This window comes from Nicotiana sylvestris, chromosome 6 (genome assembly GCF_000393655.2).
Source record: "Nicotiana sylvestris chromosome 6, ASM39365v2, whole genome shotgun sequence".
NCBI classification, from domain to species: Eukaryota; Viridiplantae; Streptophyta; class Magnoliopsida; order Solanales; family Solanaceae; genus Nicotiana; species Nicotiana sylvestris.
This window is the reverse complement of record NC_091062.1, coordinates 12,788,605-12,860,693: the sequence shown is the minus strand read 5'-3', so window position 1 is coordinate 12,860,693 and position 72,089 is coordinate 12,788,605. Positions and strand designations below refer to the sequence as shown.

At 38.4% G+C, this 72,089-nt stretch overlaps 3 protein-coding genes across 5 annotated transcripts; 1 reads left to right on the top strand and 2 right to left on the bottom strand.

The window, feature by feature from the left end:
* Nucleotides 1-45,123: 45,123 nt before the first annotated feature.
* On the bottom strand, nt 45,124-45,669 carry LOC138870267 (uncharacterized). Its single transcript, XM_070148063.1, has one exon. The coding sequence runs from the start codon at nt 45,667-45,669 to the stop codon at nt 45,124-45,126; it is 546 nt and encodes a 181-aa protein (XP_070004164.1).
* Nucleotides 45,670-49,235: 3,566 nt separating this feature from the next.
* Nucleotides 49,236-54,103, top strand: LOC104213419 (nuclear transcription factor Y subunit A-7-like). Of its 3 annotated transcripts, none has more exons than XM_009762916.2 (6): nt 49,236-49,430; nt 51,089-51,250; nt 51,626-51,711; nt 51,786-51,857; nt 52,210-52,371; nt 53,443-54,103. In XM_009762916.2, exons 2-6 carry the CDS (start codon nt 51,121-51,123, stop codon nt 53,746-53,748), a joined length of 756 nt encoding a protein of 251 aa, XP_009761218.1. In that variant the 5' UTR covers nt 49,236-49,430; nt 51,089-51,120; the 3' UTR covers nt 53,749-54,103. The 3 variants fall into 3 exon arrangements, with proteins under 3 accessions (XP_009761218.1, XP_009761217.1, XP_070006203.1); XM_009762915.2 differs by having other exon boundaries at nt 49,238-49,430; nt 51,033-51,250; XM_070150102.1 differs by lacking the exon at nt 49,236-49,430 and adding an exon at nt 49,465-50,950 and having other exon boundaries at nt 51,033-51,250.
* Nucleotides 54,104-54,783: 680 nt separating this feature from the next.
* LOC104213418 (long chain acyl-CoA synthetase 8-like) lies at nt 54,784-60,361 on the bottom strand. The gene is made up of 12 exons (XM_009762914.2): nt 60,280-60,361; nt 59,302-59,886; nt 59,114-59,194; nt 58,755-59,027; nt 57,747-57,878; nt 57,480-57,653; nt 57,168-57,397; nt 56,914-57,031; nt 56,297-56,428; nt 56,080-56,214; nt 55,467-55,673; nt 54,784-55,153 (listed from the first exon to the last, which is right to left on the bottom strand). The coding sequence occupies exons 2-12, from the start codon at nt 59,800-59,802 to the stop codon at nt 54,989-54,991; spliced, it is 2,148 nt and encodes a 715-aa protein (XP_009761216.1). The 5' UTR covers nt 59,803-59,886; nt 60,280-60,361; the 3' UTR covers nt 54,784-54,988.
* Between the last annotated feature and the right edge of the window lie 11,728 nt (nt 60,362-72,089).

Genomic DNA, 72,089 nt, shown 5'->3' with positions numbered 1-72,089 from the left:
ATGAATACGTTGGGATGTTATGAAAATGCAGTTACTGAAGTATAGTATCGTCCCTAGGTGCATCAAGAAAATCACTTCAGATGTTCCCCGATGAAACACGAGCCTTAGTGACAATGTATTACATCCAAGGCGATGGTTGGAGTTAGTGAAAGACTATGATGTTTATATTGTATATCATCCAGGGAAGGCGAATGTAGTAGTCAACGCCCTCAATCATAGATCTATGTTTATCCTATCATATTTACAGGCATAGAAGAGTGAGATAGATTGTGAGATTCATCTGCTAGCTAATCTTGGAATTTGATTACTAGATGCAGGTTGTACTAGAGTTACTACTTAGGACATGGAAACCTCCTCTTTAGTAACTGTAGTGAAGGAATGCCAGTATGAAGATCATGTGCTAGATCATTAAAGAGTTACAACCCCTCAAAAGGAGAAGACATTATTTGAGATTACAGGAGATGGAGTCCTCAAATATCGAGGTCAATTATATGTTCCTAATGTGGCAGGGTGAGATGGAGTACTCAGATATCAAGGTCGATTATATGTTCCTAATGCGGCAGGGTTGCATCGACAAGTTATGGTACAAGCAATGAGAAAGTAACCTAGAGTTGTGTAGCACACCTCAGTAATAATACCAAGGCTATAAAATGAAATATAGCAATAGTCGTACATTCAGCAAAGTACCAAGCAAAGAGCTTAAATATAGCTGTATATGCCCAAAGGGACATCATGTCATAGTTCTATATATGTATTCACAAAGTTAAGCCAAGAGATTGGCAAAAAGTTGGAGGAAAAAAGGATAGAAGACAACAACAACAACAACAACCCAGTATAATCCCACTTAGTGGGGTTTGGGGAGGGTAGTGTGTACGCAGACCTTACTCCTACCCTAGGGTAGAGAGGCTGTTTCCAGATAGACCCCCGGCATCCTTCCCTCCAAGAACTTCTTACCTTGCTCTTGGGGAGACTCGAGCTCACAACCTCTTGGTTGGAAGTGGAGGTTTCTTACCATCAGAGCAACCCCTCTTGTCATATAAGAGAAGAGTCGTGCTTAAAAGGACATAGTCATATAGGATACATCATAGAAGGTAGTCGAAGTTACGATATTGGAAGAACTCCGACCATAATTCGCGAGGTGAGAATAGGCCTAAAGGGGGGAATGCCCTGGTTTTTAAATTTATTCACAGAACAATTACCTAGATGACAAAGGACAATATTAAACTATTCATAAGAGCTATATGGTATGATAATGAGAAGTAAATCAGTCAATATTTGAGGACGAATGTTTCAAAGGGGGGAATAATATTATAACCCATGTTTTTGTACCTGAAAGTACGTCGTGAGTCAATTGATGTAAGCTCAAAAAGGATGAAATCCTTCTACAAGGACAAGAAAGGTTTGTCGAAGTGTTAAGCAAGTTAAGATGAATATGAGACTTGTTAATCATGATTTAAATGATTTTAAAGCCATGATATAACTATATATGATGTTTTTATATGAAGTATAAAGTTTGAGAAAAATCGGATTTAAGTTGCGGAAAAATCGATCAAGGATTTGCCTTGTAATAAAGCTTTTTGAATAATAAATTTACTGTGCTATATGAGGTCTTTTTGGGACATATTATATACTAAATTAAAGGTCTTGGAATTTAGTTTCCAAATCTCTTAACAATTTGCTCATACGACACCCAGATAAAAAGTTATAAGCATTGGAAGATGAGCCAATTATAGGGTGTCAAGTAGCACCTTTTGACTTTTCAACAAAATGGAGATTATCTCCTTTATCTCGTCTCTTTCTGCATATTTCCAGAAAGCACGACCAAATAAGACCCCTAACATCACCCTTAAGCTCTCTACAAGGGTTTCAAACAATACCATCATCCCAGGCACGAAATCAAGAAGCAATAACACTAGAACGATCCCCACAACTTAAGTATTGCTATATTGCCTCTCTCTTTCTTTGTAGTTTGAGTTTTGAAAGGTATTTAATAGTTAAGAAAATTCTTAATTTTTGGTTTTAAATTCTTAAATATCAAGGAAGGTTGATTAATTGATTTCATAATAGTTAGAACTCACGGGACGGTGATCGGAAGCAGTGAGTTCGAGTTATTTGATTTATAATGGACTGTTTTGTGGGCTGTTTCGTGTAGCTTTTGGGCTGTATATTTTGCTGCTATTTAATGGAGTTTTTGGAAGATAAATTGTGTGGAGAAACACCACCTAATGGCGAAATGATGGATTAGTCATTCTTTGTAATATTTTTGGGGCGTTGGACACTACTATAGTCGTCGTTTTTGATATGAATTGATTGGGGTGTGTTGGGTTGTTGTAATCTAAATATAACATGGATTTCGACTTGAATCCACTGTAGTAGGTAAGTATATTGTGTTTCTACAGGCACATAAGGTTATCTTAGCATTGGTTAAGTTAAATGGATGAACTAGACATGAACTAGTGTATAAAGTTGCTAATTAAGAATAATTGGAGTTGTGGATCATTTTCTTTGTTATGGATATATGGTATAAGGCTGGAATTATTGATTAATGACTTCATTATCATGTTAATGATACTATTAAGTTAAAGTAAAAAGTCTATAAGGGATGATATGGGGTATACGAATTCCAATTGGAGCTTGTCGCTCGTCGTAAAATAGTAATGATTTGTTGTTGTTTTATGGTATCTTGTTATTGATAATTATGTATTGCTGGATTTCTTTGGTAATTGTTATTGGTATATGGTATTGGAGGAGGCTCTTGTTTTAGGGGAGATGCTGCCCGAATTTATATAAACGAACTATAAGTTTAAGTTGCAGACTTAGCCTTTATTCAACACTGATTTTGAATCTCCTTATGCAATGGTAGATTGAGTTGAGTTGTTTGAAGAATAGCTTGGGAGGTATTAAGGACTCACCATGGTTAAGGTATGTTAAGGCACTTCCCTCTTTCTTTTGGTATGATCTAAAGTGAAATGAATACGCTATTTTATAACGGATCTACTCCTAGAAACAAAGGTTGCCCATGTTGTTCTTTCCTTATAAAGTTATTTTAAGCAAGTATGTATGATCCTTGAATCCTATAGAAGCTCATATTGATGGTATGATGTCCATAATATTAATCGAAGGTGCAACGACCTTAAGTCACTCCAAGAGGTTTAGAACGTAATTCCATGAGTCTAGCATGCATTATTATAGTATCTATTTTATTCTACCGAGCCGCACTATAGTAGGCCGGGTACGACACCTATTGTGCAACCACTGATCAGTTGGATTTACCGAGATCCACGTGGACAGGTACGATTCTACCGAGCCTTATGATGGTCGGGTACATTTTACCGAGTCCTCTTTGAGGCCGGGTACGATATGATGATGATAATGATGCCTATAGAGCTATATGTTTTTAAAAGTTTATGTATATATATGTATTATGCATTTCATGTCAGTAGCCCCCAGAGGCACGCAGATGTTACATGTTGTATCTCCTCTATATATCTTTATATTACTGTTCTTGTTTATGCTTTCCTGCCTTACATACTCGGCACTTTATTTGTACTAACGTCCCTTTTGCCTGGGGACGCTGCGTTTCATGCCCGCAGGTCCCATTCGATAGGTTGACATTCCTCCAAGTAGGCTATCAGCTCAGCAGAGGTGTTGGTGCACTCCACTTGCTCCGGAGTTGCCTATTTGGTCAGTATGTTTTGGATATGTATTAATTGATATGGCGGGGCCCTATCCTGACCTTTATGATTTTATGTATTCTTAGAGGCTTGTAGACAGATGTCAGGTTTATGGATACTTGTTGGCCTATATGTTGCGTTTACAAATGGTCATGTCGGCCTTATAGGCCCGTATGTCACATGTATAAGTTTGTATATCATTGTTGGGTCGTCATATGTTGAGTATTCCCTTATGTTTTATTCTTGTTATCTCATGACGGGTTTCTGACTCATTTACTCAAGATAGTATAATAAGAAAGATATGTTATGTTGGTACTCGGTTTAGTAAGGCACCGGGTGCCCGTCGCGGCCCTTCGATTTGGGTCGTGACATCTTCCATTGAAGAGCATCAGGATAATTCAACAAAGAGAAACTAACTAAATAGAGAAGAAGAAGAAGAAGAAGAAGAAGAAGAAGAAGGTAAATTTTTTAACTTAATTTATAGATTTGATTCATAAATTCCATGGCTATTAGATGTCACAACCCAAATCCCGGTCGTGATGGCGCCCAGCACACTACTAGGCAAGCCCGACCATTATTCAACACTTAACCCAATTTATCAGAAATAGCGGAAAGAAATATCAATTAAGCAAGATTAAAGTACTGAAGAATTTAACAAAATACACAATATAATCTCATTAGGACCCGGTGTCATGAATCTGAGCCTCTAGAATACAGAATATCATCCTAATACATGGTATATCCAAAGTCTGATAATGCGGAAATAAAGAGATAGGATAGGAGGGAGAAGATCAATGGCTGCGAACGCCGTGCAGCTACCTCGATACTCCCAGAAGCTGGATCTGCTGATCAACTGAATCTACTGAGCCTGAGACTGCCCTGGATCTGCACACAAGGTGCAGGGAGTAAAGTGAGTACTCCGACCCAGTGAGTAATAAAAGTAACTACAGTCCGAAGATAAGAAAATCCAGTAAATACACAAAGTAAGCTAAAATCCAAATATACAGCAACATATGGAACTGAGCAGCTAAACAACAGTATAAATAGAAATACATGAATGCAATGCAATGCATATGATGGTACATTCCAGTACCCACTGCGGCGTGCAGCCCGAGCCATCCATATTTATTTATCGTCGACGGCGCTCACTGGGGGTGTGTACAGACTCCGGAGGGGCTCCTACAGCCCAAGCGCAATATCTTGGTCAGTCATTGTTACCTGACCGGTCAGCCATTGTTACCTGACCAATTTATATCATACAGTGCCATTGTTACCACTGTTCAAGTATATCATCCAGTGTCATTGTTACCACTATTTCAAGTATATCACACAGTGTCATTGTTACCACTGTTTCAAGTATATCACACAGTGTCATTGTTACCACTGTTTCAAGTATATCACACAGTGTCATTGTTACCACTGTTTCAAGTCACTTTATAATCAGTCTAGAAAATAATATAATAAGCCCCTTGGGCATTTACAAAACAGAAGTTCCCAGCCCGGAATACATTTAAAAATATCATTTAAGTTTTCAACACTTAGAATTATGGCTGAGTTTGCAAAACAGCATTTAAAACCTTGGACTGAAATTAAATGATATGCAAATCATGCTAAGCAGTAATATCAATCCTCGAAGGATTTTACAAATCGGCACAAGGCCCCAAACATGGCATCAAGCCCCGTAATATCAATGAAGTATGTGTATCAATCACTGGTATAGTATAAACATCACACGGGATGGACCAAGTCACAATCCCTAATAGTATCCGACCCCGCACTCACCATGGATTGCGTGTCACGCCTCAATATAGCGTTACGATGTGAAAGTCCGGGGTTTCAAACCCTCAGAACAGCATTTACATCTATTACTCACCTCAAGACTGCCAAAAATCTACTCCGCGATGCCCTTTCCTTTCGAATCGACCTCCTCGCGCGTCGAATCTTGCCAAAACCATAAGGAATATATTACAATAGGCTAAGGGAATATAACGCAATCGAAAAGACTCAAAAAATATCGAAAATCACGAAATTTGCAAAACCCGAGCCCCGGGCCCACTTCTCGAAAAATTACAAAAGTCACATCACCGGATTCCTCGTCTCGCTACGAGTCCGTACATATAAAATTTACCAAAATCGGAGTTCAAATGACGCCTCAAATCTTCATTTTAGAATTTCAATCTCAAGCCCTAATTTCTTATAATTTGGATATGTTTTCATGGATTTCAAGGATGATTCTTCAATAAAATTATGTATTTAACTCAGAAAACTTACCTCCAATCTATCTCAGTTGAAACTCCCTTCAATCCCCGTCCAAAAGCTCTCAAAATGACTGAAAATTGTGGAAAAATGACCGAAAATCGGATATAAACTCACTGCCCAGATTTTTCGCAATTACTGTACACCCGCGCGGTACTGTTCACGCGCGGGTTACTGTTCACTGCTGCTAAAAAAATGCACCAGCAGCCAATTTAAATTGCAGCACATCCATTTTTCACTAAAATGGCTTTAACTTCATCATACGAACTCGGAATTAGACGATTCTTGTTCCTATGAGTCACAAATAATAATACAAACACAACTCTTCAATCGAAACTCAATTCGGAGCTCATTTGTCCAGTGCGATATCCATTTCGCTCGTTAAACAATTACTCATGTTTCGCGTCAAAAACCTAATCGCGGCTTGATGAAATAAAACCAAATTTCCAGATCAGTCCTATAATTCATTATCAAAATTTCGGAAGTCTCGGAATCAAATTTGGATTTCTATAACTAAAAATGAACCTTTAGATCATTACATTTATGCTTAAAACGACAAAAATCTTCCAAAAACTCTTCCAAAATTTGTCTGAGCCTCATGGGATTCCAACAAAGTATACTAACAAGTCCCATAATATGACACAAACTTAGTTGTTCCTTCGAATCACCAAAAACAACGCAAAAATACTAAATTCACCACGGATTCAAGCCTATGAACTTTGAAACTTCAAATTTTCACATCTGGTGTCGAAACGCGTCAAAACTAGTCCGAATGATCTCAAATTTTACAGACAAGTCCAAAATGACATAACGAAGCTACAGCAACTCTCGGAATTCCATTCCGAGCCTCAGATCAAAATCTTACCTATAACTCGGAATTCGCCAAAATACTAACTTTGCCGATTCAAGCTTAATTCTACACCGGTCATCACAAAAATATTCCGGACACACTCCTAAGTCCCAAATCACCTAACAAAGCTATACGAACCATAAAATTCGAATTTCGAGCGCTCTAACACATAAGTCAATATCCGGTTGACTTTTCCAACTTAAGCTTCCTTAAAAGAGACTAAGTGTCTCAAACCTTACCAAAATCATTCAGGAATGACTTCAAATTTTGCACACAAGTCACATTCGACATTACGGACTTGCCCCAACTTTCGGAATCGCATTCCGACCCCGATATCAAAATTTCCACTTCCTGTCGAATTTTCTCAAAAACCATCAAATTTCTATATTTAGCCAAACGGCTCCAAAATGACCTACGAACCTCCGAATTCACTTCCGATCGCGCTCCCGAATCCAGAATCACCATACGGAGCTACTCCCAGTCTCGGAATTCCAAACGGACATCAATAAAACTGAAATGCATTTTAAGACAAACTGATGCAATTTCTTCTAAAATGCTATCTTCCACAATAGGCGCCGAAACGCTCCCGGGTTATCCAAAACCCGATCCGGGCATACGCCCAAGTACAAAATCATCATACAAACCTGCTGGAACCTTCGTATCCCAATTCCAAGGTCTTTTACTCAAAATTTCAATCCTAGTTCATTTCTTCAATTTTAAGCTTTCAAAATGAGAATTTCCATTTAGATTTGACTCCAAACTTCCTGAATTTTAATTCTGACCATACATTTAAGTCAATATACCTGAGATGAAGCTGCTCATGGCCTCAAACTGCTGAATGACGCGCCGGAGCTCAAAACGACCGATCGGGTCGTTAGAATCTCCCCCACTTAAACATATGTTCGTCCTCGAACGTGCTGAGAACTACACTAAAGTAGTCTGAAATCACTTATTTAACACCTCATGCACCTTCCCGTGCTACCACCACTCAGTTAAGCACATTAGCTCGACAACTCTGTAGGTATACTCCCTTATTCAAGCAAATAAGCCATTAGGTCCAATTCCAACATCCTGAATTTCCTGCCAAGCCTGTTTCTATCATACGACCACTATATCAATCTCCACACGCTGTACCCAACATGGCTGCATAACTTTGCTGAATTCACACTTTGCATCACTTTACTTATAGGACCACAATAACATTCTTTAAACATAATAGTCGAAATTCCACATATCTGATGCTCCCATTGCATCTCATGACCTACATAGGTCTTGCTCTAGTTTTTACAACACCGATATGACTGAAGAGATGTGCCGAAATTCATAATCAACTGTTGAATCAACAATTCATTGGATCTATACTCCTGACAAGTTCCATTACCTTGTCTCAAACCAAAGAATGATCTTTGCTCTATAATATACTTCATATAATCAGTTTGCACTGACCCCAAATCTAGTAACCTCGTCTCACCCAGTACGAACTGCTCAGGCAATAAGTCACCTCGGACATAATCAAAAATCCCACAAGACGCCACAATGTGCCAGTGGGCTACCAATTCGAACGCGATACAAAAGGAAGGCGAACTCTGGGAGGAACTACTCAACTCGCACACTAACATGGACTTCCTCAGAAAACAGGGAAACATAACACATAAAAGCAAATATGGGCAATGAACTGAACATCACACTGTTGCGGCGCGCAACCCAATCCAAACAACATACCCATGGCGGCGTGCCACCCGATCCATATATAGGACTCACATAAGGAGATACACGTCGAGCTGAATAGCTCACCACATCCAAAACCGAATATCGGTCATAAACACACTAAGGTGCATAATACCATTCCCAAGGAAACATATAGCGTTATAGGCTACAACTCAAGCACAACTGAGGTGCGATATATGATCTAAGTCTTAAGAGCCATCCTGCTCATATAACATCACCGCTGAGCGGAACCTCAACACATAAGGAATTTACAAGCCGTCTCACAACTCATACATCGCAATATATCTTTACATGAATTATCTGACCACGAAATAAGACCACGACTATCCTTCCATAAAGAGCGCATTGCTGAAATAAACACAACTGGCCTGACGTAAGGCTCACTTCCACATTTAAATCTATCCCCCGACCTCAAGTCGATCCTGATCATGCCAAGCTAGGCCAATAATATTTCACAGGTCTATAACCCAATAAGCAGAGTGCCCTCCAGGCATAAATTCTCAAATGGATGATATTACCAAAATCCTCATACTTGGTTTAAATTTCTAATTAATCAAGTGACTACATGTCACACTTATACAATCTTCCCGCGGGACAAGCTCCCACCATCTTCTGAAATAATTAACAGGCCTGCACATTCAAACCACCGGCTGCACTAACACTGAAAAGCGATCAGGAATCCCTAACCAGGATGCAAGGCCTTTCTCACAGAACACCAATCTCAGGTGATACTGACGCCAATACCCATCTTACTCAAAACACTGAAACTCCTTTCCTGCTCATCCTAGCTCTTGATATCACATTCATTGACCAAACTACGACCTTGGTCCTTACTTTAAATTCCATACCACTTACTGCACCTCATGTGCCGATATACGATAGACACGATCTCCATCACAACTCTGGAACCGACGATAGGCTAATACTTCATCACATAAGACCTTCCATTTAACTCACTTCAGGAGAACTATAGCAACATACAGGCGAATTCTCATAACCGTCGAATATGCCAATCTCTAAGTAGTGGTCCAAGCCGCCATAACCCTTTCCGGGATCCGCCTACTCATAACAGGCCCTAACAGAAGAATGATACAGAATAACATAAATCACTACGGCCGACAAGCCTCACACGCACCGCCACAAATCACATGCATAACTCGATCACGCTGAACGAACCGATCACTGACACCAATATGCCAACTCAACTATGGCTAATCAATCTACTTCCTTCCAGTTTATCCTTGATTGCCTTAGAAATAATAATATCTCCCTTCAACACCTAACTTATTCCAATCGCACTCACCCCGAGTGACCTTAAATCATGAGACCATGTTGTCTCAAAAACTATGACCATTTCATGTCTCTCAATGCAACACCGCAAGTCAAAACATCATAGAACATTCTGTGTCTTTCTTCATAAGCTGCTTCAAAAGCTTGACACTTAACTGTACTTATAGACTTAGAATCATCAGGCACCACACTTTGCCTCTTGAATTCACTAGGACCACTATTGAGAGCCACTCAGCTCTGACTTGGCCCCGAATGCAACCAACTCTACTGAATTTTATAACATATGAATACCATCTCGATAAAGCACCCAACGGAATCACTTCCCTCGAAGCCTGCACCTATACGAGGCATAAATCATGAATCTTCCCTCAAGTCTAAATATGAGCCAATAAGGCTAACCATAGCATGCATCCAACAATTCATTTACTCAAATTACCACTCATGGTCCTTTTCCGTAGCTGCAATAACCCACCAATACGCCAATAACCAGAATTCACGCAGGTAATAAACCGTGCAATCAGCTAATCAACAGCAAGCTCCCCAACTTGGCTCGAAGCCATAGATCACAACACATATACTCTATTGCTGTCGTAATATCATGGTGAGATTAAACTCACTCCATCATAAGCTCGTGGAAACACGAATCATCTGGAATTTTAACTCTTCTGCAATTCTTGCATTTACTCACACAACAGTTAAGACCACTCTCTAGGCGACCAATTTTTCTTTTCTTTTCTTTTTTTTACTAAGTCCTAAATTTTTCAAAAATTTCGGCAGAGCCTCCTTTGTAATTGGTCCTATCCACCTGCCAGAGAATCACCAAAACCATCCTAACAACACATCCACAACTTGACAAAGCATCACAATGCATATCAATTACATAAATCTAAATTGATACATGGACATGCGTTGCACCTATTTGAATCATAACACATAGAAAATACCCTTCAACCCTCCATTATTGGGCTATTCAACCAAGTAGGAACATATTCTTTCTTTAATATTTTCGACCTTCAAGGTGGTCTCCTTGACTCAACGATTTCGTCATAATACATTTACGGAAGCGATCTCAGCTCCCAGACTTATCTAACTAGGAGACACGAAAAAATATTCTTCACGCGCCCATAACTCGGGCTACTCAACAGATCACAATAAGAAACGAATCACTTAACAGTTCATCTACTATCCAGTAGGCTTCTTCGCCACTACCAAGTCGTACAAATACACCTCGCAACACTAACATACTCATCACGTGGATATCCAACCGCCATTCCGGCTAACAAGGACAATAATGAACATATGAGTTCAAAACACTTGCTCACAAAATCAGCACCTCGGTGCTCAAGCCATTGGCAAAGATTTGGCCTCAAGTCCTCCAGACTGGTCTAACTTCAAACTCACAGAGATTACACCTCGCCTCTCGATCGGGGAATCAAAGCCATCGAGACACATCTGATACTGAGCGCCCGTTGGTGCATACGATCACGCGGAAGGAATTTCAAAAGTTACTTTTCAAGCTGAATCAAGGACGCACGATAAGAATTCAAGAATGTGAAGTTTTCCTAAAGGTTCGGCAGCCTCTCGAGGATAAGTACAGACGTCTCCATACCGATCCGCGAGACTCTACTAAACCGGCTCATGACTCGCAAGACCAAGTAACCTAGGCTCTGATACCAACTTGTCACGACCCAAATCCCGGTCGTGATGGCGCCCAGCACACTACTAGGCAAGCCCGACCATTATTCAACACTTAACCCAATTTATCAGAAATAGCGGAAAGAAATATCAATTAAGCAAGATTAAAGTACTAAAGAATTTAACAAAATACACAATATAATCTCATTACGACCCGGTGTCACAAATCTGAGCCTCTAGAATACAGAATATCATCCTAATACATGGTATATCCAAAGTCTGATAATGCGGAAATAAAGAGATAGGATAGGAGGGAGAAGATCAATGGCTGCGAACGTCGTGCAGCTACCTCGATACTCCTAGAAGCTGGATCTGCTGATCAACTGAATCTACTAAGCCTGAGACTGCCCTGGATCTGCACACAAGGTGCAGGGAGTAAAGTGAGTACTCCGACCCAGTGAGTAATAAAAGTAACTACAGTCCGAAGATAAGAAAATCCAGTAAATACACAAAGTAAGCTAAAATCCAAATATACAGCAACATATGGAACTGAGCAGCTAAACAACAGTATAAATAGAAATACATGAATGCAATGCAATGCATATGATGGTACATTCCAGTACCCACTGCGGCGTGCAGCCCGAGCCATCCATATTTATTTATCGTCGACGGCGCTCACTGGGGGTTTGTACAGACTCCGAAGGGGCTCCTACAGCCCAAGCGCAATATCTTGGTCAGTCATTGTTACCTGACCGGTCAGCCATTGTTACCTGCCCAATTTATATCATACAGTGCCATTGTTGCCACTGTTCAAGTATATCATCCAGTGTCATTGTTACCACTATTTCAAGTATATCACACAGTGTCATTGTTACCACTGTTTCAAGTATATCACACAGTGTCATTGTTACCATTGTTTCAAGTATATCACACAGTGTCATTGTTACCACTGTTTCAAGTCACTTTATAATCAGTCTAGAAAATAATATAATAAGCCCCTTGGGCATTTACAAAACAGAAATTCCCAGTCCGGAATACATTTAAAAATATCATTTAAGTTTTCAACACTTAGAATTATGGCTGAGTTTGCAAAACAGCATTTAAAACCTTGAACTGAAATTAAATGATATGCAAATCATGCTAAGCAGTAATATCAATCCTCGAAGGATTTTACAAATCGGCACAAGGCCCCAAACATGGCATCAAGCCCTGTAATATCAATGAAGTATGTGTATCAATCACCGGTATAGTATAAACATCACACGGGATGGACCAAGTCACAATCCCCAATAGTATCCGACCCCGCACTCGCCATGGAGTGCGTGTCATGCCTCAATATAGCGTTACGATGTGAAAGTTCAGGGTTTCAAACCCTCAGAACAGCATTTACATCTATTACTCACCTCAAGACGGCTAAAAGTCTACTCCGCGATGCCCTTTCCTTTCGAATCGACCTCCTCGTGCGTCGAATCTTGCCAAAACCACAAGGAATATATTACAATAGGCTAAGGGAATATAACTCAATCGAAAAGACTCGAAAAATATCGAAAATCACGAAATTTGCAAAACCGAGCCCCGGGCCCTCTTCTCGAAAAATGACAAAAGTTACATCACTAGATTCCTCGTCTCGCCACGAGTCCGTACATATAAAATTTACCAAAATCGGAGTTCAAATGACCCCTCAAATCTTCATTTTAGAATTTCAATCTCAAGCCCTAATTTCTTATAATTTGGCTATGTTTTCATGGATTTCAAGGATGATTCTTCAATAAAATCATGCATTTAACTCATAAAACTTACCTCCAATCGATCTCAGTTGAAACTCCCTTCAATCCCCGTCCAAAAGCTCTCAAAATGACTGAAAATTGTGGAAAAATGACCCAAAATAGGATATAAACTCACTGCCCAGATTTTTTGCAATTACTGTTCACCCGCGCGGTACTGTTCACGCGCGGGTTACTGTTCACTGCTGCTAAAAAATGCACCAACAGCCAATTTAAATTGCAGCACAACCATTTTTCACTAAAATGGCTCTAACTCCACCATACGAACTCGGAATTAGACTATTCTTGTTCCTATGAGTCACAAATAATAATACGAACACAACCCTTCAATCGAAACTCAATTCGGAGCTCATTTGCCTAGTGCGATATCCATTTCGCTCGTTAAATAATTACTCATGTTTCGCGTCAAAAACCTAATCGCGTCTTGATGAAATTAGACCAAAATTTCCAGATCAGTCCTATAATTCATTATCAAAATTACTGAAGTCTCGGAATCAAATTTGGATCTCTAGAACTAAAAATGAACCTTTAGATCATTACATTTACGCTCAAAACGGCAAAAATCTTCCAAAAACTCTTCCAAAATTTGTCCGAGCCTCATGGGATCCCAACAAAGTATACTAACAAGTCCCATAATATGACACAAACTTAGTTGTTCCTTCGAATCACTAAAAACAACGCAAAAATACTAAATTCACCACGGATTCAAGCCTATGAACTTTGAAACTTCAAATTTTCACATCCGATGTCGAAACGCGTCAAAACTAGTCCGAATGATCTCAAATTTTGCAGACAAGTCCAAAATGATATAACGAAGCTACAGCAACTCTTGGAATTCCATTCCGAGCCTCGAATCAAAATCTTACCTATCAACCGGAATTCGCCAAAATACTAACTTTGCTGATTCAAGCTTAATTCTACACCGGTCATCACAAAAATATTCCGGACACACTCCTAAGTCCCAAATCACCTAACAAAGCTATCCGAACCATAAAATTTGCATTTCGAGCGCTCTAACACATAAGTCAATATCCGGTTGACTTTTCCAACTTAAGCTTCCTTAAAAGAGACTAAGTGTCTCAAACCTTACCAAAATCATTCAGGAATGACTTTCAAATTTTGCACACAAGTCACATTCGACATTACGGACTTGCCCCAACTTTCGGAATCGCATTCCGACCCCGATATCAAAATTTCCACTTCCGGTCGAATTTTCTCAAAAACCTTCAAATTTCTATATTTAGCCAAACGGCTCCAAAATGACCTACGAACCTCCGAATTCACTTCCGATCGCTCTCCCAAATCTTGAATCACCATATGAAGCTACTCCCAGTCTCAGAATTCCAAACGGACATCAATAACACTGAAATGCATTTTAAGCCAAACTGATGCAATTTCTTCTAAAATGCTATCTTCCACAAAAGGCGCCAAAACGCTCCCGGGTTATCCAAAACCCGATCCGGGCATACGCCCAAGTACAAAATTATCATACAAACCTGCTGGAACCTTCGGATCCCAATTCCGAGGGCCTTTACTCAAAATTTCAATCCTAGTTCATTTCTTCAATTTTAAGCTTTCAAAATGAGAATTTCCATTTAGATTTGACTCCAAACTTCCTGAATTTTAATTCTGACCATACACTCAAGTCAATATACCTGAGATGAAGCTGCTCATGGCCTCAAACTGCTGAATGACGCGTCGGAGCTCAAAACGACCGATCGGGTCATTACATTAGAGTTAAAGTAAGAATTAGTTGAAGAATTAATATTAATGAAATAATGGAGTTTAAGGAATTTTTATGAATTGGTACCATAGGTTTAGGGTTATAAACTTGTATAGTCTGTCTATGCCACAAAAAAAAGAAGGGATATTCCTTCAAAAGCCTTTTCATTTTGTTAGTGATTGGTAATCAAATATGATTGCTACTAATCTTGGTGATATTGGAAAAAATATTACAATGTAATTTTGATAGTATTGAGTTGGGATACTGAAATGGGTCTTGATATTCTAAGTAGAATAAGATGGATTTGTTGGGTTATTATAATTCAGCGAATTAAGAGACCAAAATGAAACTCTGAGGGTTGGGCATTCTAAATTAGCTACTAATTAGCCTAAACATGGAAAATTAACATGAGATCGATATCATGTTATTATAGATTGATTGGAGGAAGTTGTACGAATTGCTCGAGGTGAAGCATTTGGTATTTCGGCACGAGTACTATGAGTAGTAATCTTACCGCAATTTGTGTTTTCATAACTTACATGATTTACAGATGATTTTTAATATGAATATGTTACCGATTATTTGAAGTTGCATGTGGGACAAGTCTTTTAATCGATATGATACCGAAATAGTTATTGGAGAAGATTACCGTTGTTTTAAATATTTTCGTTGTCATTAGATCTGTTTTACCATTACTTGAATTTACTGTTATTGAAAAGAAATTATATGATTTGATAAGAACCGAAATGCCCTATATTATTTTAAAATATTTTCTATGAGTATATACGGATTACAGAGACAAGTATAAATGGGAGTAGACATTGAAGGATCTCGTAGCTAACGGCGGGTTCGTTAGACCTGGTGCACCTTGTATTTATTGATCACAGATTACATTTATAGCCCTCGCTAGTGGGAAGGTAGAACTATCATACCGTTACCGATTTCCCTCGAGTAGGGACTACCGTTATATTTGACTTCTTGCGAAGAAGTCCACAGTAATATTGATTACATGATCCGTTCATTAAAACCTCCCAAAATGTGAATATTGATATTATACAGTGGTTACCGATCTTATTACTGAATTGTATTTGTATTATACTACAAGAAAAGTATGATGAGACTGAAAATTATTTCTTGTTTCTGAAAGGGAATTTTTATGTTATTTTCTGTTTGAGATACTAGCATGTTTTCTGACTTGTCCCCAATAAAAACCGTTGTGGTTAAGTGTTATTACTCACTGAGCTAGCGACTCATTCTCCGCTAATTTTTTTATAGAGACAGCAGTTGACACGGGCGAGAATTTTGTTAATTAGAGCGCACAGGTTGATAGTTCTTGGTGAGCCTCGCACTTGTTCGCGTGGGCAGAGATTTTTATCAATTGTTATGGTCTTTTCCTTGAACTCTTAGAGTCTCTTCATGGTCATTCCTTAGTTTCTTGAGTATTCTTCGTTATTATAGACTTAAGTTGAGTATCGTTCTTATTTATCAAAGTTGGAGATAAATTAGTATTTCTAGTGGTTATTTGGTGGTTTAGTTATGGTGGAGACTTGTATTGGTTAATTGACAAGTTGTCAATTGTTTGGTATGATATTAGGATGTTTGGTTGTTGATTTGAGACAGGAAAATTTTTTTTGGGATGGTCCAAAAACAGGGGAAACTCTGTCCGTTTTTCTGTAAAATTACCGATGAGGCTTACTTGGGAGCACTTGCTCCTAAGCGCCGGTCACAATCCTAAATTGGGTTATGACAAACACCCTACTTTCACATGTAGTCACATGCTCTTTCATACTTTCACATGCTACACCATGTATATTTCGCCCCTTTCACATGTTTTCAGGAGCTTTTTAGTTGTTTTGCCTAAAGTCATTCACATGCCAAGAAGGACCCACATGTAGATAAGTTTGCCATGTAAGATAGGTTTATTTTACCATATAAGTTTGTCTTGTAATTGCCTCTTAGTCCTATATAAAGGAGGCCTTGTAGTAGTTGGAAGATCATCTGGTAACTTTTGTAAATCTTTTGTGATATATTATATATGAGTGCTTTCTAAATTTTCCTCTTGTTCTTTCTTTCGAATGGATAGAAAGGCCAGTCCATGTATGAAAATAGAGTAAGAATACTCTTTGAAAGTTAGCTTATTGTAGTACGAAAGTTTTTTGAGTTATAAACAGCTAACGTTGGTTATAGTACAAAAGTTTTCTGAGTTGTGTAGCTTGGCAAACCGTCCCTTATGGGTTGTTAACGCCAGCCCCTTTGTAGGAAAACTTTTGCGACTATAAACAAATTAACTATTTGTGTTGCTTGGCAAGTCGTCCCTTATGGGTTGTTGAAGTTATCCCCTTTGTAGGGAAACTTTCGTATCTATAATTTAGTTTGCTTTCTTGGAGTCTCTTACTTGTTCTTTATATTATGGTATCAGATCCAGCCCATCCTTTCAGAGAGAGGAACAGTTTACTAAATATGTCTGAGTCATTTCCATCATCCTCTTCCCTAGAAAAAATGAATATGTCTCCTACTCTATATAAAACCTTGTCCAAAAAATATGATTACCTCTATGAAGTAGATATCCTGCCCGAACAAAAAGTATCCTCTACTGAACTACCTCTCATAAACCCCTACTCAGCTTTTGCCAAAAAAATCATTTGCACCTTGGACCCAAATTCGTTCCTTAGTCCAACACGGACCAAAAGGAGTTAAAGAATATGTTGTTGCCTCAAAACTTGACAAGCATCCTATTCTTGCCACTCGAGAGGAACAATTTATCACCCTTCAAATCCTAGATGATTTTCCCAGGCAATAGAGAGATCATGGTTTTACCCATATCCATTTTGGAGCTATCCTAATTGCTTTAACATATCACGAAAGAAAAGGTCAACCTGTTGTAGCTCGACTTTCTCTTCTAGATACAAGATAATTGGAGTGCCATGGAAATTTGGGTACTGCAGAAGTTACCCTGAATGCTGGGACTGTCTTCATAACTATCTTTCCAAATTTCAACATGTCCCTTTATGATCCATACTTAACCGAAGCACTAAAAATCCAAGTCCAAATCCAAGGAGCCCCTCAAGCCAAAGATTCCATTCAAGCCACTCTTCATCACCAAATGGCGTGGTGAGTCCAAAATCATGCCATGGATCTTTGCCTTCCCGGAGGAGAAAATACTTTATTCTTAAATCTTGATGCTACCAAAGGAAACAACATGTGCACCCAAATACCCAAACAAATTTCCAGATATGAACTTGCCAAAATTCTTCCTGATTCCTGGATCACAAATTATGAAAAGTTAAGAAAACAGGAGGAATCTCTGCAATCTGGTGAACCAACTTTTACCAAAAGAAATGACAAAACTATCTACATAAGCTTTGACCATTCCCATCTCAAAAAATCCAATAAAACCATCTTTTCTTGCCAAATGATTCAACCCAAAGATACAATAGATACATACCCTGAACCTGATGGAAAGTTCTTTTGGAATATACAAAGCATCATGGAAGAACATGACTGGTGTCAAAATTTTGACAGAGAAGGAAAAAGGGCTTGGTGGTTCAAATGTCCCTTTACGGGACACTGCCCTTAGGATCTTGATTGCGACTGCCAAGATTGTTTGGAAGATCCAATTGGAGAATATGATGAACACCAACAGCGTCATTGGGTAAGGTTCGGCCTCAACAAAACCAAATCAAAATCCAAGAAAAAAGTGAAGACCACTGAAAAACAATTTCGAGCCAAATATGAAAATAAAGATCCTTCAATTGGCTCATTAAGCCGTCCAGGTAAATATGAATTTATTGTCAGTTACAAACCCCAGGAATGGCCAAAATTACAAGAAAAATTCACTCCAAGCTGAGAGGATAGTAAAACCACACCCAAACCCAAATCACCATCAGCTCATACCCCAGAATCCAAAAAGTCACCTAAACCTGAAACTTCACCAACTCAAAAAACCACAGATCCCACACAACCACAGATATTCATGCTAAGTCCTTCAAGCTCCAGTCATACCCTAGATTTTCCTTCACTCCAACCTTTTAAAAAGGAGGGTATAAGCCATGCTCCAAAAATTCCCAAGAAAAACATAGTGCTACCTACTGGAAAAAAAAACCCCAACAAGTGACATCGAAGCAACAATGAACTGGCAATCAGAAAACTTTATCTGCCAAAACAAGGTGTTTAACAACATTGGCAACACCATAAAGAACATAGCCCATACACAAAACAAAATGATGAGCAAAGTGGAAACAATTGAGAAAAAGATGGAGCAAACTTCGTCTCACCATGCCGGATTAATCAAAGCCTTGGAACTGAGGTTGGCAAATTTACAATACGAGATTTGTCCTCCAGGAACTTCACTTTTCCAATTTTTCCAACAACAACAAAAGGAGACGATTTCCATCAGAGAACAAATTCAACTTTTGAGAAATGACCACTTTGAGCCACAAAAGACCCCAGTTTTCCCCTCAAAACCTACCTTCTTCCCTATGTCTCCACAAGTATATTCCCCAACTAAATTAGACTACACTTTTTCTACTATTCCATCTACCTCACAAAATCCAATCACTTTCACCCAACCCTTAAAAGAAGAACATGATTTTGATATTGCAAAAATGGTTTGGGAAAGGAAGGGCGCTCTTGCGGCGCAAAAACAAACAAAGAAAAGGCGAGACCAAGGAGAAATTTCAAAAGGATCAAACCCCGAAAATCTAATGATTTCTGACCAGAAGTCTCCAGACCTCTATGTCTCCCAGCCAAGATACATATCAGAAGAAGATACTTCATGGTCGGAATCTCTGAATTCATCAAACAATGAAATAATGGAAGATAGCTCTCAATCAAGCAATGAATCCACAACAAACTCTTTCGAAGATGACAACCCCCAATATTTTTAAATCAGCCAAGAGACCCATATGTATCTGAAGTAGATGAGGAACAAGAAGGCATGACTGTGAGCACGTGATTTTTGCCCTATATATGAATAATTCCCAAAAGTTCCAACAAAATAATTTTTCTTTATTTTTACAATTCTTGTGAATTTTGGTGTCATTTTGTTTTAATTATCGGTATCTTATTTGTGCATGTTAATTCATATAAAACACAAGGAGTACGCATTTGCATTTAGGTTTGAATTTTTATATTTAGTATCAATTAAGGGATAATTTGTTTAGAACAAAGCATGAAAATCACAAAAAATAGTTCACTTTTGTATTTTTATGATTTTTATTGTGAATTTGTCATGAAATAGTTTTTGAACAATTTTAGGAATTAATTAGTCTTTGTTTTGAAAAATCAGGATTTCATGTTAGTTTTACATCTTTATAAAAATTATAAAAATTGTAAAAGTAAGAAAATAAATTAAAAAGAAATAAGAGTAGAAAATGGCCTTATTTAGGACACAAAATTTAGGCCAATGCATTTTCTCAGGCCCAAACGCCTCAAAATTGCCCAACCCAAATCCATGCCCGGTCTGCCCCCACCTTCTAAACGAAACGGTGTCGTTTCGGGGACCCTAAATCAGGACCGTTGGATCTCATCAATCCAACGGTCCGGAACTAACGAGGTTCTTAATATAAAAGGGTCCGAACCTTCCCCCCTACCCCCATTTGCCTCGTCTTCCTCACCCCACCCCTTCTCCTCAAACCCTAATCCGCATCGCCCCTACATCCCTCGCCGACGGTGAACACAACTTACACCGTTCACCCCAAAATTAACACCACAGATCCCTCTCACTCTCCTCTTTCCATTGCACCCATTGGTTCACCTCGAACAAGGCCGGAACTCTTCGAATCTTAATTTGAAGTTTTCTGGCCAAGTGACAAGTTCGTCCAAATCAGTCCAAAATCATACCCCACAACCCCCGGCCCTTCCTCAACACTAATTCGTGGTTGTTTTCTTTCAAATCACTGTGAAACGGCCCGAATCTTAGATCTAAGAATTTCTGGCCAAACCCTAAAACAAAATCCTTTTGATTTCGAACCGTAGTATCCTTAACCATGTGTTCTCTTGTAAGAACACATGGTTAGGGATGTTACGCGTCAAAAATCTGAAAGGATTCAGATGTTTCTGATTGGCCGGAGTCCCTTATGCCTTTGTGAGTTTTTTTTTTACTGTTTCTTTTTACTCGCATGTTTGAAGTGTTATTTACAGTTGTTGTTTAGTTAATTGTTCTGTTAATTTTATGGTTTAATTGTATTAGTTTAAGTTCTGTTAATTACTGTTGATTCTGAGTTTGATATTTGGTTGAATGATTGTAAGTTCATGGTTTAAGAATTAGTTTAAAGTTCACTTAATATTAATCATGGTAGCTTAAGCTCAGTTTAATTTCGTTTAGCTTGTTTGAGTTGGTATAATTGAACAGAATTGGTTTTGGTTAGTCTAATTAGTTAGTTTCTGAATGTTAATTAATTAATTTCAGTTAGTTTTAGATTGGGTTAGGGTATTGGGCATAGCTATTAAGGATGAGGGTAGGTTCAGTGATTTTGAAAGGCTTTCAAGGGTAATCTGGGTATGGAAAAGGGTAGTTCTGATAGGAATAGTAATATCAAGGTATATGGAAGGGCAGTATAGGTATTGTATGGGTAGAGGAATACCTTAGGGCCTTCTAGAATGGGGTGCAAGTGTAGATTTTAATAATTGTAGTGCAGTTACTTGTTTAGCAAGATAAAAATGGAGGGACCAAACTGAAAATAGGGAGGGACTGATTGGCAAATCAGAACCTAATCTATTCTCTTTGGGGTTGCTTATAAAAGGGTATGAAATGCCTTGGGAAAGGGGTCTGCTCTCAGTTTTCTGCCTTGAGCGCTGAGTTTTCAATTTCAGTTCTTCCTTGCTTTTTTTTTATTTCAGTTAGCATTTTAAGATTATTCAGAAAACAAAAACATCAACAATGGAGAAATCCGAAATAACTTCACAGTTTCATCACTAGTCTTGGATTTCAATTTTGGGTTTTGGGTCTAGTCTTATTCCAGAGGTGCTTAGGTGCAACTGTGAGGGTCAGGGGTATGTTTGAAGTATGTTAAACTGATCTGTGGGAGTCTGCTTATATTTCTGGTTTTCAAAGCAATCTGCCTGTGTTTCTGTTGTGTAACATTGTTGGGTTTGTTGCTGTTGCTGTTGAAAGTGGCTGATTCCTCTCCTTTTCTATATTTTCATTTCAATTCCCAGGCACATTTCCTTGACTTGCATCTATGTAACTCCAAGTTGAAGTGGAGAAAATGAGAATGCTACTGGAATTCTGTTGCCTTTGGAAACATTGTCTGATGACTGCCTTTTTCATAGTTTAGTTTGTTTAAATTGTCTGACTGTTAATAATTGATTTAGTTGGTGTTGATTCGAGCCAATAACTGATTTGTAATAACAGGGACTGATAATTGGGACTGTCCAAGTCGTTGTGCATTTAGTAGTTGATGTTTAGGGATCTAGGATTTGTTAATTGGTTAGTTTGTGGGGGCGAGCTAGAATTAATCTTGTTCTCGTTAAATTCGGTTGTAAATGTCAAAAGTTGGTCTGAAATAGGCAATTAATCCAGGTCTTAGAACTCTCCTGTGATAGCTGTTAGAGTGGTGTGAGATTACAAGCATTTGAGCCTTGTTTAATATTGCAGTATATGTGTTCCATTCCCCTTAATAATATCTAAGGGTAAGTAGAAATAAACCAAGTGTTGCGTTAAAATCGGGATAGTTTAGTATCTTCCTCAAGCTGAATCACGGTCTCCTCTATTATAAGTGTGGAATACAAATAATTTGGCATTGCTCCTGCGTATATTGCAACTGAAAATAGACTGTGGTTGCGAAGGGTTAATGTGTGTTTATACATGTGACTGCAATTGTAATTAATACTCCGTTGAAGTCTGGACAGATTCGATGCTTGATTGGAGCTCAGCATCTAGAAATGGAAATGGGCCTCTCCGTAATTGGTTATTATAATTGATTAGAATTTGGGATGGCCATTTAGCGAATTTCACGGCCTTCTCCAAAATAATATTACGTTAGAATCTTTAGACGCGATTTAATTAAATTACTTTCTTAAACTAGGGTGCGCATTGATGTGACCCAAATCCAAATCTCGATGAAGTCGAAATGTGTCGATAAAATAAATAATGATAAAGCAGCGTAAAATTAATAAAAGGCACATAAGCTAGCATATATTGAAATCAGATAAATTCAAATACAATAGTTAAGCGACCGTGCTAAAACCACGAAAACCGGGAATGCCTAATACCTTCTCTCAGGTTAACAGAATTCCTTACCTGGATTTCTGGTTTGCGGACTGTTAACAGAGTCATATTTTTCCTCGGTTTGGGATGCAACCGGTGACTTGGGACACCATTAATCTCCCAAGTGGCGACTCTGAATAATTAATAATCAAATCCCGCTCCGATTGTCCTTTAAATGGAAAAACTCCTTTGCGCCCTTACGGGTGCAAGTAGAAAAAGGAGGTGTGACAGCTCTGGCGACTCTGCTGGGGATCGAACCCAGAATCTCTGGTTCAAGGTTCAGAATTCGAGCTTAGAAAAATTGTTGTATTTAATTATATTTGATTTTTATACATATTTTTGTGTTGAATGTGCTAAATGGTACCGCTTTGATATTATCTGAACTGCATATAAACTGTGCCGACACCCTTCTCTCTTCACCTCCGGGGATGTGCTTACTGGTTGAGACTCCCTATTCTGTTAGTGTCATACCTTTAAATAAGAAAGAGGCCGAACAAATTACGAAGTCGGATGGCCTTTTGGTTCCCGGTAAGTTGCCCCCTCCTCGACTCGAGTTGTTCGCTCGGGTACACAGTCTAGAACACTGACCCAGGTTTTGAACATAGAATAACATGACATTATGTCGGATCCCTAGTAGGAATGCTTATTTGCATCACGTTGCATTTTGACTTAGGGGACTCAACACAGGGGTTGGGTCCGTCTAGGACTAGCAACCTGAAATGAAAAGACCATCCTGATGCATTCTCTTGTGCTGTGCATTTATTTGCTCCGAACCTGCATGTTGACCGGTTTCTGAATCTCGGGTGTTGGAAAATTGGAAGAAAGAGATAATGAAATAAGTAGCAGTTGGAGAGTTAATAGATTATTTTAGAAAAATCAATGACCAATTACGGGCGAAACTCTGCCGAAATTTTTGAAAAAAAGGGGAATTATTTATAGAAAAAGAGTCTTTGTTTTGGAAAGCATCAGTTGTTTCATTATTTTGTTGAAAAATAATAAAAATGAGAGTCCGTTTTTAACTGGGAAATAAGTTGTTGTTGAAAAAAAAAGTTTTTAATAGTTGTTATTCGCTTATGCTAAAACAAAGATGGAAAAGAGTCATGTTTAAAATAGTTCGGTTAATTTGCCCGAACTACGCATGGTTTGATTCTCATAGGGCGTGAGATACGTAGGCAACCCTCATTGGGTCCAACCTTCCCTTTGCAAAAATAACCATAAAATATCAAAATTTTAAGTTTGTCATGAATAAACCAGGTGATGTCGTTTTGTCAAAAATAGCCAAATGTTCCCAAACGGAACGTCGGAAGGCTGACCTCGCATAGATAGCCACCTTTGGTCATGTTTTCATATTTTTCCGACCCTCACAGCCTTAAGTTTTCGCCCTCGAGGCGTTAAAAGGCCGTGTTGCAATATCGGGTCTCTTATCTTAAATAAAAACAAGTAATTTGGGGACGCCGGAAGGCTGATTCTGCGTAAATAGCCACCTTTGGTCCTGTGTTTTCGTTTTTTTTTTATATTTTATCTCGAAATGAAAAAAAGCTAAGTAGAGTCGTCTTGTCATAAATAGCCTTAAAATCTTTTCCCAGAGCACTGAAAGACCATGTTTGAAAGTCAAGTTCCTCGCTTGACAATAAATAGGTAATTTTGAGTCGCAAATATAGACAGTTTATTTTTGTGTCAAACAAAAGTTTTTCTTTTGCTTAAAACGCTTTAATAAATGTGCAGGACGAGCACAATGGTGAACGAGCCCTTTTCAATAATGACCAAAATCCCTTTTGAGCTGCAATTATGGTGGAATGACTTAGGCAAAGAGGGGCAAGACGAAGTGAGAAAATATTTGAAAGACCTTCCGGATTTATTAAACATTCAGCCTCGGGGGGATATCATCAGGGCATTGGTCGCCCATTGGGATTCGGCACATAATGTATTTCATTTTTCAGACTTTGAACTCACCCCAACATTGGAAGAAATAGCGGGGTACATTGGAAGTGATCAAGCTCCATTGAGATTCAAATACTTGATTGCTCCTAGGGCCATTACCATACACCGATTCTTGGATTCCTTGAAAATACCCCGAACAGTTCACCATCCAGATTTTGCAAAGGGTTTCTGCAGTTTCCGCTTCATATATGATAGATATGGCCATGTGGGCGGGTTCAATAATCCAGACTTTAAGCTTTGCAACAGAAATAGCCGACAAAAATGGGAGGAACACAGACGAGTGGCATTTATGATAGCTTTTTTGGGCCTAGTAATATTCCCAAGGAAAGATGGTAATATTGATTTAAAAGCAGCGGGCGTCGTCAGTACTTTGCAAACCATGGGGAAAATCACTTTAGCACCTATGATTGTGGCTGATATTTTCAGAGCTCTCATTGCGTGCAAAGCTGGGGGCAAATTTTTTTAGGGATGTAACTTGTTGTTACAAATGTGGATGACTGAGCATTTATGCCCTCGCTCTCAGTTATTGAGTTATGGTTCGGTTGAGAAAACTTGTATATGTGAATTTTACACAAGAATCAAAGGGTCTAGTCTACCTGAAGGAGTCGCGGCCTGGGCATTACTATTTCGGAACCTCAACGCCGGCCAGATACAGTGGGTGCTTGGATGGTTGCCTGTCGAAGAGGTCATATATATGCCGGCAGCCCGCCCGCATTTTCTGTTGATGGGACTCAAAAGCATCCAGCCCTATGCGCCATATCGGGTTCTGAGGCAACTCGGTAGATATCAAGTAGTACCGAGAGATGAATATTTGAGTACCCAAGTGGTCGAAATCAGTCCTGACGGTCGATTCCCCAAGGAAGAAGTTTGCCAAATTTGGAGCGAGTGTCAACATTTGACGGCAAACACTTGCATGTCAGATAGGGTCAAAGGGGAAGTTGCCTCAGGGTATCACGAGTGGTTCAAAGGTGACGAGGCATGCGGGAGACCGGCTAAAAAACCTCATCTCGAAGATTTCGCCAAGTCATCCCAAGAGCAGTGGGACTGGTTAGCAAAGGAAGAAAGCTATCGAGTTGAGATTGGTAAACTAAAGCAGCAAGTTGAAAGTTTAAAATTCGAAAATAGTGTACAGGTTGCCGCGGATCAAGGGGAAAAGAATAGACTAGCCCGAGAAAATGAAGCACTTAGGGCCCAAATCCGACAGTTGAAGATAACCATCGATAAGCAACCGAGGAGCCGATCTGATGAACAATTAGTAAAAAGATTGGAAAGCGAAGTCAGAGAATGGCGGGATGAGCTAGGAAAAGCTGAAAATGTCATGGCAGAACTTAAAGCACAGTGGGCGACAAGAACCGAAGAGCGTCGCCAATACTTGAATCAGTTGAAAAGGGACCATGAGAAAATTGTTGCCAATTTAAAGAGAAAAGTGGTTGCCCTTGAGGGTAAAGCGGTTAGGCAGGCTAAAGATTTTGAAACTGAAAATGGACATTGTTACAACTTGTTGGCCCAAATGGAGGCAGAAGTGCAGCAGCTGTAAGACCAGCACTTGCAAGACTCCCGAGCTTTAAAGACATGCAGCGATCAGATAAGACGCTTGCTCATAGAAAAGAAGCAAACAAAAGACAGGATTAGAGCCATTGCTCATGCTATTGTCAGGAGATGCCGGGTTTGTGAAGACATGACCAGTACTACTTTTATCTCAGTAGTGATGATCTATGTGAAGCGAACCATGAATGAGTTAGAGCAGCTTGAAAGGGATTTGGATCCTAGACCCGCGGCGAGGTCGAACGACGCCCCGCGGACACCAAAGTTTGAAGCACTTGAATATGCATAGTCCGTGTCTGTAAGTTTCTACCATTTCGAGTCAGTCTTTTGTACGTCCATTATCTTTATGGATTGAGTATGTTTGCAGGCTTATAGTTTTTGGTTTGCTTTTAGGTTGCGTTTGTTATTTTCTTTCCAAAACAAAAGACGTCGAGTTTGTAAGAGTTTGTTTCATTAATAAAAGTTGAGCATTTTATTTTCACCCTTATTTTTGCATTTATCTGCACGAACTACGCTTGGTCTGATTCGTGCGGGGTCACGATATGTAGGCAATCTCCATAGGATCCGACCATAATTGTAAAGAAAACAGAAAGAATAAAAGGAAAATAGAAGGAAAACCGAGAAAGAGAGAAAAAAGAAAGGAACGGAAAAACAGAGAGAGAAAGAAAAGCACAAGAGAGGGATAAGGTGAAAGAATGGTAAAAAGAAACAAGGAACGAAATGCCGGGATGACGCATGCAATCGAGCAAACGCATAATAAAAATGAATAACTGTATAAATGCATTCATGCCAACGTGCGGTTATTAAATTTGATAAGACCTAATCGCTAACAAAGTGGTTGTCTAAATGTGTGAGTCCAGGCAGGTGGTTAGTTGATTGGCAATTCTGGCAACTCACCCGTACAACACTCAGTCAAAATATCAAGTAAAAATGACAGGGCAGGATTCGAAAATCAGCATCGTAGACCCTTCGAATGAGATTGAGGTAACAGATGTGGGTGTTATGAAAGAAGAGATGAGGAAATTAAAAGCACAAATGGCTGAAATGCATCGGGCATGGTCTCAAGGACATCCGACACCACTATATACTGCTAACCCATCTTACATCCCACCCCTGGCTCAAGCTCAGGAGCCTACCACTCCCCACGCATCTACAGCTTTCCCTTATCAGGCCCAGGGTTATGGTACCACTTCATACGCTCCCCCAGCTCCACCTCCTAAACAGAACCCTCCACCGCCCATGGTTCCCGTCTTTATGGCACCTCCCTCAGCTCCACTACATAGATCATCCAGTGAGCCGCTATTCCAAGCTCACGACACCCAATATTACCCTCCCGAACCCACTTTCAAAGCGCCTGAGCCATATACCTATTCTCCCTATTTTAAAATCCCGGGAGAAGTTGAGAAACCGGTTAAGAATGTAGAACAAGAGGAAGTGATTCGTAAAGTCAAAAGCCTGGAGAAATCCTTCAGGAACATGCATGGTTTAGGTAACCAAGTTAGCATCGCATACAAAGATTTGTGCCCTTTTCCTGATGTCCAGTTGCCTGCGGGGTTTAAAATGCCAAAGTTTGACTTATATGAGGGGCACGGTGACCCAGTAGCTCTACGTGGTTTCTGTGCAAAATGAGAGGTGCTGGGGGAAAGGATGAATTGTTGATAGCATATTTCGGGCAAAGCCTGAGCGGGTCAGCGCTAGAATGGTACACGAGGCAAGACCCCGGCCGATGGTATACATGGGATGACTTGGCACAAGCATTCATTGGCCATTTTCGATATAACCTCGAGATAGTCCCCGATCGTCTGTCATTGTTGAAACTGGAAAAGAAGCCTGGGGAAAGTTTCAGAGAGTTTAGTTTCCGCTGGAGGGAACAAGCTGCAAGGGTTGATCCTCCCATGAGGGAGAGTGAGATAGTAGATTACTTCTTGCAAACATTGGAACCTACCTATTTTGGTCATCTAGTGACATCTGTCGGAAAATCGTTTAATGAAGTGGTAAAGATGGGAGCCATGATTGAAGAAGGATTGAAATCTAACAAGATATTGAGTTACTCGGCATTGAAAGCAACCACCCAGGCCATCCAAAGTGGTAATGGTGGTGTGCTTGGGAAAAAGAAGAAAGAAGAAGTTGATGCAGTTGAAGCTAGTGCTTGGTCCAGGCCCAATAACCCTTCACTCTACTACAACCAACCCAGACCCCACCACCCAAACTACCAATATACCCCATATGGCCCACCGCAACACTATTATCCACCACCAGAACCACACTTTTCTATTCACCACGCCCATACCTACACTCAGCCCCCAGTGCACTCGCAATGGCGTACACCAAGTCCCCAAAATACACAGCTGCACCCACAAAACACCTACCCACCTCCCAGGGCTAACAGACCAGGAACCAACTTCCGCCCAAACCAAGCTTTTAGAAGTGAGCAGGCCCCAAACAGAAAAATATTTACTCCGCTGGGAGAATCTTACACTTCTCTCTTCCACAGATTGAAACAGTTGGGGATGCTGACCCCAGTTGAATCCAAAGCACCAAATCCTCTTCCCAGAAACCTGGACCACTCTGTTAGCTGCGAGTATTGCTCAGGGATGCCGGGGCACGATACTGAAAAATGTTGGAAGTTGAAAAACGCAATCCAAGAGCTCATTGATAATCGTCGTATTGAGGTACAGGCTCCAGAGGCCCCGAACATCAATCAAAATCCGTTACCAGCGCATTATGAGGCCAACATGATCGAACTGATACATAAGGGGGCAGAGCCTAAGAAACCTTCGCAGGTGGTTATGGTGATTCGTTCTACGGAAACCAAAGAAAAGACAGTGAGTGCAAGGCCAGTGGTTCAGTTAAAAGCAATAAAAGACAAGCCAGTGTTGGTAATGGGAAAGGGACCGTTTGTGGTTGAGAAAAAGCAGGAGCCAGTCAAAATAGTGGTACCAGGGTCAGTATCTGCGCCCGTGGTGGTTGTAAATGGAGCTTATGTAGAACCGGTTGTCATAAAACCGGTAGTCCAGTTACCCATGGTTGATAGCAAAGCCATACCGTGGAGATATGACAATGTAGTGGTGACATACAAAGGAAATGAAATTGAGGAAGAGAGTTGTGAAGCACAAGGACTAACCCGGTCGGGACGTTGTTTCGCTCCCGAAGAGTTGAGAAAGGCTAAGGGCGCTAAAGACAATCCAGTGCCAGTCAAAAAAACTGTAACGGAAGAAGAGGCAGAAGAGTTTCTGAAAAAGATGAAAGTACAAGATTATTCCATTGTTGAACAACTGAGAAAAACACCGGCCCAAATCTCGTTGTTGTCATTATTAATTCACTCTTATGAGCACTGCCGAGCTTTAATGAAGATATTGAATGAGGCTCATGTGCCTGACAAAATTTCAGTGAACCATTTAGAGACAATTGCCAACAAGATCTTTGAAGTGAACAGGGTAGCATTTTCTGATGATGAATTGCCTATGGAAGGCACAGAACACAACAAGGCTCTCTATTTAACGGTCAAATGTGAAGGTTCAATGGTTACTCGGGCACTAATCGATAACGGGTCGAGCGCTAATATTTGCACGTTATCCACATTAAACAAGTTAAAGATCGATGAGGATAGAATCCGCAAAAATAGCATTTGTGTTCGAGGGTTCGACGGAGGGGGAACAAACACAGTAGGGGATATTGTACTCGAATTGACTATTGGCCCAGTCGAGTTCACGATGGAATTTCAGGTGTTGGATGCTGCAGTATCCTATAATCTTTTGCTGGGTCGACCATGGATTCATGCGGCCAAAGCCGTGCCCTCCACACTGCACCAAATGGTCAAATTCGAGTGGGACAGACAAGAAATTGTGTTAGATGGGGAAGATCCCATATGCGCCATGAATGATGCCCTTGTACCCTTTATAGAGACTGAAGATGATAGGGGGCCATGGGTTTATCAGGTCTTTGACACGGTTCCGGTGAGCAGGGTGCCCGAGGGTAAAAGCATGCCATGTCCCAGGGTGCCAGCTGCGACCGTCATGGTATTGTCAGAAATGCTGAATAACGGGTTCGTGCCCGGGAAAGGTTTGGGGGTTGAACTTCAGGGCATTTCTCAACCTGTGACTTTGCCCAAAAATCTGGACACCTTCGGGTTAGGTTTCAAATCGACAGCGGCAGATGTCAGAAGGGCCCGTAAATTGAAGAAGAAAGCTTGGTTGCTTCCTAAACCAATTCCTCGATTGTCTAGGTCCTTCGTCAGGCCGGGTATCAAGAAACAGTCATTGGCAAAGATGTCAGGGTCGTTAATTGGGGCAGAGGGGAATTTGGATAAGGTGTTTGAGAAAGTATTTGCTGAAGTAAACATGGTTGAGGCCGGGGAAGGGTCAAGCAGAGCAGACATACAGTACATCGGACCACATGCTAACATCAACAATTGGGAAGCTACTCCTCTTCCAATTCGGAGGGAGTCGTGGTAGTGGGTTTTGTTTTCCTTTTGTCACCTGGATTATTCCAGGGTTTGTAATCCAGTTGCTATGTTCCGTCTGTTTGGACGAGTTAAAACCTTGTTGTCTTTACATTTAATGAAATGCAATTTTCTTCGTCCCTAATTCTCTTTCCATTTTCTTTTCTTTTCTTTTTGTACAGTTCTTTTTATGTTGATATCAATGATATGACATGCATGAGGAATCTTCGGCCCAGTTCTAAAAGCTAATCTAGCTCAGAAGTAATAATACAAGAGATCGAGTGTGATGATGGGGTGGATCGTAACAATGATAAAGCTTATGAGGAAATTAGTAAAGAATTAAGTCATTTTGAAGAAAAACCCAAACCTAACCTAAATGACACAGAAGAAGTTAATCTAGGGGACCAAGACAATGTGCGGGAAACTAAAATAAGTGTTCATTTGGAGCCACAACTCAAGGAGGGGATAATTAAAGTATTGCATGAGTACAAAGATGTTTTTGCATGGTCATATGATGATATGCCAGGTCTAAGCACCGATTTGGTGGTTCATAAATTACCCACTGATCCGGCACTCCTTCCTATCAAGCAGAAGTTGAGAAAGTTTAAAACGGACATAAGTGTGAAGATCAAAGAAGAGATTACCAAGCAGTTTGAGGCAAAAGTCATTCAGGTTACACGGTACCCCACTTGGTTAGCTAATGTCATGCCTGTGCCAAAGAAAGATGGCAAGACCAGGGTGTGCGTCGATTATCGAGACCTTAACAAGGCAAGTCCAAAAGATAATTTCTCGTTGCCCAACATCCATATACTGATCGACAATTGTGCCAAACATGATATTGTCTCTTTTGTGGATTGTTATGCGGGTTATCATCAGATTCTAATGGACAAGGAGGATGCAGAAAAGACGGCATTCATCATGCCATGGGGAACATATTGTTATGGGATCATGCTGTTCGGTTTGAAAAATGCTGGGGCAACTTATATGAGGGCCATGAAAACCATCTTCCATGATATGATACATAAGGAAATCGAGGTATACGTGGATGATGTGATCGTGAAGTCTAGACAGCAATCCGACCATGTCAGAGATTTGAGAAAGTTCTTTCAAAGGCTTCGCAGGTACAATCTTAAGCTCAATCCTGCAAAGTGTGCTTTCGGGGTGCCATCCGGGAAGTTGTTGGGGTTTATAGTCAGCCGGCGGGGTATTGAATTAGACCCGTCAAAGATCAAAGCTATTCAGGAGTTGCCACCTCCAAGAAACAAAACCGAGGTGATGAGTTTGTTGGGAAGATTGAACTATATCAGCAGGTTCATTGCTCAGCTCACGGCAACTTGTGAACCAATTTTCAAGTTGTTGAAGAAAGATGTTGCGTTCAAATGGACTGACGAATGTCAGGAAGCTTTTGATAAGATAAAGGGGTATTTGTCAAACCCACCCGTGTTGGTTCCGCCAGAACCAGGGAGGCCTTTGATTTTATATCTGACAGTGGTGGACAGTTCATTCGGCTGCGTACTGGGGCAGCACGATGTTACGGGCAGAAAGGAGCAGGCTATCTACTATCTCAGCAAGAAGTTTACATCTTACGAGGTTAAGTATACTCATCTGGAAAGGACATGTTGCACCTTAACTTGGGTGGCACAGAAATTGAAACATTATTTGTCATCTTACACTACTTACCTTATATCTCGCTTGGACCCATTGAAGTATATTTTTCAGAAACCCATGCCCACAGAAAGGCTTGCAAAGTGGCAGATTTTGCTTACAGAGTTTGACATTATCTATGTGACACGGACTGCCATAAGCACAGGCATTAGCCGATCATTTGGCTGAGAATCCCGTCGATGAAGATTATGAGCCTTTGAAAACCTATTTCCCTGATGAAGAGGTGATGCACATTGATGAATTGGAACAAGTTGAGAAGTCGGGATGGAAACTCTTCTTTGATGGGGCCGCAAATATGAAAGGCGTGGGAATAGGGGCGGTACTTATTTCGGAAACAGGTCAGCATTACCCCGTTACAGCTCGGCTTTGTTTCTACTGTACAAACAACATGGCAGAATACGAGGCATGTATATTGGGATTGAGATTGGCTGTGGATATGGGCGTACAGGAAATCTTGGTCATAGGTGACTCGGACTTACTGGTACACCAGATTCAAGGAGAATGGGAAACACGGGACTTGAAGCTTATACCATATCGTCAGTGTCTGCATGAGCTTTGCCAGCGTTTTCAGGCCATAGAATTCAGGCACATTCCAAGGATTCATAATGAGGTTGCTGACGCTTTGGCGACTTTGGCGTCGATGTTGCACCATCCAGATAAGGCTTATGTTGATCCATTGCAGATTCAGGTCCGTGATCAGCATGCTTACTGTAATGTGATAGAAGAGGAAATCGATGGAGAGCCGTGGTTCCATGATATCAAAGAGTACATTAGAGCGGGAGTATATACAACGCAGGCCACAGGTGATCAGAAAAGAACAATTCGGCGATTGGCAAGTGGGTTTTTCCTTAGTGGAGGAGTGTTGTACAAAAGAACTCCAGATCTCGGTTTGTTGAGATGTATAGATGCACGGCAGGCCACAACTATCATGACTGAGGTGCATTCCGGAGTTTGTGGACCGCATATGAGTGGGTATGTTCTAGCAAAGAAGATTCTCCGAGCGGGTTATTATTGGCTCACGATGGAGCGGGATTGTATCAGTTTTGTGCGTAAGTGTCATCAATGCCAAGTACATGGAGATTTGATTCATTCTCCACCATCAGAATTACATACGATGTCCGCACCATGGCCTTTTGTTACGTGGGGCATTGATGTTATTGGGCCAATTGATCCAGCAGCATCAAATGGGCACAGGTTTATCTTGGTAGCTATAGATTATTTTACCAAATGGGTGGAAGCTAAGACGTTCAAGTCTGTGACCAAGAAGGCTGTAGTTGACTTCGTGCATTCAAATATCATCTGTCGGTTTGGGATCCCAAAGGTAATCATCACAGATAATGGGGCTAATCTTAATAGTCATTTGATGAAAGAGACATGTGAGCAGTTTAAGATTACTCACAGGCATTCTACTCCGTACCGTCCCAAGGCAAATGGTGCGGTCGAAGCAGCCAATAAGAATATAAAGAAAATACTCCGGAAGATGGTTGAAGGATCTAGACAGTGGTACGAGAAATTGCCTTTTGCATTGCTAGGATATCGCACCACCGTTCGTACCTCGGTGGGGGAGACTCCTTACTCATTGGTATACGGTACCGAGGCAGTAATACCCGCAGAAGTGGAAATCCCATCTCTGCGAATCATTGCAGAGGCTGAGATCGATGATGATGAATGGGTGAAAAGCCGTCTTGAGCAGTTGAGTTTGATCGATGAGAAAAGATTGGCATCAGTGTGTCATGGCCAACTGTACCAACGAAGAATGGCAAGAGCATACAACAAAAAAGTACGTCCAAGGAAATTTGAAGTCGGGCAATTAGTACTGAGGCGGATCTTGCCTCATTGGGCTGAGGCAAAAGGAAAATTTGCCCCAAACTGGCAGGGACCATTTGTAGTAACCAGAGTGTTGTCTAACGGGGCATTGTATTTGACAGATGTAGAAGGAAAATGTATAGAAATGGCCATCAATTCCGATGCAGTCAAGAGATATTATGTATGATTTCTTTATTTCTGAATATATCTGTTTGTATTTGGCATATCTTAAAGATTGAAATGACGAAGGCGTTTTGTCCTGCTATCCAAACACTTTTGTCCCTTGTCATCCCCTTTGAGCCTTACTTATTTTTCATACCCCTCTTTCGGAATCAACGGCACAATTAAAGAAATGCAAGTGCCTGAGATACGCAAATGGAAAAAGAAAGAAAAAGAAAAGGAAAGGAAAAAAAAAAGGAAAGAAAAGAAAAGAAAAGAAAAGAAAGAAAGAGAAAAAGGAAAGAAAACTGAAGAAAAGAAAGGAAAAAGAAAAAAAAAACAAAAAACAAAAAAACAAAAAAAAAAAAAAAATCGCAACAACGTAGTTTCTATGACGTGAACTACGTTTGACTTGATCCCGAAAGGGTAAGTAGGCAGCCTTACTCCGAGGTTCAGTCATATCAAATAGAAATCCAAAATCCCCAAGCAAGAAACTGGGGCAGAAGTTGAGATTTTTGTGAAAATAGGTTCCGAAAGTTGTAATTTAAACCCATTCGAATTGTTTTGAGTCTTTTCTACCTTTCTTTCCAACCCAATCCACAAGCCTTCATTACGGTCCAAAGAAAGACCTTTTGATCAATTTCTAAGAAATGCCAGGTCTAGCAGGTAGTGGTAATTCGTATCAGTGGCGACACTCTGGTTCAAGCAAGAAAGAACGAAAGCAAAAATAAGAGAGTCTTATTGGTGAAAACCTTCACGAGCACCGTAAGGTGACGGGAGCTGAGAGAAAACAAACGAGAGAGTCTTATTGGTGAAAACCTTCACGGGCACCGTAAGGCGACGGGAGTTGAGAGAAAACAAATGAGAGAGTCTTATTGGTGAAAATCCTGGCGGGCACCTTGAGGCGAAAGTGAGTTGGAAAATGTTTGAATGGCAAAAGGTCTGTGGGAGGAAAAATGTTCCGAGGTACTGCAAGAAAGTAAAGTTAAGGTCTGGGTAATTCGAACAAGTGATGGAAGTTCGAGGCAACAAAGTACGGCAATTGAAAGCCGGTTATTTGGACAGATCGGGCCGATCAATTCAAAATGCATGTCATAACCATTGGTACCGGCTGTCTCGCTCAGATAAGTTTCTTTTCCTTCCCTTTTTGAAACAACCATCTGGTTTTGGATTCTTCTTATCCTTGACTCAAACATCATCGCATTTCATTTTCTTTTGAGGGTTTTATCCAGTTGATATGTTTCAGTACTAGTCTTGGTCAATGAAAGCAGAAAGGACTTCAAAGCTCACTACTGGTTTCTAGAATTGTAAAGCACAACGTGGTCAGAGCATGTCAAAAATAACTTGATGTCAAGTGGAACACAGGGAATTAACAGAAGATCCATCGGTAAAATGATTGGGGGATGTCGTGGGAAAGGCGAAAGCTTAAACAAAAGGTCATAAATGTAATGACAGCGATGGGTGTAAAACATTTAGGTCGCCGAATGTCGGGAAATTTAAAAGTTGGTTAGAAAGTCAAGCGGTTCAGGGACAGTGCGTGGAAGGCAGTCAACACAAGGCAAGGCAGCGGAAGGATTTCTCAGCAAGAAGGTCATCAACTAACCACCATTTTAAATTGACGAAATTTTCTTTGACTTTAACAGGGGCAGGAAGTTAGCCGTTGAAAAGAAATTCTCCAAGAAGGAAATACAAGCAGTAATCAGGTTTGATCGCAAAGTGCGGTTTGATTAAAAATAAGATAATCTTGAAGTACATAAGAGGAATGGAATTTGGTTGCAAAGTTTTCATGATTAGAATAAATGCAAGTTGTCAGGACCTTCCTGGATAATAGGACGTAGTTCATATACCCGGGTAGGATACCTTGGTTCAGTGAAAATAACACCTTAGATTCAAGTTTTGGGAGCAATCAGGAGTCCTCCTGGAGAATAGAGACATACAATTTAATTTTGGAAAGTCAGGAGTCCGCCTGGAGAATAGAGACATACAATTTAATTTTAGCAATCAGGAGTCCGCCTGGAGAATAGAGACATACGGTTCAATTTTAGCAATCAGGAGCCCGCCTGGAAAATGGAGGTGTTAAATATTTTAAGCAGTCGAAATCAGGAGCCCGCCTGGATAATAGAGGAGCAGTTTCAATTTTAAGTTCAGCAATCAGGAGCCCGCCTGGAAAATAGAGGTGTTAAATATTTTAAGCAGTCGAAATCAGGAGCCCGCTTGGATAATAGAGGAGCAGTTTCAATTTTAAGTTCAGCAATCAGGAGCCCGCCTGGAAAATGGAGGTGTTAAATATTTTAAGCAGTCGAAATCAGAAGCCCGCCTGGATAATAGAGGAGTAGTTTTAATTTTAAGTTCAGCATGTCAGGAGCCCGCCTGGATAACAGAGGAATACATTCGAGTTCGAGTTTACTCAAGTTCAGCAGTTTGGAGAGAGGGAATAACATCTCAATTCACCAGGGGAATAGCAACCGGGATTTTTATCGAGAAAGCACAAGACAATGAGGCAATAAGAAAGAACAAGACAATAAGGCAACAAGGAAGTACAAGAGCAAGTTCGAAGAATTTAGATAGGATTTTTATAATTCATAGAGCATAGTTAGTTTAGCTTCTTTTATCTTTGACACGATGTAATAAGTGAGGTCAGCAAGCAGCAACAGCAGCAGTAACAGCAGCAAGCGCAGTGCAATCACAGTTCCTGGTAGTCCCAGCTACCAGACACTCCCGAACTACACTGACCTGATTCCTGTTTAGCCCAGGATATGTAGGCAACCTCCGAAGCAGGATGCGGTCAAACTTTTCAAAAATGCTTCGCACGGAATTTTCAAACGGGCAAAAATCGCTCGTATTTGCTCACTTGTCTTTGCCCGAAAACCTTTCGCGTTTCCGAGCAAAGAGGGGCAGCTGTGAGCACGTGACTTTTGCCCTATATATGAATAATTCCCAAAAGTTCCAACAAAATAATTTTTCTTTATTTTTACAATTCTTGTGAATTTTGGTGTCATTTTGTTTTAATTATCGGCATCTTATTTGTGCATGTTAATTCATATAAAACACAAGGAGTACGCATTGCATTTAGGTTTGAATTTTTATATTTAGTATCAATTAAGGGATAATTTGTTTAGAACAAAGCATGAAAATCACAAAAAATAGTTCACTTTTGTATTTTTATGATTTTTATTGTGAATTTGTCATGAAATAGTTTTTGAACAATTTTAGGAAATAATTAGTCTTTGTTTTGAAAAATCAGGATTTCATATTAGTTTTACATCTTTATAAAAATTATAAAAATTGTAAAAGTAAGAAAAGAAATTAAAAAGAAATAAGAGTAGAAAATGGCCTTATTTAGGACCTAAAATTTGGGCCAATGCATTTTCTCAGGCCCAAACGCCTCAAAATTGCCTAACCCAAATCCATGTCCGGTCTGCCCCCACCTTCTAAACGAAACGGTGTCGTTTCGGGGTCCCTAAATCAGGACCGTTGGATCTCATCAATCCAACGGTCCGGAACTAACGAGGTTCTTAATATAAAAGGGTCCGAACCTTCCCCCTACCCCCATTTGCCTCGTCTTCCTCACCCCACCCCTTCTCCTCAAACCCTAATCCGCGCCGCCCCTAAATCCCTCGCCGGCGGTGAACACAACTTACACCGTTCACCCCGAAATTAACACCACAGATCCCCCTCACTCTCCTCTTTCCATTGCACCCATTGGTTCACCTCGAACAAGGCCGGAACTCTTCGAATCTTAATTTGAAGTTTTCCGGCCAAGTGACAAGTTCGTCCAAATCAGTCCAAAATCATACCCCACAACCCTCGGCCCTTCCTCAACACTAATCCGTGGTTGTTTTCTTTCAAATCACTGTGAAACGGCCCGAATCTTAGATCTAAGAATTTCTGGCCAAACCCTAAAACCAAATCCTTTTGATTTCGAACTGTAGTATCCTTAACCATGTGTTCTCTTGTAAGAACACATGGTTAGGGATGTTACGCGTCAAAAATCTGAAAGGATTCAGATGTTTCTGACTGGCCGGAGTCCCTTATGCCTTTGTGAGTTTTTTTTTTACTGTTTCTTTTTACTCGCATGTTTGAAGTGTTATTTACAGTTGTTGTTTAGTTAATTGTTCTGTTAATTTTATGGTTTAATTGTATTAGTTTAAGTTCTGTTAATTACTGTTGATTCTGAGTTTGATATTTGGTTGAATGATTGTAAGTTCATGGTTTAAGAATTAGTTTAAAGTTCACTTAATATTAATCATGGTAGCTTAAGCTCAGTTTAATTTTGTTTAGCCTGTTTGAGTTGGTATAATTGAACAGAATTGGTTTTGGTTAGTCTAATTAGTTAGTTTCTGAATGTTAATTAATTAATTTCAGTTAGTTGTAGATTGGGTTAGGGTATTGGGCATAGCTGTTAAGGATGAGGGTAGGTTCAGTGATTTTGAAAGGCTTTCAGGGGTAATCTGGGTATGGAAAAGGGTAGTTCTGATAGGAATAGTAATACCAAGGTATATGGAAGGGCAGTATAGGTATTGTATGGGTAGAGGAATACCTTAGGGCCTTCTAGAATGGGGTGCAAGTGTAGATTTTAATAATTGTAGTGCAGTTACTTATTTAGCAAGATAAAAATAGAGGGACCAAACTGAAAATAGGGAGGGACTGATTGGCAAATCAGAACCTAATCTATTCTCTTTGGGGTTGCTTATAAAAGGGTATGAAATGCCTTGGGAAAGGGGTCTGCTCTCAGTTTTCTGCCTTGAGCGCTGAGTTTTCAATTTCAGTTCTTCCTTGCTTTTTTTTTTATTTCAGTTAGCATTTTAAGATTATTCAGAAAACAAAAACATCAACAATGGAGAATTCCGAAATAACTTCACAGTTTCATCACTAGTCTTGGATTTCAATTTTGGGTTTTGGGTCTAGTCTTATTCCAGAGGTGCTTAGGTGCAACTGTGAGGGTCAGGGGTATGTTTGAAGTATGTTAAAGTGATATGTGGGAGTCTGCTTATATTTCTGGTTTTCAAAGCAATCTGCCTGTGTTTCTGTGGTGTAACATTGCTGGGTTTGTTGCTGTTGTTGTTGAAAGTGGCTGATTCTTCTCCTTTTCTCTATTTTCATTTCAATTCCCAGGTACATTTCCTTGACTTGCATCTATGTAACTCCAAGTTGAAGTGGAGAAAATGAGAATGCTACTGGAATTCTGTTGCCTTTGGAAACATTGTCTGATGACTGCCTTTTTCATAGTTTAGTTTGTTTAAATTGTCTGACTGTTAATAATTGATTTAGTTGGTGTTGATTCGAGCCAATAACTGATTTATAATAACAGGGACTGATAATTGGGACTGTCCAAGTCATTGTGCATTTAGCAGTTGATGTTTAGGGATCTAGGATTTGTTAATTGGTTAGTTTGAGGGGGCGAGCTAGAACTAATCTTGTTCTCATTAAATTCGGTTGTAAATGTCAAAAGTTGGTCTGAAATAGGCAATTAATCCAGGTCTTGGAACTCTCCTGTGATAGCTGTTAGAGTGGTGTGAGATTACAAGCATTTGAGCCTTGTTTAATATTGCAGTATATGTGTTCCATTCCCCTTAATAATATCTAAGGGTAAGTAGAAATAAACCAAGTGTTGCGTTAAAATCGGGATAGTTTAGTATCTTCCTCAAGCTGAATCACGGTCTCCTCTATTATAAGTGTGGAATACAAATAATTTGGCATTGCTCCTGCGTATATTGCAACTGAAAATAGACTGTGGTTGCGAAGGGTTAATGTGTGTTTATACGTGTGATTGCAATTGTAATTAATACTCCGTTGAAGTCTGGACAGATTCGATGCTTGATTGGAGCTCAGCATCTAGAAATGGAAATGGGCCTCTCCGTAATTGGTTATTATAATTGATTAGAATTTGGGATGGTCATTTAGCGAATTTCACGGCCTTCTCCAAAATAATATTACGTTAGAATCTTTAGACGCGATTTAATTAAATTACTTTCTTAAACTAGGGTGCGCATTGATGTGACCCAAATCCAAATCTCGATGAAGTCGAAATGTGTCGATAACCACGGGTACATTGATTGCGACGCGGTTCGAAACGCATTTTCACGACGTCGCAAGTCTTTTAAAATAAATAATGATAAAGCAGCGTAAAATTAATAAAAGGCACATAAGCTAGCATATATTGAAATCAGATAAAATCAAATACAATAGTTAAGCGACCGTGCTAAAACCACGGAACCCGGGAATGCCTAATATCTTCTCTCGGGTTAACAGAATTCCTTACCTGGATTTCTGGTTCGCGGACTGTTAACAGAGTCATATTTTTCCTCGGTTCGGGATGCAACCGGTGACTTGGGACACCATTGATCTCCCAAGTGGTGACTCTGAATAATTAATAATCAAATCCCGCTCCGATTGTCCTTTAAATGGAAAAACTCCTTTGGGCCCTTACGGGTGCAGGTAGAAAAAGGAGGTGTGACAATGACAAATGAACCAGTCCCAGAAAGAAGATATGAGCCTATGGCGTCAAAACCAGTTGGAACTAGCTTCCACACTTTCACCTTAGATGATGTCAAGGTTTCAAGATGGCCTCAAAGGATCTAAGACTTCTATACTTGGATGGTGACCAAAAATTTGGTGGAACGAGAAAAGTATATAATCCTGTCAGAACTCACTTTACGGTTCTCAGGAATTCTCAGAGATTGGAGGAACTCACTTGGAATTCAAGACAAAAATACTTTTCTTACTTCCCAAGATTTTTCCTTCAACATCAGAATCCTACATGAAGTCTTCTGCGTAGATACTGGCCAAAGATAGGAGAAAATGCGAAGACAACTCTTCAAGATGAAGTGTGTATCATTCGACAAAAATGACATTGATATGCATTTTCAAAAAATGGCGAAGATATACTTCGAGATCGGTGGAGACATCAATCTAAAGCAAGCCTTTGTCTCTTCCCTTCCAAAGTTGTTGGCAAGCCGAACCATGGCCATCATTGAAGAAAAGTTTCAGTCTATAACAATCCCTCAAATTGGTTATATCAGGCAATCTATTTTCGTCGCATTAGATGACATTTGTACGAAGCGCTCTGCCCTAAAACAAATTATCCAACACAATCCAGCGCTTGACAAAGCATGTCTCAAATCTAACCTAATCACTGGGTCAGGATGTTCCTGCCACACATCTAGGCGATGGAGAGAATTTAGGAGGTTCAAATGGCCAAGAATTCCAGATGGGAAATCAAGGTCCAAGAGACGCACAAAATATTTCAGACGTAGAAGGCCAGAAAATATTCACAAGAAAAACATATGTTTTATTTGCCACAAGATTGGACATTTCGCTAAAAACTGTCCCCAATCGAGAAGATCTGTCAAACTCCTTGAAGAGATTGAAGTTTACACTGGCATACATATCGAAAAAGAGGAGAACGTTGAATCCATATTCTCTGTGGATGATGAACCTAATGAAGAAACTTTATTCTCTCTTGATGTCTATGAAGATCAAGGCAATGATCACTACCAAATTTCAGAACCAGTAATCGAAGCCCGAGAGGAGATCAATGCTCTCGTAGTCGTTCCTCAAGTAGAACTCAAGGTCTATTCATCCAAATGGGATAAACCAACTCGAGTTATTTCTTTCATCGACACCGGAGTTGCTTCCTTACTCATAAATCTTGTTGTTCTCCTTGAAGATCAATGGGTGCCGCACTTTAAGGATTTTAACACTGCATCAAATGGAATCATGACTACCACCGTCATCACAAAGCATCCGGTCACAATTGAGTTCTTTCCAGGATTGAAGTACAGAACCAAGCTGATAGGGTGTACCAGGAAAAGATCTTATTGTTGGATTCGACATTTAGAGACAACTTAGGGATCAACTCCAGATCAAGGCTAACAGGATAGCTTTTAAAAGCAGTTCAAACTTTATTCTGAGATTCCAAGGCTATTCCAAATCACCAATGACGAACAAATCAAAGAGATTGAGAAAAATCTCATTGAACATTCATGTGCTGAATCCCACAAGGATTTCATGAAGAAAGAGAAAAGCCCGTTATGGAAAAACCAAGAGTTTTTTATCAAGCTCCCTTTCAAAAAAAATGAAAACATCAATCCGACAAAGGCCAGTCATTCAGGCATGAATCCAGATCATCTTCAGCTTGCAAAGAAAGAATGCAAAGAACTTTTGGAATTTGATCTGATAGAGCTGTCAAATTCACAATGGGCATGCGAAGCATTTTATGTCAACAAAAGAGTTGAGCAGACAAGAGGAAAACTCAGGTTAGTTATTAATTACCAGCCACTTAACCATTTCCTCCAAGATGATAAATTTCTCATCCCAAATAAACTCACTCTTTTCTCCCACTTAGCCAAGGCCAAATATTTTTCTAAGTTTGATTTAAAATCCGGATTTTGGCAATTGGGAATCTACCCTGAAGAACGGCCCAAAACGGTATTTTGCATCCCCGATCATCTCTTCCAATGGAAAGTCATGCCCTTCGGGTTGAAAACCGCACCCTCCTTGTTCCAAAAAGCCATGATAAAAATCTTCCAACCCATCCTCTATACCTCCTTAGTTTACATTGATGACATCTTGTTATTTAGTGATACATTGGAAGAACATGTCAATTTGCTTCGTCAATTCGAGGCATTGGTAACACAATACGAGATCATGCTTTCAGCAAAAAAGATGGTTCTTGCTCAAAAGGAGATCGATTTTATCGGAATGAATTTTGTCCAATGTGAATACAGTCCAGGACCACATATATGTCAGGAATTACTCAAATTTTCGGATACCAACCTTACAACAAAGCAGATCCAACATTTCTTGGGTGTAATAAATTATGTAAGAGATTTCATCCCAAATATCTCTACATACATTTCACCGCTCACAGAAATGCTCAAGAAAAATGCTCCATCATGGGGAGAGAAACATGATGAAGCAGTCAGAAAAATAAGGGAGATATCTAAAAATGTCAAGTCCCTCTACATCTCTTCAGATGGAAAGAAGATACTACAAACTGATGCCAGCAATAAATATTGGAGTGCTGTTCTATTTGAAAAAAAATGGCCAGAGGAAAATATGCGGATACGCCAGTGGGAAGTTCAAATATGCGGAGCAACATTATCGCTCCATTTTCAAGGAGATTCTTGCAGTAAAGAATGGAATCGAGAAATTCAATTTCTTCCTTATTCATACAGAATTTCTAATAGAGATGGATATGAAGGCCTTCCCAAAGATGATCCAGATAAATGCAAAAATTATTCTCAATCCTCAGCTTCTCAGATGGGCTCAATGGTTCTCTCCATACAAATTTCAAGTCAAGCACCTGAAAGGAAAGGATAATATTCTCGCGGATTTTCTGTCTCGACCGGAAGAATTCTCAAAAAGATTTTCCCCAGCAAAACTGAAGTCAAAGCAAAAGTTAATTAGCCACATCTTCATGCTTTCAAATATACCAGGAACAAGTTCATTAAAGCCAATAGATCATCCACCGGAGTTGTTCAACCTCATGAATCCCTTTGATTCGTCAATTATTATGGAAAGAAGAACTTATTATGAGCTCCAAGTTTTCCGGCAACATGGAGGATCCATTCTCAAGCCATATGGGGTCAATCTAGAATATCTGTTCTGTCATATATTCATAGCTCAATCCAAGGATTTTCCACAAGAACTATTATGGTTTTTCTAGTACATATGCCATCAGTATCATATTTTCATGGAATTCAAATGTAACGTCTTCAAGGATTTTGGTAACATTGCACTAGCCCTTAAAGTATTTTTGCTATGGTTCAAACCTAGAAGATATTGGATAAAATATTTCAACGATTCCTACACAGCAAAGGTATTCATGTTCCACAGGCCAGTGAAGATTATTAATGGAAAAGTCCAGGCGCAAGCAGTTGCATCATTCTGGTGGAAATTTTCCGTGTCCATTTTATCAATGGAGGAAGCATATAGCGAGGCACAAAGAATCCTTTTCCAGCAAAATAGGTGCATCCCAAGAGAGATATGGCCAAAAGATTGGGAAAGCTGGAATTATACCAATACCCATCCTCACTGGGAAAGAGTCGGGAAGCAGCAAAAGAGTATCAAACCCTATACGAAGTCATCCGAGAAAAAATCACTCACGACATTTCCAGATAAAATTTGCGGATTACATCTCTCAAACTAGTTTGGGTCCCTTTCTATAGGCAAAAGGGTGAATTAAATTCTTTTTAGCCCATCCCGGCAGCCTATTTTTCCCTTGAACAAAGGTTTTGTTCTTCTGACTAGCCTTTTCTTTTGCATTACATTCACTTTTAAAGTGACCAGTCTTTCTATAGTGTGCGCAAATTTTATTTTCAGGAAGTGTGATGTACTTGCTTTTGGGATCCCACTTAGGTGCAGGGGTCCCATATCCAAGCCCTCTCTTATTGCTACTGTGTTGTTCTTGTAGCTAAGATAGTGCATTAGAGGATTTATTCCATTTGTAAGTTCTGTCTAGTTCATGCTTAACCTTACCTAGATCTTCTTTTAGGACTCTTATCTGCTCATTCTTTTGGTACAATTCATCCTTCATTTTTCCTAAATTTTCTTCTAAGGTGAGATGTATGTGATCAACTTTCTTTTTACCTGTTCCTAATTTCAGTTTTAAATTTTCAGATCTAAGCTTTAACACAGTGGTGTCAAGTTCAAGAACCTGGTTCTTCAACTCAGTATTTTTACTATCACTTTCACTAGCCCTGAGTTCCAGATTCTTGCACTTAGCTTTCAAGATTGCACATTCCTTAGAAAGTTGTTCCATTTCATTATTTATGACCTCAGACTCATCAATGAAATCTAGCAGTAACTCAGATAGCTTTTCTTTAGAAATCTTGTCTTTGAGATGAATCACACTTACCTCTTGTTCATCATCTGATTCTCCAATGGTCATAAGTGTTTGTTCTTCTCCATCTTCATCTTCTGAATCCTCATATGAGCTTTCTCCCCAGGCAGCAACCATAGCCTTCGTTGATCCTTTATTCTTCTTGGGATGAACTTGTTCCTTCGTTCAGCCCTTTCCTTCTTCCATTCTATTTCTCATTGAGGACAATTTTTGATCATGAGATCAGTCTTACAATATTTGTAACATCCCTCGTTGGTCTGTTTTTCAGGGACCCTTGGTTTGTTGTAAGTTGCACCTCTTGAAGAACCATTTCCTCTCATTAGATACTTCTTGAAGTCTCTCGTGATCATATCCATTTCATCTTCCTCTAGATCTGCACCTTCAGCAATTCTGAGAGCTAGACTTCTTTCTTTCTTGGGAACATCCATCTTCATGGTCTGCCTTCTTAGTTCATAAGCAGTGAGATTTCCAATTAACTTGTCCAACTTGAGAGTGACAATGTTCTTCGACTCCTGAATAGCAGTGATTTTGCTTTCCCAAGTAACAGACAAAACTCTTGTCAGAATTTTCTCAACCTTGTCTTCTTCAAGGATAATCCTTCTCAGAGACTTAAGTTCATTTGTACTCAAGTTTCCTTCTTTTGTATTAAATTAAAACATTAATTCGACTAATTGAGATTCGCACTAGGAAAATCTATCCCAGGGGTAAAGCATTCCTACTAGTACTTGAAAAACTTTCATCACACATCTAGTCAGCCAACACTTGAGAACAACTTCTACATAGGTAGAGAGAACTTAATTAAACATTATCGCGATAGGCAGATGTGAAATATTTTTAATAGAACAATTTCATTTGGGAGATTTGAATAATTTTCAAGAACCATTAACACTTTAGCTTAACAGTCCAGACGCAAGCAAAACTAAAGTGAACGGGCTTCAATATAAAAGTAAATAAAAAATACTAAAAAGTAATGCCAATAAATGATAGCAAAATATGTTTTTTTAGATCAAATCAAATTGCAATTTAAATTACATGGGTATATTTGCTCTAGAAGGATGTAAATTTAATTTAATTGACAATCACTAACTCTCGTTCAATCTCGTCTTGTTTTTGAATTTTATACTACCATTTTTCCATTCTTGAAATATGACACCTTTCAATAATTATTTTAAATTAATATAATATAAAAATTGAGTTTATGATTAAAAATTTATAGATATTTATAGTAACATTTGTAGATCCGCCCTTACGTTTTTAATTGGTTTGCAATTTATTAAACAATTTATAGATGAAAATAGAATAGTACAAAATTGGAAAGTTGACAAAAGATGGGCATTTGGATTGGTCTACCATTGATCTATTCTTGTCCTTTTACTTGTCGTCGTTTTGTGTCCGAAAGCTGCCAAAAACCACCGGATTAAGGTTGTCCAAAACCCGCCACGTGTCCGCGTAAAATTAGATTCTTCCGCGTGGTACCACATTACGTGGATCAATGTACAACCGAATCTACTTACTTTTAATTGTCACTTTTGCTTTTACCAAACTACCCCTTGTTATAAAAATGTTTTTGTGAGAATTGGTACAAAAATCTCTTATAGCATGATCCAGCTTCTAAAAATCAATTTATTTTTGTAAACTATTTTTTATATTTATATACCATTTTCCATTCTTGAAATATGACACCTTCCAATAATGATTTCAAATTAATATATTATAAAAATTGAGTTTACGATTAAATATTTATAGTAACACTTGTAGATCTGCTCTTACGTTTTAAATTGGTTTACAATTAATTAAACAATTTATAGATGAAATAGAATAGTACAAATAGTACAAAATCTCTTATAGCATATTTGATCCAGCTTCTAAAAATCAATTTATTTTTGTAAACTATTTTTTTAAATAGTATTCTTAAAAAATTCTCTTTGATGAAAAATAATTTGTATATAGTTAATCAAATTAAAAAGTACTTTTTAATAGTAATTAATATTTGACCAAACTTTTAAAAAATACCTTCAAATATATTTTCTCGAAAATGTTTTAAAAAAACACGTTTGACCTTGGAGAACCTTGACCAAACGTGTTGTTAGTGAGTTGTTTGGTTATTGGGATTATGTGTCAATATTAATGTGCAATTGCATTTTTCTTATTTTTAAACTGGAATTATATTTATATATGATTTCATTATCTCATTTAGAAAGTGAGGTTAAAATTTTAATCTCAAAATTATAATTTTGAGATAATATTATTTTGAATCGAATGACCCCTAAATACTTCCCTCCCGTGTCTTAATTTGATTGATAGAAACTTTAATAACATAATTTTTTTAAATTATATGATCTTAAAATAAAGGTGATAACATACCTAAATATCTTTTGGATTTTGTGATAAAAGTAAGAAGTAATATTAAAATTTTAAAATAAATAAGTATAATGAATAACCAATTAATAACCTCATCATTAGGAACAATAATCAAATTTATACTTCTCGAAGGTTTGCTAGGATGGTAAGTAACTTTCACTTCCAATCAAGAGGTCGTGAGTTCGAGTCTCCCAGGAGCAAGGTGAGAAGTTCTCGGAGGGAAGTATGTCGGGGGTCTATTTGGAAATTGCCTCTCTATCTCAGGTAGGAGTAAGGTCGGTGTACACACTACTCTCTCAGACCCCACTAAGTGGGATTATACTAGGTTATTGTTGTTGTTGTAATCAAATTTATACTTCCAAAACCCACTCCAGAGTTTAGCGCGTTCACTTCACATAGCCAGATGGGAGAAGTAAGCTATTGCCATTTAAGAAACATGTCGGGCACGAGAAGCGCAAGCGCGTGATGGAGTACATTGAACAGTGGAGGGGCGGCTAAGAACTGTGGTAGAGGGAGATAATATTAGAGTTACAGCACAGTGTACAAAGCTGATAATGACAGTGAAGGAAATGACTTTTGTTTTTAAGTGGACCAAGTTGGATCTATCCAAGTAGTAGAAGAAGAAGTGCTAAAAAACAAAACTCAAAAAAATGGTTAAAGGTTTGAGAAATGATGATGCTTTAATATTTGGACCTTTCTTAATTTTAATCCTTTAAGTAATGAGACAATGACCAAATTTAAGGGTGTGTTTGGTATGAATAATATTTTTTTTTAAAAAAAAAATCTAATTTTTTTCATATTTTATTCCTTAAAAATTTCAATTTTTTTTCCTAGGAAAATGACTTTCCTACCAAGAAAAAGAGAAAATAATTTTCACAACTCTTTTTCAACCTAAAGAGAGCAAATTCCACTAGGTGATATTTTTTTATTTGTTCAAGCCTTAATGGATAAAGTTATTAGGTACTTATGTTGGTAGAAAATAGTCAAAATGCCCGCACGCTAACCCAAAATGTTCGCCTGGTGGTCAATGAAGAGAATTAGAACTATGCGATTTTTGGTTCAATATCTAGTAGAGATAAAATACAAGGTAATTTCGTCCTATTTAGCTAACATTGATAGATAGAGTTATCTTGTATTTATTATTGGTGAGAGATAGGAGGCACCTTGTGAAATTAGTCTAATTATGCGCTAGCTTACTTGAACTTCACGATTATTAAAAAATTTTAAATAGGGAGAATATAAAAGTATGTCCTTGAATAGAAAAGGGATGAATAAATTAAAATAGAGGAAATAATTGTTTAGTTAACTGTACACATCATAGCCAGGAAGAAAGATGCACAGATTCTTATAACCCATCACTTGAATTACAAGGCAAAAAAAGGAGATTTCTTTTTAGAGAGAGAGAGAAAGGAGAGAGAGAGAGTTTGAAGGAAGGAGACATGCTTGATTTCAACCCAACAAGAAACAGCACTTGTGTTTATTTCTTACTATCTTATTGACTTTACCAGATTCCACAGGTCCTTAATTCTCTCCATTTCACTTCTCTTTCTTCTCTGCTTTTTCTATTTTAGTATTTTCTTATGTTCTTTCATGTTTCAGTATTTGTGTACTATTTCATTTTGCTATTGATTTTTCAAAATTTCCATTTTTGGGTATTGTGTATTATGCTGGTTTGGTTAGATAAAGAATGTTCTAGTGAAAATCTTGAATGCATGTTGACTTTAAAGTCAAAGATATGTCCTTTTTAGATAATTTTGGGTAAAGTTGCTATTTTTATTGGTTTTCTGTATATTTGCTGTTTATGGGTTGTGATAAGAAACTGAGTTTATTCTTCTAATAGCAACATTTGTAGAGTGGTGCTGTTGATGCAATAAAGATCTGAAAATTTTGTTGACTTTTTTCATGATTTTGTGTTCTTGTTTTTGATCTAGTGTTTTTCTCCTTTTGTTTTCTGGGGTTATGAAAAGTGGTTTCTGATAAATTGCCATTTTGATCAAGTCATGATCTTCAGGGCATAAGTTTCTTTTGATGTTAGAACAAGATGCATGCGGGTTTTTTATTTAAATTTTAATACCAGGTTAGTAATTTTGACGAGGAGCATAAATTTATGTGTAAAAGTCCACTAAAATTACAACAAACAGTAGATATGAATCCATAACTTTAAGAATACGATGGATTCAATGCTAAAGATCTTAGAGGTTCAACCCATAGAGTTGAAATCCTGGTCCAGCTCTTTATGGTCAGTGAGGATTTATATAGTCGACCCCCGCTTGTTTGGACTGAGGGTTAGTTCTTGTCATTGTTGTTTTTGTAATTGGTATAGCTGATTCCATTTTAGGTGGTCATTTTGCTATTTGTTCCTAGCCTTTATGTTTTTAGGGTCTATATCTATGAATGGACTATATTAGGTTGGTGAACTACTTTTGTTGATATATTGATAAATTGCTAGTTAATGCATGTAAATATCAGACACAAAATTCTTGTCTACCTCTGTATGGGGTGCTCTGCTCATCAACCATGGTACTACTAATTTAATAAAATTTCATGCTTAAATGAATTAGCATTGCATAAGCCTGTTGTCCTTGTGTGGTTTATCGTCTTTTGGAGTTCATATTGCAGTTCTGTACTTCCTTTTCCAATTAACACCTTACAATTCTTTTCTCATTGTTCATTTGCACATGATATTAAGTTGCTCGATGAGAATACGTGGGACTATCTCCACTAGTTCCCTTGTCAACTCATCCCGCTAATCCATCTCTTTATATCGACGTGCTTAATAGCAGAATGGGGAGGTTTTTGTTCATGTAACAGGTCGATGACATTTTAATTACTGCAGTTCTTGATAGAGTATCTGTATATTCGTCTTTGCAATATAAGGGTGTGCAGTTCTGATAGCATGTCTTTAGTAATTTTGGACTCGGTATGTGTTATGCCATGTTAATCTTTTTTGCTTAGTGTCCTTGAGGATTTAAGCTCTCTACACTTTGCAGCCTGAAGCATAGTTGGGAAATCTGTCGCTAATCTTCATTATCGATAAGTAAATTGCTGTACTAGTACAACTTTACTAAAGAAAAGCTTAGAGCTTACATCTGTTTTATGCATCATTTTGCTGTCAATAGCTAATCATGGTGGAGTTCCGATGAACAAGAAACTTCACATAAAATTTTTGCCTCAGAAGTGGAATTTCCGTCTCCTTGCTGTCGCGAGATGAAGTCTTTGGATCCAGACTTACAAGGCGAGACATTGCGGTTGACACATTCTATTATTAATTCACAAGACGAAATGACTACCTCGGAGAAAACAAATTCTCAAGATCAATGTGCCTCCTCAGAATACGGTACACATACTTTAAAGATTGTTAAACTTTTCTAGCAACTCCCTTCTATATATCTTTTAATCTTCGCTAGTTCAGTTTAAATATAATGACCGAGAACTGTACTACTCAAATTACAATAGGTGGTTCTTTTGTGTGTAGAGACACATCTCGATGGGTACAGGTGACCCTTGCTTAGACCACATTATTTGTTCTTAACAAGTTAATGAGTTTCTTATATATATAATAGCGAAAATGTTCTTTGTCAATTGGGCAAGTTTTCTTTCTGATGTATAATTAGCCTCTCAGAATGTTCCTCAACAGGCTTTAACTTTTGACTTGGCGAAGTTCTTTTGTTTATAACGATGGCTATCTTACGTCTTGTTTTGGATTTTCCAGTTCATGATGAAAGATATGGGAGAGATATGCAAGCTCAAATAAAGCCTGCTCTTTTTTCGTCGCAGAATGAAGTGGCCCATTCAACTGTATGTCATTTCTTTTCTAGAGACTTTTACCTTAGCTTTTATCGTGATTTAATTTATAATTTTTCATATTGCAGGGTTTCTCTCCTTTTGGTTACTCTGATCCCTATATGACTGGCTTATATACTGCTTATGGACCTCAAGCTTTTGTGAGTACTTCGCTTTCGTTTTTGTCTCTTGTATTGTTCGCTTTGAAGTTTCCTCTCTACATCTTCAAAGTTGAGATGTTTGCTTAATTTCTAGTATACATAACTTGATTGCAAATATGTTTGACCTTTTTCTTCGTTGACTTAAATCTTAAAAATGTTATGGATTTGGTACAAGTAATTTTGTGATACACCAGATGCAATATTTTGTTGATTCACGCTATAAATATTGAGTAGAGCTCAGTCATTATAGACATAGTTGTCACTAAGTTTGCAAAGAAGATGGATAACGGTATCACATATTGACTCCTAATTCTCTCGTAAAAGTTCTAATATCGATATTTGGTCAATGCAGCCACAAATGATGGGGATAGCGCCTACCCGCGTCCCACTCCCCCTAGATCTTGCAGAGGATGGACCAATTTATGTAAATGCAAAACAGTACCATGGGATCATGAGGCGGAGACAGATACGTGCTAAGCTTGAGGCTCAGAACAAACTTGTCAAAAATAGAAAGGTATTAGGCTACTTTCTGCTCTTCCCCAGTTTTCATTTCGTTTCATTTAATGAGCTGCGATATGAGTCTGACTCGCTCAAATTGAAGAAAAAGAGGGTAGATAGATTAGAGGAGGGGTAGCAAGATCCTTGCAATTTGGACCATCTTATCCTTTTAATTTAGCTTGTGCTTAACAACATAACAAAGGAAGTTTTCCTCGAGAAACTAAGCAAAATATATGTATGTATAGAATATTCAGTAACAGTTCTCAACATACTTGGTATTTTATAGTGGGACATTCTACTGTTAACAAACTTTAATCAGCCCATCTAACGGTTAACAAATAGCTATTAGTACTTGCTCTTCGATGTATTCGCATGGTGCATGAGCATAAGCACTGTTCTAATCAAAGTCTTTTCTTCCACAAAAATTACTGAATTGTTTTTTATAAAGCGCAAATCGTACAGGTAGGTGACAAGCATTCTCTGAGGACATCAATCTGCTGCAATTTTTCCATGAAGTTATATTCAGGAATAAGCAATATGTGATCCTGCATTATATCATTAAATAAGGCCCAATATTACTATGGAAGCCATGATTGATTCTCCAAGTCTATTTACTGTGGTTCAATAATTGTGTCCTAAGGTTTTTTGTCATTTGTTGTCTCGACATGTCAAACTCCATCGTTTTGATAATTATGTTACAAGAAACAGGAAAATAGGCTGGTTAGAGAGATCTAAGGAGAGGAAATAAAAGAAATCGGCAATCTTCTTTCTGCGGGTATTTTTTTTTTGGGGGGGAGGGGGGGGGGAGGGGCCCACTAGTTATTTTGCATATCCATGACTTGAGGATGTAACAATATGAGCTGTTACAAGGTGGTTTATAAAAACCAGTAACCAAATAGGACAAGATGAAGACAAATAGGACCATGTGCACAGAAGACAACTCAAGTAGGATGACTACCATTACAATACAAGTACAGGCTAGTGTAGTCCAAAAATAGGATACACTAAACCTCTTGACTTTTTACTTTATCATACTTCAAGATTGAATTTTGGACTTATTGTTCTTCTGGTCTTTTATTGCATGCAGCCATATCTTCATGAGTCACGGCATCTTCATGCAGTGAATAGAGTTAGAGGGTCCGGAGGACGTTTTCTTAGCTCAAAGAAAGTGCATCAATCTGATCCAAATAGTTACCCCACTAACTCAATTTCTTCTCAAGACTCAGTTGAGCGCGAAAATTCAACTTCTGCTTTCTCAAGTGTCCGGAAAGATGTCAACAATGGCGTCAGCTTCCAGCAGCAACCTGATCACAGGGCCTTTGGTGTATCCTCTCACATGGCTATTACCATGCAAGGCAATGGGAATCAGCAACGTGCTCCAGTTGTCCGGTGATAATTTCTAACTGAACAAAGATAGTCACCGGCAGGCAACTCATCCTTGGCTTTATCCTTTCTATTAAGTATCTGTGGTTTTTGTAAGTGTCAAATGGATTCCACTGTTGTAATAGTGAATTTGGTTTGTTAATCCTAGATTTGAACCTAGATTATGGAAAGGAAGTTTTTTGTTCTGAATTAGTCGTCTGTTTTGCTGCACGTCTGCACCTAGCATGAAATGGTGTATGCAGTGGAAGTTGTTAATGAAACTGAAAAGAAAAGAAACGAAATGTTGCTGTGTTTTGAGTGGAACAAGATGTTGATGTATATTTGCCAAATTTAATCAGAAAAAGTTGTGCAATGTGTTCAGTGGACTTTCTTGAATCTGAGCTAGCTTGAAAAGTGTTTTGGAACTGCTTAGAGAGGATGTAAAACATTTTCCTTGGATTATGTTAGAATCTTAGAACCAACACATTACTTGGATTGTAATCTGTTGGTCAGTGGCGGAGCTAGAATTTGAAGTTTATGAATTCTAAATGCTAGAATTTGAAGTTTATGAATTCTCGATACTGACAATAGGTGTTAGTAATTGAGTCATGAATTTCTTATTATAAATATGTGGTTTGAACTAAAACTATGAGTTTGGCCGAACTCGTGCATAACCTTCTAGCTCCGCTCCTGGTGTTGGTGCTTCTATAAGATGGATGATGCATCATCTATATATTGAAGGTAACCAGTGGCGGATCCAACAATAGCTGTGTTTTAAGTCCTATGTTGCGTGAACTCTTCAAAATGCTTCTGCGCCCGTGTCAGATCCTCTGAAAATATTCTACTTTTGGAGGATCCGACACGCATGCAGTGACATTTCCGGAGAAACCGAGCAACATACGTTTTAACATCAATCCTGTATATATGTACAATAGGAAGTATAAATATACATCTGAGAACCCACTTTCTCGAGTATAAATTTGAGATCCACAAGGTGAGCAACGGGTGAGGTCCAGGACAGATTGGTTGTTTTGACAGTTAAAAGATATACTCAGAAGGACAAGCATACTGAGAACAACATCAATGTAATAAAGGGGTAACTGACCTTAGCATAATTGATTGAAATCTAATACAAGGAAATAAGATGTGTGATTGCACTTCACTAGGAAAACTGATGCTTTTCTAAGATATTATTACTACTCTTCAACTGCCAATAAACTACATATTTCTCCTGCTACATGGGGATAACTCAGTCAACACTAGATGAAAATTCATTGATACAACTTCTGAAGCTCATCCTTGAATTTAGCCTTGAGGGGTTCGCGCTTCAATTTGAGAGCTGCAGTAACTAATCCAGACTCGGGTGTCCATGGCTCGGGTATCAACTTGATCTTTGCTGGAATCTCAAACTTGTCCAATCTTGCAGCTTTTCCTACCTGCATTTCAGTCACATTACCTAACATTCAGCACTCTATAGTTGAAAACTAGTCACAAATTATTTCTGTGAAATTAGAGATTTTTTGCTTCCGTAGAGTGAATCTGTTATTGGCAAAACGATACAACTTATTCACTATTCGCACTGACAATGATAGCATTCTTCAATTACGTTGTCCGGGATTTATGTCTTATGATAGCGTCAGGTTATCCTATACAAAGCTTAACACCGAGCTGTCAGAGGCCTATATACAAGCCAAGTTCATTTTCAGTAGGATCGTCGTGATTATAAATGGCATGAAAAAGGAGACAAACCTTTGAAAGCGATTGCTGGACCTCATTGACTGCTTCAGCTTTGTTGCACAGATCGGAAAAAGCTCTGTGCTCGATACCATTTTCTTGCGCCCATTTCTCAAGCACCTTTTGTGAAGGAACAACTAGTGCTACACAGAAATTGTGGAAGGGGTCTGCATAGACCATTATGTTATCAACATAATTGCTTGATAAAAGTGCTGCCTCAACCTGAAATGAACATTAATTCATCAAACTATTGCCAGAAATCAAGACTTAAAGAGGAGAACAAATTCGGTAAGACAAATTTGAAGCAAGAAATACCAAACTCAGATCAGAGGCCAAAATAACAGAAAGAAAATCCCAGTAAATATAATATGAAGTTTTTATAATGCCCGCTACTGCCATTGTATAATACACAGTTGCATTGAGCGAGCATCCAAAATAAAAAATTATACATCCACCACCAAAATGAACTCGGAAGTCACAGTCAGATGCACTAAATCAAACCAGATTATGTTCATAGTAGCACCAGGCAAAGCATTAAATGTATATTTCTGGAAAATGACGTGATGAAGGGAAAAAGAGAATGGTGAATACCGACCTATCCAAAATATATAAATGAAAAAGTAAATACCTTTCCAAGTGAGATATACTCCCCGTGCTGAAGTTTCACAATATCTTTCTTTCTATCAATGATTTCAAGGCATCCATCAGGATGAAACCTTCCAATATCACCAGTGTAGAACCAGCGCATGCCCCTCTCATCAACCTGAATCAGAGATAACAATGGAATAAACAGGCTTGTCTAAAAACAAATTCAGTCCATTTACACAAGAGAAGCTTAGAACTACCTTGTACACCTCATTAGTTTTGTCATCATTGTTGAAGTAACCAGCAGTAACACTGTTCCCACCAACAACTACTTCTCCCCGAGGCATCGGCTTATCAACAATTCTGTAGCCTCCTTCTTCCCAAGAAATTAGCTGTATTGTTAAACACAGGACATACTAACCTCAGGGAACATTTATGATATTATCCTTAATTCATAGAATGTGATAACACAAGGGTGAGAAGACTGGTCAGGTTTTTGTTGAGTAAAAGTCATAAGCTTTAAAAAAGGGAAATGGTAGACACTTGCTAATGCAGTTTAGACAACACGTCGATTTCAAACAGGAAGCAGAACTCTCTTATGTAGGAGACATTAATTGCCTTGTTGGTATTACTCTTCTAACTACATGAACACTAATTTCCCTGGAGTCAGATCATTTTGTCCACTACATGAAATTCTACCAAATGTATCTATTCAGAACAACTTCGTTGAATAGTTAGAACATAGATCTTTTAATAAATGATTGAATGTAGCAGATGGTCTCAAAAGAATTCTATAGACTGGTTATGAATGGGACAATCCCAGATTATCCATATGTGAGATGTTATCAATCTTTTTACCAAGAAGTACCCACCATACCTTTATATAGGAACAAGGAAGAGGTGGACCAACACGACCAACAGAAGGATCATCCGACTCGGAAAAGGCAGCTCCTGCAAATGTCTCTGTCAAGCCATATCCCTGACCAATAGGAGCTCTGCAGCAAATGATTATAAAAATTTTAGCAGCCCATCCAGAGAGTAGTGATGAAAAAAAGGAAAGCATTCGCTCTTATATTACAAGTAAACTGTATTCAGAACAATTTCCTAATGTCTAGAAAGCAGAAAAGTTACCCCATACAAATGTTGATAAATCTTTGTGTATCTCCTGACAAAGGAGCACCACCGCAAAGCATGAAACGGATATCTCCTCCGAGGACTGATCGTATCTTTTTAAAAACAATTACCTCCCATAATCGTTTCTCTAGACCCCATGCTCCAAACCAGCTACCTTCAATAGCGGCCAATCGGCGCTTAAAGGCAATATTGAAAAGTTTCTTGGCAGATCCTCCCTTCTCCTCCACCTAGATTGAGAAAAATATAAACAAGAGATTAGTACCTCATTTGAGGCCCTATACTCCACCTAAAATATGCTCCAGCTCAAACCTTCTTTATAACACCATCCCTAACACGATCCAGAATGGCTGGAACTGCGGCCATTAAAGTAGGCTTTAAAGCGGAGGCATCTCCCTGGGTCCCTTTCATGATTTTATTAGATGTATCTGTCAACGTCAGAGCCGAGCCATAACCAATTGACACACCAGAAGTCAACATAACAGTCTGCAGGACCAGAACCGCTTAGAACTAAAACAATTTTCATTGCTAGATAAAGACTCAAAGAAACAAAAACGATATATAAACTCTGAAGATTACCTCAGCAGCTAACTCGAAAACATGAGCTAAAGGTAAATATGCCAAATAGACATCACTGCTTCCAAGTTTTGGAATAACAGTTGTAACTGCAGCTGCAGTGGCTACGATATTGCCATGAGTTATCATGACACCCTAAAACAGAAAAAGAGAACTTAATTGAGAACACTTCAAGCAAACTTTTTTAAACAAACGAAGAGGATAGCATTAAAAAAATTAAGCTTGATTAAACTCAAAGCCAAAAGAGAACAAGGAAAAATTATTGCATTGGAGATAGACATCCAGCATATATGGCTTATGAGATTACATTATGGCAAAAGTTAATGCTCATTTTCTTTTTGCTCACTCGGTTGAAGCTTTTTTTGCGTAATTGATAGGATTGGAAGAAGAAACATTTTCCAGGACTAGGGTTGAACTCTTCCTAAGGGAAAATGCCAAGTGTGTGCCATGACTACTTTGTCTTTGAACAGGCAGAATGCTGTCATAGAATCCGCTATGACAAAGTAGAATAAGTTATGTTGTCCTAACAAAAGCTAGGAAAGAAAGGAGTTCTCTTTTTTCCAGCCTTCTTTCGAAAGGCATATATGTATTCTCGCTTTTCAAGGGGAATTTAAGTTAAATCTAGTGTAAGGGATATCTAGAATACGCCTTAACGATCAATGGTTAAAGATGGGTGGTTTTGCTAGAATAAGCAATAATGAGATAATTGTCTGGCTCCTGCAAAAGTGATCAGAAACATCTCCATCTATACATCTTTATGGAATTTCAATTCCATTCACTGCATTAATCACCGAGCATTTACCCGTGGAGCCAAGATTGATGAACTATATTTTATTGTTCAATTCAGGTCTTGTAACAGTTAAATAACACAAAAGATCTGGCCAGTGAAAAGCAAAGATACTCTATCCCAGTGAGGAATGGCGAACATATTTGGTTATGTTTTCTCTTGCATTCCAGCTTAAAGTTAAATATCATATCAGACGGAAAAATTGAAAGCAAGTTGCACCATACCTTAGGCATTCCTGTGCTGCCACTTGTATACATGATCACCGCAATATCTTTCTTTATAGGCAGTATTGGCTGAATAGGACTACTTTTACCCAGTTTTTCAACTTCCGAGAAAGGCGTCACCCTCCAGCTGTCAATATTCGTGGAAATGCTCGAATCTATTGCAGTCTTATCGTCTTCAAAATATATGACATTGTTGATGGTTTTCAGGCTAGAACCAATTGCAGCCAATTTTTTAAGTTGCTTGGCATCACAAATCAACGTGGATGCTTGAGTCTGTCGATGACCACAAGTGAATTCAATTCATCACGTCATTGGCACCTCGTGTTAATCTAGGAGAAAAAATATTTAAATTGACGCACCTCATTTAACGAGTGTATAAGTGCATCATCTCCCAAAGAAGCATAAATAGTAACAACAGTTATATTCTGGCGGAAGCATCCCTGAAAACAATAATTTCACCTATTAAAACTTATTGCACTCCTGTAGTGATGAGATAGCGAACAACCATAGTAATAATTTCAATATTAAATGGGATTAACTCGAATACCTGAAAGGCGATGAGCCACTCCGCACGAGTTTCAGAGAACATAGCAGCACGAGTCTCCACATCATGACCCAAATTAACAAGACCAGAGGCAAAGTTACAAACACGATCAAATGTTTGCCCATAAGTCTCCCACTGATACTCTCCCAACTGAAGTTTCTCAAACTTCCTTCCGTCCTTTGCTGTTATAAAGTCCCTATTAACTAGTTTTCTAGTCCCAAGACAGCGCTTAGACGAATGTTTTTTACAAGACTTCTCAAATAGAGCTGCCATTGTTGTAGCCCCTTCCCAAGGAACTTCAACTAATTTGTCCGATTTAGCATTTCGCATTGCGAAACCTGCCTCACCACCAACTTGAACTGGAACTCCTCTCTGTTTTGCCCTTTTCTTCCCCATAAGTACCAATGAGAGGAATATAGGTATTATAATCGCAATAACAACAGCACCAGCAACCGCAGATGACCCCTGGTCATTGAATAAGGAGACATAACTATTGCTGGCCATTCTCTCCAATATATTCCGATTGTAATTACTTTCTTCAGAACCTTCTATTTTATATGCTATACGGTTCTACGTTTCCACAATACTCTTCAAAATAAAAAACAAAAAAGATACATAAGACATAATACACAAATCAGCATCATTGCAGGCGAGCAATGCAAATGTGGCATTTCGGACAAAAAGGCATTCCCCAATGACATGAACCAATTAATGCAATTAGTATGGCATTCTCTGCCCAAGAAGATACATCAACTGAATAAACAATGAGCTAAAACTACAAAAACTAACAAATATTTGTGCATTTTCAGTCAATCTTCATAAGATAAGCATCATGAATACTTTCAAATGGGTAACATAATTTACACTAAGCTCGCACTCACGTAACTTCACAACTATTAGTTTCAAAAATTTCGGATCAAAATTGAACATTAAGAAAATGATCATCTAAATAGGAAATTGGAAAATTCACGAAAATGGTACCTTGAAAAGAATTTATGGATTGTTGGTTTTTGAAGGTTAAGTCATGCAAAATGAGGAAAGTTGATGAAAAGTTTTCAGTTTCCAGAAAGAGTAAGTTCTTTCTGTTTGCTGTTGAAATATATATAGGGTAGATTGGCACAGAACTCTGTGTATTTGCGGTTTGATTCAGATACTTTTGGGTATTGCAACTTCACTCCCGAATTTTGTAATAGTTTTCCCCATTATTGGATTCCTATTTTTGTTTCTTTACCATGTTAGGACCACAAGATTTCTAGTTTTTTTTAGAAAGATTAATGATGGGACTTAAACAGCGAGGATAATTATGTATTTTTTTTATCTTAATTTGTATTGATTGTTAATATCTTAAAGCAAAATTTCATACTTAGTAGTTATACAATCAATAATAAAATCAATATTTATAACTAAAACTGATGTAAAAACATATGAAACTATTGGGAAAAAGAACATGCTTATTTTGTAAATACTCATTTTCACAACATAAATGAATTAAGCAAAAAATTGTGTATTTATTAATACCAAAAATATTATTTACTTAACAATAAATTGTACATTTGTTTGGTAGATTAAAAGTTTGCTAATACCTCTTCTCAACCTTGATTAATATAACCAAATGAACTATAAAATGGCTTTAAAATTTAATATGGAGCTGACACATAGCAGAAAGATCCATATCCTCATTTATATGACTAATAACAAGTTGAATCGTTGCACCTGAAGTTACAGACACATGGCTTTCAATATGTCATCTTGGCACGTACTCCTATTGTATGTTATCGAATAAGTAAATAAGAAAAAAGAAAGAGGTAATCAAGGATATTTTGGTCTTAAATATTTAGAATGTGAATACCAGGACGAGAAAGTTTAGCATACTTAAATAAGGAAAATGAATAATAATTGAATATATATTATTTTGAATTTATTTTCTAATATATAATAAATAAGGGTAATATAATAAAATTATCATATTATTTATTATTTTGACGGAGTGTATCAAGTCAACAATGGACAAGTAACGTGGACGGAGAGGTGGGTCTATCTCTGCTACGATACTATATTCAGAAAAATGAATCTTAAACATAAATCTAACTCCAAAATGATCTTATGAGGTAGAGGTGATTTAATACTACTATATAAAGAGACTAACTAGTACTATAAGTTATTTTGATCCGAAGAAACAATTGGATCTGTACATTTTTTGGGAGTATTACATATCATCAAGGAAGATACGTTGGTGTTTAAACTTAAATGTGTGTGTATAGTTTGCGTTAGTGTTTTAGCATTTTATTATTAAAATAAAATATGACATAACTTACACTGCTTCATGATGTAGAAAATGGCTATAACTCTCATAACTCTCACTACTCCATGATGAGAAAATGGTTATAACTCTTTTGTAATTCTTTTCTCATGTTCTACCACTAATTACACATGAATTTATCCATTATCCCATATTCTCCATGATTTCATAATTTACTACCTCACTTTCTTCCAATTTAATTCAAGGAAGAATTTTTACACCTATAAATAGGAGTCTTTCTTCCATAATGTGGTATGTGAAAATAATTAAGAGTGTTTAAATAAAGTGAGGTTAAAATTGTAAAAAAGAAGAAGAGAGTTTTTATTTTTGTTGAAGGAAGGTGTTCATCTTGGTGGAGCTTTGGACTCAACAACTTGTCCCAAGTTTGTTCGAGTCATACGATGTGATCGGACTGTTGTATCCTGGGGAGACAAGTCAAGAGGATTACTGCTGGACCAGTGAAGACTTTGCTGTAGTGGGCTTGAATCTCCTTAAAGAGAATGAGATATCCGCGCCTCAGCCTGAAAATATTTTATTTTCTTCATTTTAGTTTTCAACTGTAATTGTATTTTCACCAACAATTTTAAGGAGATTCAAATGGCTACATTTGAAAAATCCGCAAAAATATCAAGGTGGGAGATCTCAACAAGCCATTCCGTTTCAATGGTACTTATTTCAAGAGATGGAAGGGTAAAGTACTTTTTTATTTGAGTCTTCTCAATATTTCTTACGTTTTAACTGAGAAGAATCCAAGCAAAGTAGACAACTCCTCCATGAATGATAATGAGCTAATTGCCCTTCAAGAAAAAATTGAAAAATATAACGATGATTCATACAAGTGTCGATATTATCTTCTTAATTGTCTATCTGATAATTTTATGAATATTATGTAGAACTTACTCTATTGCAAAGAAAATTTGAAAAGCATTGCAGCGTAAGTATGATACCGAGGAGGCAGGTGCGAAAAAATATGTTGCTAGCAGATATTTTCGTTTTCAAATGGTGGACAATAAATCTATAGTAGACTAAGCTCAAGACTTCATAATAACCGTTGGAGAGCTTAGGTCCGAGGATATTAAAATTGGAGACAACTTTATTGTTTGTGGCATAATAGATAAACTACCACCTTCTTGGAGGGAATTTCAAAAAACTATGCACCACAAACAAAAGGAAACTTCACTTGAGAAGTTGATAATGCGGATTCGGATGGAAGAAGAGGCCAAGATGCACTTATGCAATCGGAAGAGAGCACTCTACAACCTGTCACTACAAAGGTAAATTTAATTGCTTTAAATAATATTACTCCTGAAACTCACAAAAATACTTCTTTGAAGCCGAAGAAGAAGAAGACTTTTAAAAAAAATTATGGTAGACCTCCCAAGAAGAATAATGGTGCAAACAACCAAGCACAGAATCAACAAGTTCAAATTGCGAAACTATGCTTTGTTTGTGGCAAGAGTGGGCATATTGCTCGATTTTACAAATTTCGAAAACATGGTCCTACACTACAGGCAAACGTTACAGAAGAGCCACTTGTGGCGGTGATAACAGACATTAACATAGTAGAAAATGTTGATGGATGGTGGGCTGATTCTGGAGCAAACCGTCATGTTTGCTATAATAGAGATTGGTTTAAAGTGTATACTCCATTTGAGGAGCCCAAAACCATCATGCTTGGTGATTCTCACAACCCAGGTGCTTGAAAAGGGAGAAATCGAGTTGAAGTTTACTTCAGGAAGAGTATTAACGTTGAAAGACGTACTTTATACTCCTTCAATGAGAAAACATTTGATGTCTAGTTTTCTTCTTAACAAGGCAGGCTTCAAACAAATTATTGAGAGTGATCAACATGTAATAGTGAAAAAGGACATTTTTGTGGGTAAGGGGTATGCATGTGATGGGATGTTCAAGTTGAATGTTGAGATGAATAAAACTTCTTCTAGTTCTATTTATATGCTTTCTTCTACTAATTTTTGGCATGCTCGTTTGTGTCATATTAATAATCGTTATGTGGGAATCATGAGTAGTTTAGGATTAATTCCAATGATTAAAAAGAATTTTGAAAAATGTGATGCTTGTAGTAAAGCTAAAATAACTAAAAGGCTTCATTTTCAAGTTGAAAGAAAAACTGAATTGTTAGAATTAGTTCACATTGATATTTGTGAACTTGGAGGAATTTTAACTCGTGGAGGAAATAAATATTTTATCACTTTTATTGATGATTTCTCTAAGTATACATATGTTTACTTGATGAAAAATAAAAGTGATGTGTTTGAAAATTTTAAAAATTATCTCCATGAGGTTGAAAATTAATTCGGTAGAAAAATAAAAAGAGTTAGAAGTGATGGAGGTCATGAATATGAGTCTAATGAATTTAATTCTTTTGTTAGATCATTGGGAATAATTCATGAAACTACTCCACCTTATTCTCCTGCATCAAATGGTGTGGCTGAAAGAAAAACTAGAACTTTGGTAGAGATAACTAATGTCATGCTTATTGAGTCAAATGCACCTTTAAATTTGTGGGGTAAAGCTATTTTGACTGCATGTTATGTGTTGAATAGGGTGCCTCGTAAGAAAACAAAATTGACACCATTTGAGTTGTGGAAAAATCACAAGCCAAATTTGGGTTATTTGAGAATTTGGGGTTGTTTAGCTTATGTTAGGCTAACGGACCCTAAAATTATGAAATTGGGTAAAAAAAAAAAGTTATCACTTGTGCTTTTCTTGGTTATGCTTCTAATAGTACAGCCTATAGATTTTTAAATCTTGAAGAGAATATAATTATAGAATCAGGTGATGTTATTTTTCATGAAAATAAATTTCCATTTGAGTCTAAAAATAGTGGGGGCCAAAGAGATAAATATAATTTTTTTGTCTATGCCTAGTTCTTCTACTTTTATTTTGCAAAATAAAGAAAATGATGCTTTTAAGTCAAGAAGAAGTAAAAGAGCTAGAATAGGAAAAGATTTTGGTCCTGATTTTTATGTTTTTAATATTGAAAATGACCCTCTTGCTTTACAAGAAGCTTTATTATCACCTGATGCTATTTTTTGGAAAAAGGTTGTAAATGATGAAATGAAGTCGCTAATTTCTAATAAAATTTGGAAGTTGGTTGATTTACCACTAGGTTGTAAAACAATTGGGTGCAAATGGATCTTAAGAAAAAAGCTAAAACCGGATGGCTCCGTAGATTAGTATAAAACTAGGTTAGTTGCTAAATTAAAGGTTTTAAGCAACTAGAAGGCCTAGAATTTTTTGATATTTTTTCTCCGGTAACTAGAATTACATCCATTAGACTTTTAATTGTTATTGCTGCAATTTTTTATTTGCATACTCATCAAATGGATGTACAAACTGCTTTTTTAAATGGGGACCTAAATGAAGAAATTTATATGGATCAACCAAGGGTTTTATAGAAGCAAGCCAAGAAAGTAAAGTGTGTAAACTTACTAAATCCCTATATGGCTTGAAACAGGCATCTAAGCAATGGCATAAAAAGTTTGATTCTTGCATGATTGAAAATGGTTTTAAATCAAATGAGTGTGATAAGTGCATCTATCATAAGTCTTGGAATAATTCACATGTAATTGTTTGCCTCTATGTTAATGATTTGTTAATATTTGGCTCTAACATTAATGTTATTGGAGAAACTAAAAGCATACTTAGTAGCCATTTTGACATGAAAGATTTGGGTGAAGCAAATTTAATTCTTGGAATGAAAATTACTAGAACATGTGATGGAATTTTCCTTGACCAGTCACATTACGTTGAGAAAACTTTGGAAAATATAATTTTATTGATTGCAAGCATGTTGTAACCCCTTTTGATTTAAGTGTTCACTTATTTCCTGTACAAAGTGACAATGATGTGACAAATCAAAAGGAATATGCTAGCTTAATCGGAAGCTTGAGATATGTGACTGATTGTACTCGGCCTGATATTGCATACACAATAGGAGTACTTAGGAGGGTTACAAGTAAGCCAGGTAGTGAATATTGGCATGCCATAACAAGAGTTATGAGGTATTTACTTGGTACAAAAACCTATGGCTTATTTTATAAAAAAATATTTTGTTGTACTCGAAGGTTTTTCTGATGCAGATTGGAACACTTTATCTGGTGATTCTTGTTCTACTACATGTTATATTTTTACTTTAGGAGGTGGTGCTATTTGTCGGAAATCAAAAAAACAAACAATAATTGCTAACTCTACCATGGAGGCTGAGCTAATTGCTTTAGCTTCAGCTAGTGAGGAAGCGAATTGTTTGAGAGATTTATTATTTCAAATTCCTTATTTTGAAAAACCAATTCCTCCTATTTTAATTCATTGTGATAGTACCACTGCAATTGGTAGAGTACAAAACCATTATTATAATGGTAAATCCAGACCTATAAGGAGAAAATATAGTACTATGAGATTATATTTGACAAATGGTACCATTAATGTTGATTATGTTAAATCTTGTGATAATCTTGCAGACCCACTAACTAAGGCCTTAGCAAGAGAAAGGGTCTGGAGCACATTAAGTGGGATGAGATTGAAGCCCACAAGCTCATAAGTCATATATGAGGAAACCTAACCTGGGGACTAGAGATCCTATAATCAGGTTCAATGGGAAGAACGAATCATGTGATGGCTTGGTTTGAAATGCACTATTTTTTATTGTTCCATTCCTATGGTGTGAGTGCATTTATCTTGTAATGATTTGTGAGGTTGCGTTTTATTAACTCTTAATGAATCTGTAGCTCGTATAAGTGGGGTGTTAGAGTTACAGGAGCACCCTTGACAGATTTCACCTATGTGAGTGTGGAAGTAGGCCGCTTCCTATGAGAATTGGGTTTGTTCTCAAAAACACTCATGAAAATCGGGATAACACAAGGTCGTAATGTGCTGACTAATAAAGTTCATGTCAACACCTTGATTATTATGTGTAAGCAGTGATAATTTATTTCCCTAAAGCAGTCATAGTTCAAGTCTGAGACCACTACTAACTCTGGAGTAAAGATAGTTATTTTGCTAAGTAGAGGTTCAATGCAGAGCACACCTTCATTATGCATAACAGTCTCCCTTCAACTGGTAAACTCTCTTATTTTAATATTAAAATGAGTGGGGGAATGCTGGTGTTTTATCATTTTATTATTAAAATAAAATATGCCATAACTCTCACTACTCCATGATGTAGAAAATGGCTTTAACTCCCACTACTCCATGATGAGAAAATGGTTATAACTCTTCTCCCATGTTCTACCACTAATTACACATGAATTTATCCATTATCTCATGTTCTCCATGATTTCATAACTTACTGCCCCACTTTCTTCCAATTTAATTCAAGGAAGAATTTCTACACCAATAAATAGGAGTCTTTCTTCCATAATGTGGTATGTGAAAATAATTAAGAGTGTTTCAATAAAGTGAGGTTAAAGTTGTGAAAAAGAAGAAGAGAATTTTTATTTTTGTTGAAGGAAGGTATTCATCTTGGTGGAGCTTTGGACTCAACAATTTGTCCAGAGTTTGTTCGAGTCATACGACGTGATCAGGTTGTTGTATTCTCGGGAGACAAGTCAAGAGGATTACTGCTGGACCAGTGAAGACTTTGCTGCAGTGGGCTTGAATCTCCTTAAAGAGAGCAAAATATCCGCGCCTCAACCTGAAAATATTTATTTTCTTCATTTTAGTTTTCAACTGTAATAGTATTTTCACCAACAGTTTGACACAAGAAGATGTAATGAATGACGAATCTAGCACTTTATGTTTTTTTCGTGTTTTGTTGAATATCATTAACACCCAAAAAAGGTTGGGAAGAGCAGTCCCGGAGCCACATGTACTCAAGGGTGTTAATCGATACTCCTTCATTGAATAATTATATATGTTGCTAGTTAATTTTTTTTTTAAGTATATAAATTATATATTGACACCGATGGATTCCTTCATGCATTTACGAATTTATATTTTGACCTTCTTAATGAAAATCTTGGTTGGGAACAGTGGCGGAGCCACCTTATAAGAAGGCGTGTCAAATAACACTTCGCGGGAAAAATACATTGTATAAGTAGGTAAACAAATAAATTTTATATATATATATATATATATATATATATATATATATATATATATATATATATATATATTATGTATTGACTCCCCTTAATTTTTTGGTGTGTTTACTTTTATATATTTTGACATTCCTTAACGAAAATTCTAGCTCCGACGCTCGTTGGGGAAGCAATAATTTTTATCGGAGAGTATCTTCTTTTTTCTTCTTGAGAGATACGTTATTACTTTAATGCCCAAAATACAAATTTGGCAATCGCAATTCTCGAGGCTGATGAAACAGCAAGCCATGCATCAATTAATTCCATCACAAACATTACGAGAAAAGGCATTTATTACACCGTGATAAATTTCGGTTCATAATAATTGACTTTTTGATTTACGACACACTCTTTAAAAATACTACTCTTAGGAAAAAACGAATATTTTGACTTAATTACGCTTAATTAAAATTTATTTATTGTTAACTTGACAAATTTGAATACGTAAGTAAGGATAACTTTGAAAAATTAAAGTTAACTCATTATTGATTCGGTTAAAAGGATACTTATTTTAAATCAATAAAAAAATCAAAAGATCACTTATTATTGAAGTGGAAGGAATACGAGAGCATTTTACTTTTTAAAACTTTAACCAAATCATGTCCAAATACCTTTCACATATTTGCTAGTATCTCGAATGAGGGATAATTATTTCCTTCTCTCACAATCAAATAGAACAAAATTTTCTATTCCGTGGTTAAATGCGAGTAAAGTTACACATTGGACAACCAAACAACGGTGTTCTTCTAGAATTAAAGTTTTTCCACTTTACGAGGTCAAATCCTTTTGGTATCAGAAACATATGAGAGGAAACTGAAGTAGCTACCCTGCCTTATTAATTTAGTTTTCCAAAGTCCAATGAGAATTAAAAGCTACCTACTTCCAATTTAATATCCATTCAATGAAGACGAGAATGGCTTCCAATGAAACATTCTACTAATAATTGCCTAGCGACAAGGATGGATAAACGACTACACTTTCAAAAATTATTTATTTTTCGTAATAAATATTCTTTCAGTCCATTTTTACTTGTTCACTATACTAAAAATATATTTTTATTTTTACTTATCCATTTTAGCAAATTAAGAGAAAGACAGATTTTTTTTCTTGTTTTATCCTTATCATTAATTACTCATTTCCAAAATTATTTCCCAACACTTTTTTGAAATGCTATCATTATAACGGACTATCCGTTATGCTATCATTATAACGGGGTTGCTCTGATGGTAAGCAACCTCCACTTCCAACCAAAAGGTTGTGAGTTTGAGTCTCTCCAAGAGCAAGGTGGGAAGTTCTTGAAGGGAAGGATGCCGGGGGTCTATTTGGAAACAGTCTCTCTACCCCAGGGTAGGGGTAAGGTCTGCGTACACACTACCCTCCCCAGACCCCACTAAGTGGGATTATATTGGGTTGTTGTTGTTGTATCATTATAACGGGTTATAAGGTAAAATACATAATACAATTATTATTTCTTAGGGGGCGTAAAAAGTTCAAAGTGGACAACTAACAGTGAATGGAGGGAGTAAAATAATTAGCATGTCTCACATCCTAGTTCTAGTAACTTATGTCAACCACCCTAGTGAACGGAGGGAGTAAAATAATTAGCATGTCTCACATCCTAGTTCTAGTAACTTATGTCAACCACCCTTGTGTTGGGATCTCATGCTTCACTAGGTAGGCGTAAACGTAAGGTCTGCGCATTCACTAACTACCCAGACCGCACTTGTGGAAATATATTAGATAACTACCCAGACCGCACTTGTGGAAATATATTAGATTTGTTGTTGTTATTGTGTTGGGATCGCATGCATCGAGAGACATTTTTACCTTTGCACCTCTATGATTGGCAATTTCAAAGAGCCGTATTGGCTCGTCGACTACAAGGAGGAAAGAAAAACAAGAACAATAAGAAAAACACCACGTACCTTTTTCATTTTGGTCGTGTAGTCGCAATCGCAAATATGATCACATGTAAGAGTTAGAATAATGGAAATGACAGTTGCTCAAGCAAAACTGCTATGCTTCTCTGGTCAAACGTATTGTTACGCAACGCCTTCCTGATGTTCTTTGGAAGGGCAACGTAAGGCTAAGCAACCGATGTCAGTGCGATTGCTGTCCGCCAATGAGGTCCTCGCCGCACGCTAGACTAGATTGTCAGTGCCGTGCGGGAAAACCAATGTCGTGAGCAATTGCGGAAGCTGAGAGAGAATTGGGTTTTGAATGATGATGATGATTTTATTGATGAATGAAAATGCTGATTACAATGATGCGGTGTCGAGGGGGAGAGACACCAGAAAATGCTGATTGAAATGTTTGATTGTTTGGTCCCCCTTAATAATGCTTAAAAAAATAAACCAACATTACAAGACTAGTCCTAATAAAGCTGTAGAAGCACACTGAAATGAAAATGATGTAAACTAGCCTATGATTACAATGTAAAGGACTTAGATTATTACAAGGTAAAACTAAGTCGGATGGCAGCATCTTTGTCTTGCGGGTCAGGGTCTGCGCGCGCGTTGTTGTGGGCGCGCGCGACACTTGATGTGCTGGCCTGAGGCTGGGCACTGGTGCTTGGCATCAGGGTCTGTGCGCGAGGCGCTGTTGGAATGGACCTGCAGCTGGGCGCTGGCGAGACATCAGGATCTGCGCGCGCGACATTATCAAGGCGCGCGGCGCTGTTGTCATTAGCCAGCCCTTGGGCACTGGCGAGAGGCATCGGTGGGGCGATAGAGGCGCATGCGCGCTTGTCACTTGGCGCAGCCAAGACCACGGGGCCGACCATGGCGCTAGGCATTGTGAGGCTTGCTAGGCCGCCATGGAGCGCGGCCAAGGGGTCATGGGGCGTGTCTGGAAAGCAGCCCATGACATTCTCCCCCACCTGAGTTGGCGCCGTCCTCGGAGCCTTATGATGATGATGATGATGTTTCTGATGGTTGTTGGATGGGAGGTTTGCGCCCCTCTGCTCTGTGAGCTTGCTGTTGTAGCGACGCAATGATTCCATGTGGCTGACATGGAAGACTGGATGGATCTTCCATCAGGATGGAGTTTTTACCTGGTATGTGGACTTCCCAATGCGTTTTTCAATGCGCAGGGGCCCGATGTATTTTTGTTGCAGGCGAGGGTCATGGGTCCTTTCTGCAAACAAGTACCGCTTTGGGATGCATAGCATTACTTTGTCCCCTGGTTGATGTTGGGCAAAGCAACGCTTTTGTTCGTTGAACCTTTTTGCCCGTTCTTGGGCCCTGATGAGATAGCTCCGCACTATCTCCATGTTGCGCTCCCATTCACTCGAGAAGTTGGCAGCTCGAGGAGATTTCGGCATGGTTGAGGCATTCACAGTTTGCGGGAGAAGCGGTTGCTGTCCGGTAACAATTTCAAAAGGGCTCTTGTTTGTATGATGGCTCTTTTGAGAATTGAAATACAGTTGAGCAGCATCCAAGAGCTTCACCCAATGCTTCTGTGATCCGATTGCGAAGTTGCGGAGATATTCCTCCAACATGTCATCGAACAGGTCTGTCTGGCCATCCGATGGTGGATGGATGTCTGAGTTGTGACTCAATGTTGACCCAAAACACCTGAAGAGATGGGTCCAAAAGTTGCTAGTGAAGCGTGAGTCGCGCCTACTAACAATGTCTTTGGGCAGGCCCCAATGTTTGACAATGTGCGAGAAGAAGAGTCGAGTTGTATCTTCCGCTGAGATGTTTTGCGGGGCTGCTATGAAAGTTGCATAGGTTGAGAACTGATCTATGACAACCATGATGGATGCAAGATTGCCGACTTGGGGCAATCCCGTGATGAACCTGAGGGAAACACTTTCCCATGGTCTCTGAGGGACATGTAATGGCTGCGAGGGTCCCATCTGTGATGAGTGATCCGACTTGTCCTTGTGGCATGGCTGATAAGTCTTCACACGAGGAGGAGCATCACCAGTCTTTTGAGGCCGATGACATGATGGCTGATTGTTGCTGCAAAGGGTAGTCGGAACCAGGGGTTCATGTCTGTCGACTACCTTCTCCAACTGCATGGCCGAGATGTTTTCAGCGGTCATCTTTATGGGAAAGCATGGTATGGTGCAGGGCTTGGCCCCTTTTTCTCCCATCATCAGGAGCATGTTGGCATATGGTACCGGTATGGTGTTGGTTTGCCTCATGAACTCCAAACCCACTATGATGTCGAAGTCATCTATGATTGCGATGCGCAGGTCGATGCTTCCTTTGTATGGGCCAAGTTTCACTGGGACATTTGTAGCTGTTCCACCCAATGTCTGAGGTGGTGAGTTGATAGCCTTGACGCGGCCTTTGCTCTTTTGTACCACAAGACCTAGGCGCTCTACTTGCGTTGATGACAAGTAGTTATGGGTGGCACCCGTGTCTATCAATGCGTGAAGGGGCTTG

Bases quoted from the DNA above. Each gene is read 5' to 3' on its own strand.
- LOC138870267 (XM_070148063.1), bottom strand. From the start codon at position 45,669: ATGGTTGCTGCCTGGGGAGAAAGCTCATATGAGGATTCAGAAGATGAA.
- LOC104213419 (XM_009762916.2), top strand. From the start codon at position 51,121: ATGAAGTCTTTGGATCCAGACTTACAAGGCGAGACATTGCGGTTGACA. The intron at 51,712-51,785 runs GTATGTCATTTC...TTCATATTGCAG, and splicing joins ATGAAGTGGCCCATTCAACT to GGTTTCTCTCCTTTTGGTTA. The intron at 51,858-52,209 runs GTGAGTACTTCG...TGGTCAATGCAG, and splicing joins CTTATGGACCTCAAGCTTTT to CCACAAATGATGGGGATAGC.
- LOC104213418 (XM_009762914.2), bottom strand. From the start codon at position 59,802: ATGGCCAGCAATAGTTATGTCTCCTTATTCAATGACCAGGGGTCATCT. The intron at 56,215-56,296 runs GTAGTTCTAAGC...TCTCTGATTCAG, and splicing joins AAACTAATGAGGTGTACAAG to GTTGATGAGAGGGGCATGCG. The intron at 55,154-55,466 runs GTTTGTCTCCTT...ACTGAAATGCAG, and splicing joins TCCAGCAATCGCTTTCAAAG to GTAGGAAAAGCTGCAAGATT.